Below are 72,089 nucleotides of genomic sequence, written 5' to 3'. Positions count from 1 at the left end.
AAAAAAACTCAAGGGACAGGAAATGACATCAGCCACAGAGGTTTCTGTGAGCTAACAGCAGTTAGCATTTGGAAAAGTGATCATTTGCAGGCTCAAGCAGGCACATTGCTGTCATATATAACATGTATCCACTGGACAGATAACTCCTCTGAGGCTGGAACATTTGTGTAGGACTCTGTGCTGCACTGTGGAGCCAAGAATAGAACTGTTCACGGACTTCCGGTTTTCGGATACCGTTGTCCTCGTCAGCACTCTTGCGGGTTTTACGGACAACACGGACTGTTCATGGTAACACATGTTTTTAACATGCTAAATGACAATAAAGTGAACCTTTAAATATGTATATGAAAAGTAAATTGATCAATTGAACATATTTTTAAGTCAGTTAATCAGAATATCAAGAATATTAATCAGAAATCAGCTGACTTGTTGCCTCACAATCTACCCCCATCCCTCTCTGCTTTAAAACTATGTGCTATGTTCCAGTCAGAGGAGACAATCACTCAAGTGTACGTCTCTAACTTGGAACAACCCACTGCTTGTGAGCTGTATTTTTTATTTTTTTTATAAACGACCCAAACCTGGAAATTCAGCTCACAGTGACCCCATCATTATCATCATCACAACCACCTGACAGCAGAGCACTGTAGAAAGAGAAGTAGTCCCAGCCGTAGGATTAGAGAGGTTAGTGTGATGTATGTGTTCATAAATTATGAACGACCCTCGCAGGCTTTGGAGAAAATTTAAATCATCCTATGGAGGCAGAAAATTCCCCAGCGCTGCTTTAAAACCTGCTGAGTCACTGAAAGCGCTCTGTAGACTTACTGCTGTGCCTGTTTCCACATTGTAGAGAGGAGGGGGATCTATAGGTAGTGATAGCCCAATTTGTACTCGCATGTAGGGTGAACTGATGGCAGGAAATGACGCGAGTCCGGCCTGATTTTAGAAACAGAATTGTGCAGTTTTTATAACTTTATGTGGTTCAAGGACATGAAACAGAGTCCGCATGTTCTGTGCTGCAACTACGATGCTCGAATTATATTAACAAATCCAAACAATCGAGCAAAATCCATAACATGTGAAAAGATCATCTGGGGGCGGGGGGAGCTGAGTTTCGGGAACACAAACAACCTTCTTTGTTCTGTTTCGACATGTAATAAATATTTATACCTGTGAACGGAGAAAATACTCGGACAAAAAAGACAGTCACCTGGCACGGCTCGCAAAGCCCCGACGACTGCCAAAGACTTTAAGTTTGCATGAGTCCTGAGGCGGCGGCGGCGGTGTGTGTATGTGTGTGTGAATCGCTCTCTGAAAGCCATAACGCTGTCAGTGGACCTTGGTCTGGTTCTCGGGCTTGAAATTAAAAAGACTGCCATGACAATTTGCAACATATTGGCTCTATTCAGTCGTAAATATTAGCCCTGCACGCCCTTGAAAGTGTATTAAAGGTGTATAGAAGTAGAGGTGACTGGGTTCGTAAATGGAAAGACATCCACTATTACTCTGTATGCATGGAAAATGCTTTTTCCAAACTACTCATCCTGTTCAGAGTTGTCTTATCTTATAGAGTAAAGCATACACAAACACACACACACACACACACAAGATGTTGAAAACCAAACAGTGCAAACATTGCCCAAAGGAGCTTTCAGCTGCGCCGCAGATGTGCAGAGTAGAGTGCACAATATACACACATGCACACATTCACATACCCACCTTCCCTCACTGGTGAAGATGAAGAGGGAGGTTTTAGGAAAGGGGATAAGCATCCCATAACCTCCACAACAGCATACTATATTAGGACACTGATCAAAAAGAGATTGGGAGAAACAAATGAAATATTCCCTCAGACAGCTGCAGGGTCAGGAAGAGAGAGTGAGAGGAAGTTGGAATGAAAGAGAAGAGGAATGAGGATGGTAGAGAATGGAACCAAGACTCCAACATGCAGTTCAGATTATGACTCAAATCCATGAACATCCTAAAAGGAGAAGCTTGTGTGCTGATCCAAGAAAACTGGCAATGAGTGGATGGAGGTATTTGCGGGGGCATAAGTGTTCTGCACTGCTGGCAGCGCCGTGTAGCAGTGTGCATTTATTTAAAAAGACGCAGTATCATCACACTGTCTTTACGCCACCATAGGCCAATCACATGGAGTCACCGTGCATCTGCGTTGAAATAAACACTTCCAATTCCTGCTGCCATTTACAAACAGTATACAAACAACACAGTAACACATTGTTTCACCATCTAATCAGGTGAAAACGAGTCATGTCGATTGGTTGCAGCACAAAGGTTGCTTTCATGGCTTTCTTATAATTAAAAAAAAAAAACAACACCACTGATAAACAGGTAACACAGACAAGGCACACATTCTCATTTTGAAGCAAACAAAGAGAAGCAGTCTCTGAATTTGTTCCTAATAGAGGCCAGAGAGTAGACCTGAACTCTCACAGGGCCTGTTTCTGATCTGCAAAGAAACAAAAACAAAAAATTCCTCTCAACTTCAAGCTAAAAGGCACCAGTCGCATCACGTGGACAAACACAATGTTTGTGATATTGCAAGAACACTAATGGTCTTTTCTTTTTTTTTTCTCCCATATTTTTCTATCATAACCTCCAAAGTCATGGTTTTACAATTTCTATGGGAGCACTTTCTTGGTATTTTATCAGTTTTCCCTGGTAATGATGGCCAATTAATCTGCTCTTGTAAATGATGGACTGTGACAAGCAAGAAAAACTGGTGCTTCCACAGAAAAAGGTCAATTTCACAGAGGTGACTGAGTCACTGGGAATGCAGGTATATAAAGCACGGCCCCCTTTAGCACCATCCTGCTCTGCACCACCGAGGGACATAAGGGAGCCAGGCAGAAACAAAGACACCACACACACACATTTGGATGGACCCCACCGTCCTACAGATATAATCACCCCTGGAAGAGTCTCTGCTAGTCTGTTTCCCATTTCAAACCTCAATGAATCCCATCCTCATCCTTTAAAAGTGCACAGACGCACACGCACCATGGCCCAGAGAGATGGTTCCACTCAGTGTTGACTCAGTGGAAAATTACAGAACCACAGAAACAAAGGCCATTTTGGTAGAATTGTGCTCATATACATATATATATATATATCAGTCCTTGAAAAAACATAGCAGATGTAGGGTCAACATTGCTAATTGGATGTATTCTAAAAAAAGAGCAGTGTGAAAATAAGATCAATCAGCGTCACATTTTGAGGAGTGATAATCCAAAACTTTCAATATGTGGTGTTTAAAAGTGTCCACTCAAACTTTCATCTCAGAAATGTGAAGTAAATAGGTCTTGATTCGCACACTGTCAACATGGACAAACTAAAAAGGGATTGTGTGCTAGCGTCATAACGTGTCGCACACAAAAGCCTGCCTATTTAGTCCTAACGGTGCTCAGACGCGCTCTCCTTTTCCGTTCTGTATGTCACAAAAAGGGAAACGTGTTTGTAAGTTGCAACAGTCACTCACATGCGCTTGTTTCAAAAAAACGGTCTTGGCTGGAGCAGCGTGTTTCCAGTGTGGGTTCTGAGCATCAAAATGGAAACATATTGAAACCTCGGTACCGATCCAGCTCTCTTTTACTTGTGTACATTCTTCATCGTCAGTGAGCACTGCTGAATCAGAAAAAAAGTTACATAACAAAATGTTGCGAAACCCTCGAGAATCAGGGCAACGAAGTAGCCATCCTAGATGGCATTGCTTTGAATCCAGAGCAAAATATAAATATATTGAATTTCTCTGAAGCTGTTAGAAAATGTCTGTACTTCAGTATTATCTGCCCTGATATGTTGCTTCTTCTACCGGGCTTTCAGTGTTTAACTGAGGTCGTGAAAAGGCCCACAGCCACAGTTCAATAACCATTTCCTCACTGCAGCGCCATGGTAACGGCTGGAATGTTCAAAGTATAAATGTCCTGCGTTAGTCACGATGAAACTCAAAAGGTAAAAAGTCCAAGCTGATCATAGACTGCCTGTGTAACCTCAAAGTGGGCCTGCGTACAAGCTAATACAGCGGCCTGTGTCTGAATAAAATGAAACCATGCAGCCAGAGCAGAAATGATTTTACCATACAGCGAAAAATGTCCCATTTTTACATCAACATTCATCATGAGCGGCTTGCATTGAGCAGCGGATCAGTGGGAAACCAGTGCTGTTAACTGCAAAACATTCAATGGTACTAAAGAGCCAACGTGACCTTGTGTTACCACAGTTTTATTTTTAGCCTGGGTGAGTGACGAGTGGTAATGTATTTTTTTGGTTTGAATCCTAAAATACTTCAAGTATTCATGATGCCTGAAGATGCAAGTTTTCACTCCCATGTATATTTTAGTATACATTTGGTTCTGACATTAATAAATCCCAATCAATTAGTCTTAATCACTGTGTACAGAAAAACATATTTTAAGTACTTGGTGTAATATTATACATCTGGAAAGCGTGTGATTTTTCCACTAGTCTGCGCTGTATTTTGTGTTTACACCAGATTGTTTGCTAATTAGCATGTTTAAAACACCAAATCTTAATTACATTCATCTTATAGCAGACAGCTGCTTGCATGGCCTTTTAACAAAGTTTCCCAATGTCTTTCATGCAACGACGACAAAATACTTTATAGTGACAAAAACTGATAAAAATCTGCAGCAATAAATTGCAAAATCACTCTCAGATTTTCTCTATGAGTCTGGGCTTATTTATATATTTATTATTTTTATTGTTTTATGCATGGTACTTAACAAAGTGAAACCAGTTGGCTGGGTTGACATGATGTCAGAAGGAAATAAACTAGCAATATGGTACAAATCTTGCTTTGTTAAATATTTTTATCAACCGCCCCCGGGGCAAGCATGACAAATAAAAATCAAACTGCCTTTTAAGATTCGAGAAAATACGTCTAGAGACAGTCTGCACTATGTGAAGCGCCCCTTGTTAGCGAGCCATCACAAAAAAAAAGTTTAAATTTGAAAAATACCACCAAACAAACAAACAAACCGAAACAAATGTTTGAGGCAATAAAAAAAAGTATGCATATGATTGTTCAGGTTTTCATTGGGAACATTAGTCCTTTTGATTCCCCCCGTTGGCCCTTGTGTATGAGATGCAGAATCTATAAAACAGTGTATTGGGGGAAAACATGCGACTAAGATCAATGTAGGGTCATGCCGAATAGGGAATAGAAAACATCCGTATGTCAGGTAAGGTTTCTAACACGTAATCTGTGCAAAAGGGTCTACAACCAGGCACACGAGAGAATAAAATATATTTTTTTAAATACCATCTTTCTCCTCAGATACTCATTTATTTGTGCTCCTTCAGAACCCATGGTCAGCACCAGCTCAGCATCTCTGATGGGTTCAGTAGGTAAGGGGGGGGGGGGGAGCTCTTCTGAGGGCCCGCCACTGAAATCTCCAGGGCTTTAGAACGCGTCATTGGCCCGACGCTTCAAAACACTTCTCAAATCCTGGAGATCACCCTGAGAGGGAACATCTGTGTGCTGGGAAGGGCTGCAGATGAGAATAGACTGCACTGTGTGTGTGTGTGTGTGTGTGTGTGTGTGTGTGTGTGTGTGTGTGTGTGTGTGTGTGTGTGTGTGTGTGTGTGTGTGTGTGTGTGTGTGTGTGTGTGTGTGAGTGCGTGCGTGCGTGCGTGCGTGCGTGCGTGCATGCGTGTGCGCGTGTGTGTGTGTGTGTGTGGGTGTGTGTGTGTGTCTGTGGGTGTGTGTGTCTGTGGTTGGGTGCATGCAAGCGTGTGACTATGAGATAGTGGCTGTGAATGGTTGTATGGGAAGGTAATGTCAGTTGTGATTTATTTAAAGAAGCATTTAGGTCTATGTTTGTGTGAAATGCATGTTAGTCCTTCATTGGACACCAATTTAATTGAGTATATTAGTGTGTGTCTCTGTATTAGTGTGTGTGATTTTTGGGGGTTTAGGCCTGGTTTTACTCCCTCTACTGTCCGTTGACAGTAAAGTTGGGAATAGAGTACCACAGGCAGTGAACAGGCAGCACAACTTTGTCAGTATATATAGCCTAGTCAGGGTTAAAAAGTACCCAGGAATCAGTAAACGTAAAAAGGATTAGGGTTAGACAACGCTGAGTTTAGGGTTAGGCATACCCTAGAACTAGGGTTCGGGTTAGGGTTAGGGTTAAGAGGACCTGGTTATGCATATAAATGTCACAAGGGTCAGGGGGTTGAACACCTCCTGGGTTAGAATTGGGCTTAGAATATGATTAGGTTAAGGGTAAAGCATTTAGTTGTGATGGTTAAGGTAAATGCATTATGTCTATGTCATCATTAGATACTAGTACAGTATTGACACCACAGTTATTAGTCACTGTGGAAGGTGAGCCTGCTCAGACTATAGGACTCTGTAATTGTTAACATATGTGTGAAGAAAGTAAAAGGACGTGTGCGTATCCATGCGATGCCAATATTACTTTGTATTCACATTTTCAGAGCATCAGCTGCCCTGTCAAAGCAACACGTGAATTGACAAGTTAATAGATTCACTCTGTTCTGCTCTGGCAGCTTGAGAAGGTTTTAAAGAGGGACATTATCATGACGTTGCCTTAAAGACTTCGGGTTTTTGTGCATAAATTCTACTGCGCACTGCATTAAGTGAAAGTACATGCTTACACAATAGGGGTGGGAATCACCGCGTACGATGCAATATGCGATACACGGTACGCAATACCAATAATATCACGATACAGTGATTGAGACAATCATAGAGCGATACATCGCTTTCTCACATTAATTAACAGTACTTTTTAAGTTTACTATCATGATAATCCAATGTATTTATAAAGCACACGGTTGAGTCTTAAAAACAGCAAGCGATGAGGCCTGCAACAAACAACAAACCAATTCCTCAATTTGGGAGCTGCTATGGCAAAGACCCAATCACCCCTGAGCTTCTCTTTGGTAGAGTTTCTCTGTTTTTAATAATTGAGGAAAACAAATATAGCCTAGATCACTGGCATCATAAACAATAGATTAGTATGGCTAGTGCCTTAATGTTGGACAACGGAATGCTCAAAGCTTGTTCCACTTAAATGTATCTATAGAAGCATGTCCATCTGTCCATCCCCACTATTAATTCCCTGTGACTGGTTGGGACCAACAGATGTGTCGCAGGGGATTTTCCGGGGGGGTTGCCAAATGAAGTTCCTTAATTTTTTACAACCTACTACTTAAAATGCATTTAAAAACACATGCACACAATTAGGTTGTGGTTTATGAATGGAAACACATGGAAACTGCTGGTTTGTTTATTCAAAAAAGTATATAGCAGCAAAAAATAGTAAACAGTTGTTTTAGTCAAGGGATTTGATAGTTACTTTAAAAGGTGGGTACCTGTATCTGATCTGCCATATATCTGACTCTTCATGTTGTCGGTTAAAAAGCTCACTCAAATTCATTAACCCTAACATTCATATTTTTGCGTGACTGAGCTGTAGGAAATCCAAGCATGCAGTGGAAACCGCAGTTGGAGCATGCAAACTGCACACAGAGAAGTTCTAGCCAGCTGGCTGGCAGGTTCAAACACAGAATTAATCCTAAAACACTGACGTCCTCACACAATGTTGAAATAAACAAGGTGAAAACACAAGACAGTCTTGATTTGGAAACGTGCAGCATTTGTTTACACGATGCCGAAAACCTCTTCAGACCATGTGAATAATGACGGTTGCCTGTCAGAAGCAAATGGTTTTGGGTTGTCCAAACCAATTGAGCACAATTTCCCTAACATTTAACCAAAGATAACCATGAAATACCCTGACCAGGTGGAGAGACTTGATGATGAGGGATTTCTGGATGAAACACAATCTGAACTAAACCTATTTGATTGGTCTTGTTGGAAAACACGCTTTATGTAAGATCCAAAATCTCAATACAAACAAACCTCACACACGGTATATACACATGTGAATTGCATACTCACATTCACACACACTATTAACTTCACACTCTAATCATGATGACCTAGACACATTGCATGCATACATAGCATAAGCTCAAAATCATGTACAGTGCAGAAACACAGACACACTGTAGATCCATTGCGTATACACACCACCCACACACACGCTGCTCTCGCAGCCAAGACCAACTGTTACTGACAGCTTAAGCGGATTCAGTCTATCTGTTCCCATCAGGTGTGATGACTGGCGGGCCGAGGGCTAGAGTCCAAAACTTCACTCTCGACGGAGAGAAACGGTGTATATTTAAACAGGTTGCTGCCAACTAGCCAAGAAAAGCAGGACTTTGTGGCCACCTCAGCAAACAGCTCGGTTAAAAGGATTTACCATTGATTTCTTGGTTAAAGTTACAGTGGAAATATTTGGACAAAAGGCTGCGATCAACATGAATTACCGCTGACATGTTTGCACATTTGAGAAAGGAGGAATGCTAAACTCGGCGAAACCGGAGAAAAACAAGAAACAAAGAAACAAAGAAGGACTAAGGAGAGACGAAGGAGGGGAGCAAATATTAGACGGGGGGCTATGGACATCCCTCTTTTCACAGTTGGGCGCATGTTGAAGGCTGGGTACACTTCAGTATATGTGGTTTTCCCAAGGCCAAGCAAACCGAGGCAGGCCCACCTCTCTCTCATAGACACTGAGTTACACACCGCTACTCAGAAAGGAGAGAGAGCCAGGGTTTTCCTGTTCAAGTGGAAAAAAGGAGGGACGAGGGGAGAGAAGAATGAGCCGAGGTAACTTTAGACGTCGAGGTGGCCCTCTGGTCAGGTCCAAATCTTACTATTCTCCTTCCTGAATTTCTCAAACTCTCGCACTTTCGGGAAAGCCAATGAGCGAGCTGAACATGTGGCGTGAGGCACCGCGCTCGGGTTGGTGGACATGCCTTAAGCCTCGCTCTGTTTTTGAACCAGCTACGTTATGTTCCAGTGGGCGTTCTTCTAAGAAAATTAAGCACCACGTGAGCCAAGTCTGGATTCATACAGTATATAATGCATACGTCTTAACACACACATGAACCAAGACTGCTCAGGCCTGGATCATACTTTCCAGGACCGCAGGTCTGTGTCCGCACAGAGAATTTCCACATTCACGTACATGGCCACAGTTCCATTCATACTAAAATAAGGGGCCACGTCACTGGATCATTGAATGCATGCATATTCAGTCTCACATTCTATTCCAGTAGCAGTGATTTCTTGCCAGGAGTTTGCCCCCATTTGTAGATTATTTTATTCTTTGAGTGATGGGTTGTACAGGTCTGGATACTGTCGCACCTCCCTGCATAACCTCGAGCAAATGTCTTCTTTGTGAAGTGGCTAAAGTCTTTTGTACACAGATTCTCTATTACTACAAACCCATGCATATTGCATTCTCCTCTCAAGAAATCCAAAGCTTGATCAGAACAGATTGGACAATTACTTTCAAGCAGATGGTTTAGAGAGTTAAAAGGCATTTACCATTGATTTCTAATTGAAAGTTACAATGGAAATATTCAGACTATCAATATGAATTACACTAACATAGCATATTGGAAAAAGAATGGTAAACTTTAAGAGAGAGAAACAAGGAAGCAAAGACTGGACAATCACTGTTTAGGGGAGGAGTTTAGTGAAAGGTCAGATGTGGGATTGTGTAATAACTGTCCATTTATGACTGACTGTAAAATAATAAAAAAAAAACATATCCAGAGCTGAAAACTGAACCTCAAAGCTACATATTTTGAATGTTTCTAAAAATGAGATGGAGAAAATTAGTAGTTTAACTGATGGAGCCTGAACAATAGAGATTTTTTTATGACAACTCCAGGGCTCTGGTGAGTTCATTTGAGCCTCGCCAAACACACGAAACATCAACAACCAAAAGAGAATCACAAGCAGGTCAGAGTATCTTGCTGTTACCCCGAGTAACCTCTGATTTGCTTATCAAGGTACATCTGGTACAAGGCTTGGATCACATTTGGATCAACCCGACAAAAACCTTTTTGACATGGTTTTAATGATGTCAGGACTTGGCGACAGCGAACTGAACGTGACCTCAGTCGCTCCATTTAACGAGGATCCTTGGTTACTATGCATGTGACACTTTCAGCTTCCCCTCCACATGGAAGGACTTACTGTATATACGTGGTCTCTGAGTGCCAGAACAGGCGTACAACAACAGTCGTGTTTTTAAGATTTGAACTCAGAACAATACTGCACCCTTGTATAATAACTTCAGGCGTAGTGGAGACACAGTACAGACCGGGGGTTAAAAACAGACAAAAAGTACAATGAGCCAGAAACTATGAATTGGAATCTAATTTTTCCACTCTCCTTGATTGCAAAACAGTCCATTAATTATCCAGAGGACATAAAATAATAACATTTCACCAGCTTACAAATCCAAGCACAGCTTCCAGGTTTTCTTTTCTGCCGGTTTACTGGTTTGACTAGAGATCTAACATAAAGTCAACAGATTACCATCAAGATTACATTTTATAAATAAGATAGTCCATTTAGTTCAATCAGAAAGCCAGACCCAGAAGTCAAATATGTTCATTTTTAATAGGCTTTGGCGGCTCAAAATTACAGCAGAAAGCTCTCGAGTTACCACAGCTGCACTCTGCACGGCTTGAAATTTGGGAAATCAATTTGGAAGGAGGGATCCAAGATAGAGACAGGATCGAGTGAAGCTGATGCGACCTGGACTACCTCAGTCAGTGCACACTGACAGTGATGGAGAAGAAAAACAAAGGGCTGGAGGAAGGGAGAGGAATTGCAGAGGAAATTAATATCTTACAGTAACACATGGTGTGAAAGAAAGAAATGTCTCTCTCGCTGACCTTCTTGTGTTTTTCATTCCTCCCCCTCTGCAACCTACATTTCACCGATTGAAATATGCAAGCAAAATAGTCTGGGAAATACGACAAAAGCAGTTTATGACTGCATTTAGATCTGGTCTGCTATGTAGCAGTAAGTCCAAAAAAAGAGATTTATGTTGTGTCTGTATTTTGGAATTATCAGTTTAAAATGATAAGATAATGAAGCGGAAATAATGCATGGGAAAGTCCTAGGAGCAGCAGATAAGGGTGGAGTAAAATAACAAAGGAAGAACATGAAGGAGAGGTTTATGCTCAGGAATTACTTGATGGATATAGGGATTTGAAAACACAGCAGTTTCAGGCCAAACCTCATCTATTTGACTCTTCGGTCAAATATCTGTCTGTGTATTTTGAATTCTCCACCCATGCGAAACACCCCCAATAATAATAATGCAAAATGATATCTTCTTTCATATCAAACCCAATAAATTCCATCCTCCACAGCTTTGTTTGGCCAAGTATAGAAGCCAATTATTTCAAGAGGAAAGAGAGGCAAGGATGTGACAAATGCTCCCAACAGAGATTGTCAAGAGAACCCAATCACCAATTTGTTATTAGGATAATAAAACTGGATTGGATGAAGTGTAAAACACTCAGACACCTTAGTTTGTCAGATGAAACCCTCTGTCCTTAAATCTTTCAACAAGTCACAACAATTCGCTCATTCATGCATACATTCATAGATTAAATGGATGTATACGCACATGCAGAAATGCGTAGCAGCTCACTGCAGACACACAACTTGGAAAGTATGACCCTGGCCTCCCTGACTTATGTGTTCACTTTGAGCAACGACGGGCCAGAAGTTCAGAAATGAGAAATCTGGCAGAGTTGGAGCTGCCTTGACTGGCCAGACACATGTTAAATCTTTTAACTTGTGTCACAAGCTCTCCCCACACAGTTTCATCTCTGTGTGATTTGCAAATGAGCGCATTGTACATTGTGAAACAATTTTGACCACTTTGATTTATAAACAAAATAAACATTTTGTGTCACCATTTCTTAGTATCCTTTGCCGTTTTTTAACTCAGTTTCATTGGAATCAATGCTAATCATCATGGGGCTACTATCAGACATGGAGGACAGACTAACCTGGTTCTGACTTGGTCCCAGATGAGGATTCAGATTGCCCGTGCCCACTTCACAGGTCACACGAGTGCATCCGTCTTCCTTTTCCGACACTGACCTCATCTGTCAGCTGTGACACCGACACTCCTCCCACCTCAGTTCCTGAAACACAAAATCAGACAGGAAACATTGTTACCATCCCACTGTCCTTCCAACATACAGTATGTCTGTTGTTGGCTCCAATCTATGTATAAAGCACATTTAAAACAACACAGACCACTGCTGACTCCACAGGTATTCTATACAAAGGATTCCATTTTACTAACACACTCAAAGAGACACTAAACATTCTCACACACTCAAAAGGAAGATATTATTAATATTAATAGATTCAAGCCCTTTCAGGAAATGGAAATAATAATGCATGTTCTTGGAGCTGCTGCTTGGTGCTTCAGTCCCACCAGTAGCAACAGTAAGTCTACATTTTAGTTTTAACCACATTAAACGCTTACATAAGTGTAGAAAATGTGCAAATGGAAACAACAGATGCTGTTTTCCAAGCGCGTTACTATTTTAAGGTGCAGTGTACCTTATTTTAGAATTTGGTAACAAAGGTCAATGAAGAGGTGCCAAATGTATGACTAACACTTCATGGAACCATCTACTGTGTTTGTCAATCTTTCCTTGCTGATGCAAATGTCCACACCTTGCACCATGGCCGTAAATGTTGGTTTTATTAAATTTTTTGCTCACTGTCTCAACGTCTACTGTGTTTTCCCCCTCAATCGTCGTGTGACGACATTATTGTTGAAATACATGTTTGAGTTACATTCAGTGATCCATCATTTAACACTCTTTCCAAAAGCTGTTACGTTCTTTTTTTGTGAGTCTTGTTCCTGGTCCATACCAGTGGTTTGGGGTGTGTTTTAGCCCATTAGCTACAAATCACATTAATTCTTTACTTTATTGCCAGCTTCTGGTTTCTTGTTTATTGCTGTAGCTATAAAAAGGACGTGATATAATCCATCACCATCATTTTGTGCTCTATTTCTACTTCAAGAAACATAACGCTTTTAGCCTATTAGCTATAAGCCATATCACACACACTATGTGTGTGTTTAAATTAGATAAAATATAATAACCACTGACCCAGACCTGTGGGGCTAATGTACCAGCAGGTATACATGCGAGTATGTTATATGTAAGGTGTCAATCAGGCAGTATGGAGGTGTTGAGAGGTGCCTTAGGTGTCACAAGAAGCACAGTGTTAGTTAGTGTGGTGTGTATTGGGGGTTGAAGGGGTCACTGAGGTGAGAAGGAGTAGTGGTGGAACTGTGACTTTGACTGACGGCGCCTTCTTATAATTACACCCTTAGGTTTTTCAGAACATATTCATTATTATTTCACGCACAGGTCTCCGTCAATCTCAGTCGCGTCCACCACTGACATGTTTTCCCAAAGCTGGTGTTACTGCAAATACGGTGAGTGCTGGAAAACCAAACAAAGCATGACACAGCACTCCATCACCTGCGCCAGATGATGTCATGAAGTCATAAATGTCCATCGTGGCCCCACCTATTTCCCTGCATGTGTTGAGATTGGTGAGACATAGGCAGGTGTGTGTGTGTGTGTATGTATTCATGTACAAATCATTGACATTTTTGGGGGGTTGAGTAGTGACAGGGCATGTTTTTAAGAGAATGTTGTAAAGTTGAACCAGACCATGCAGCACTGGGGCTGGGTTTGAAAGGGCGGTTTTGTCTGTTAACAGTCCAGTCTTTGAGTTCCCTCTACCAGGTCCACCCTGGTCGACCGCACAATTCATGGAAGAGGCGTTGCCATGTGGATGGTTGGCGCCTCTGGCCGTACATTGAAATTCAACATTTCAATCGGATTCTTATTGCTGCCCATATTACAAACTAAGGCAGCATCGTGTTACATGCAACATATCAATTCAATTGATTTAACGGTGGTTGAGGATTTGAAGTACAGCACTGTTTGAAAGCTAAAATCTTTAAATTCTGATGTCCGGCAGTTAAAATGTTTTTAGTAACACCATTAACATGATATTTGACTTACACTCTTAGAAAAAAAAAGTGCTAAGTAGAACCATGTAAGGTTCTTTGGCTTGTCCTCGTATGAGAACCCTTTTTGGCTCCAAGTAGAACCTTTTTATAAATGTTCCACCTGGAACCTTTTTGGACGGTTCCACCAAGAACCCTTTTAAAACCCTTAATTTAGGAAAGGGGTTTTAAAGGGTTCTATAAGGGTTCTTACTGAAACCATTAGTGTTACCAAGAACCCTTGAAAAAGGAAAGCAAATGGTTCCAGGTAGAACCTCAGCCCTTGTAGAAGGACCATTTTGGAACCCTTACTTCTGTGTAGAAATAAATTGAATCGTGGTACCACACGTCATATGATACAGGAAACGTTAGGGGATCAACAGAGTGAGTATGATTCATCCTCTGGGAACCATTAAACAGCCTGTGCAGCAGATTTTTAGCCATTTCAACCGTAATGTTATTTGTTGCACTTTATACCATATTTTCACATTTACTAATTTACTAATAAATAGCAAATACATATTGTTTTTTGTTAGATATTGAGTGGAATAAATAAAAAAAATGTAATCAGGTGTGTCATTTTCTGTTAGTGGTTGTGAAATTGACCCACTGCTCATGAACTAAGTCCTGAAATGGTGACTCGTGCCAGATAAACATAATTCCTAAAAGAAAGGCTCATCCATTCCATCTCGGAAAATACATGTCGTCATCGCTCTCACATCATCATCGTCTACTCGCACTTGTTCACACCTGCAAAAACCGGATAAAACAGAGAAGGGGAAAAAGTGGAGATAAAAGTAAAGAAACAAATGTGAATCTTGGATCCTCCCTCACGTTTGAAATCACGGGTTTGTCTTCCAAAGCACGTCTCTAAGGACATCCAGGTTTCATTCAGTCAGCTTCACAGACTTTTATGTTCACTAAAAACGTCTCCGTGGTGTGTGCTGAATACCGAGTGAAAAGGAAACCAAATGTGGTTTTCTGAAAACAGATTGTTTTCTGTCATTATGTTTCACTTTCCTTTGTTTCCTTTAAGAATACAATTTTGGTTTGACTGATTGTGGTCGCATTTCTGAATCAAAGAAACACTTTCATAGAAATAAAGGAGGGGGAAATGGTAAATAATTACATGGTCTCCCGACGTATTAACAAAATTGGTTCATAGTTACTGTGAAACTTAAACCGCAGTGTGCTCAGATGACAGTGGCTGGAGGGATGAACAAACACAGAGAATCTTACTTTGTGACAATCAGCTACTGAAAACAAAAGCCTGTTCTGCTGACATGAGGCATACCTCTGAACCGTCCAGTAAGAAAACAATTGCTTGTAGCCATGTACGTGGTTGTACATTGGTTACAAAGATCAGAATTGTATCCTGCATGTAACCAACCCATATGACCCGTGCGTCTTCTACCTGGCCAACTAATGCTGACGCTTACACGGCGGCCCTTAAGCCATCTCACAAAATGTTACACAGCTTTTGACAGCTTCCTCCGACCTCGTCTCGCGATACCGTCCCTTTGGAGCTGGAACCAGTGGGTGTTTTGTCTGGGCCAGATTTACAGTAGATTTAAGCACCACTGAACACAACCTGGCTGACTAATTGGAAAAAGGTTTGTACGTTATGAGGCCCGCGGAGAGCGCTTTCAGCACCTCCACACTGCATGAGAAACAAGATCTCAGAGGGAGTTGTATAGGCGAAGCAGACACACACACATCCAGTCGAGTATATGTAAGCATGCAAGATACAAACTTCGCAATTTTAGAGACCGTAAAAAATACGAAAGGAGTTTTAGCATGACATCGGCAAGGGAATTGGAAAAGGCCAAAGTTGAACATTCAACTACAGTTCTTTGGAATGGACACTGCCATTTGAGAATATACTCCCATTAGGAATCCCACATATATTTGCAGCATGTGTTGTATTTCTCATACCGTTGTTTCCCAATTCATACAGTGTAAGGTCAAACCAGGAAGCACGGGACACAGCTTCATGCCATTTCTTTGCTTTTCAGGCTATAACATATCAGCAATTTTAATTTCACTGTCATCTAATCCTCGTAGATCAGTGAAGACGCACACTCTGTGCATGTTAGTCTGACTGATAAATATGACCCATTACGTCAATCTCTCATCGCCCCAAAGGCCTTTGTGTCTGTGCCCAGCAGGTAAATAAGTTTATAGTTGGACAAACATATCACCAATACTCCAGATGCTGTGATGAGAAACACTACACCTAATGAAAATAATACACTAACTAGCAATGAACAATTTTCATCAACGTCATGTTGTTTAATATTTTCTTCCCAAAAAATGTCAAAATGTGTCTTCAGCAGCTGAAGTTAGGCTTATTTGTGCAAATGATTAGTCTATAATAATAATATTACTCACCAAAAGTCAAACCATGCTGAGAAAATTATGAGGTTTTTGTGATTTCCTTGTTATATATATATATATATATATATATATATATAACATATATAAAAAATAATAATTTCAGCACTGATAAGTGAATGCTAACACAATAAGCTGCAGCTCTCTCATGTAGCAATTCATTTTTGCAGATTTCCCAGTAGTTTAAACACAAAATGTGCTGTCAATAATGAATTATAACAAATTACAAATTCTTCTTTCTCGCTATATAGCAGGTAAGAGTTTGTTTTTATTAAGATAGGATATTTTTTAATTTACTGTGGATAAAAATATAGCTAATTATGCCCCATTAGATATTTCCTATAATGGGGATTTGCTGTAAGTCCCAATTTACTCTTCAGAGTTCAGTCTCCTTTTCCAGAATGACAGCTTCAGGGGTTTTCAATGAACAGTCTAGTGAGGCCTGAAATGTCTCGTCTCCATAATTGGACATGGAGACCTTTTACAGTCACAGTCAGTGATAAGTGCTTGCAGTGGGGAGAATAATAAAAGACTTGTTGAAGACATAGAGCCTCTGCGCTGGTGTCCCGATTCACGCTGTGATACGATCATGCTTTAAAAGTGCGATAAACGGCCTGTTTGGGACACATGTTTCATCAGGAATAGTGTGTGTATGAAGTGTCTAGTGTATAGTGTGTTTTGTTTTGACTTTAATGTGACACACACACAGACAGTAGTACATACTTGGCAGTGGTAAGGAGAGATATCCCGTCTAGTGCAGCTGGTGTGCAGCCTCTATGCACCAGAGTGCTCTGGAAGGGAAGCCTGGTTTGATTTTAGTCCAGGGCAAACCAGGACTTTCACATTCCTGCTTTTCAATTGGAATTGACATACTTGTTACAGTCTAGGACAAATATAAATATATGTGTACATATGTGCATTTGGTGGGAAGTCCAATGTGCTGTTTGCCCTCTGGACCGACCTATGTGAAATTGACACTTTTGCTTTCTCTCCTACTCATTTTTCTCACTGGCACGTTTTGCTGCTATTACAAAAAACTCAAACTCCAAGTGACTACAGGGTCAGAAAAAAAGGGGAAAAAAGACAATGCATTGTGGGAAAATGAGGCACAAAGATGAAGAGGATCTGGAGCGGGTATCATCAGGAACGTCTACAAACTCCTCTTCAACAGATACTAAAGAAAAGACGGAGAACAAAGGTGCAGGAGGAAATTGGACGCTGAGTGAAAGCAGCTTAGCAGCTCCCGTCCAAAAAGCCTGGAAGAAAGGAAAGCAGGAAAAACTCAAAACACGGCATTAAATGGCTCGGCATCCTCCAGGGCTCCGACTGAAACCCTCCTGGAAGCAGAAAGGAGACCTGGCCTCGAACCAATTTCAGCTTGACATGTCTGTCAGCTGAATATATATATATACTCAACAAAAATATAAACGCACAAACTTGAAATGGTGAATAAAAATAGAATGTCATGACATTTGCTCAGATTCTTGATGCATTTGTTTATGGAATGAAGTGTTTTGCTCAAACCCAGTAGTCCAGTGTCACTTGGCCACTCCTATTGACTACAATCTCAGATTGAGTATTTCAACTCACGAGAGTCGTGGAGCATGGCAGAGTGGTGGTCAATATGCGTGACCAGCACACAGACACTCCTTATGGTCTGGTCAATAAAAGGGCACACCAAAATGTGGACTTTTGTCACTTGTGAATATGCCACAGATGTAACAAATCCCGAGGAAGCGATGCCATTGGCATGCTGAGTGCTGGGTTGAGCGTTACAGCCGTGGCAACACAACTGAATGTGCATCATTCCACGATCGACAACCTGGTGATCTCCATACGTCGCCGGTGTACCGCTCTGCGTGAGGCTAATGGTGGACACGCGTTATTGAAGTTTGTGAACTTGGATCATCGACCCCCGTTGTGTTATTTTGTTTTGAAATTGATCCTAATGCTCGCAAATTAAAGCCACTTTATTGATTGTACTGTTATTTTTGGATAGTTACTAGTATAGAGAGAGAGAATTTCTTTGTTCCTCCACCTCCATGTGTTTCACACACTACTGATGAGCCACACATAACTTTGGGAGGCCTAAAAACTTTCTCACTTTCTATTGGACGGGCAATACGTGCTAAATGGCTGAGCAATGTCTGACTTTTGATATTTATAGGAAGTGTTCAACAGTTTGTCTGGAAGTGGTTGATGATTCACATTCCAAATGGATCGCAGATGCCGGAGCAGATTTAAGCGGGTACACACACACACACACACACTGTCACTAAATCAAGTCACACGTACCACACACAAGAAAATCCACTTCATTTACTGAGGTGTTTACTCACAAGAAACCATGAGAAACAAAATTCACCGCGTCGAGCCGATCAATTATGTGACAAATCTTGAGTTCATGTTAGCATCTTTTCAGTTGCAGCGACACGCTCATTAAAACAAGCACCTCATCCAAACGCTCCACTGCCTGAGAACATATTTCTGGCTGTCTGAACAGGAGTCTTTTCTTCTTTTTTTTTGCTGACTCGCTGCATTCTCTTCTTTAAAGAGTGCTGTCCATCTTGCTGTCGTCTCTACTCTTTCCACTGACCAAACAAAACACACACACACTCCGGTAACCTCTGGAAACCCTGGGTGACTTCGTCAGCCCTTACCTCACCTGAGCAACAACACGTTTCCCTTCAGACAGAGGATGTTCCCCAACAGGTCGACTATCTTACTCTGATTTAGAGACTTGCAAACTATTACTAGAGATGGAATGAGTAAAACACAGAACAAGCAAGAAACAGTTGATTAAATAAAGTGGAGGTGAGGAAGGAAAGGATGCAATATTCAATAAGTGCAGGTCAGTACCAGGTTGTGCACTGGGCTTTACTGTCACAGCCTGCCTTTCAACATTTGTTTCCCATAAAGGCCACATGGTAACATTTAGCGGGCTTAAAGCAGATTGGAGTGCATTGTCTCGGGCCCACAACATTTGCTACTTGTTTTCCAGGTCTGCCTGAACTAAGCATTCTAAAAATATACAATTATATACAATAAGTGACATTTTAAATAATCTTCTTTTTATTTCCACTTCTCCCTTAAGGGGCTGCTACAGCAGATCATCTGCCTCTATCTTACTCTCTAGCCTCTTGTCCTTTTCTGTTACACAGAAACACAACAATAATATAAAAAATAAATGACAAATCAAGGAGCAGGTTTGCCGCTCAAGTATGCGAGTGCAGAGAGAAAAGAAACGGTAAAAAACCAATACACAAAAACAGCATCTTCAAAAGCAATTCCTCGTGCTTTCTTTTAAGTTTGTCTAGTGGTTTCATTCTGCAACGACATCTGCAAACTTGCAAAGGGAACTAAAATCGCAGATGCGCAGGTTATGAGAAATCATAACAGAGCATTAGGTTTGTTTGTAGCCTTAATACGTCTTTAATGGATAAAACTGTGAAAACAATCAACACATACTGTAAGTCTCAGCAGACACACGGCGAGACGTAAGAAAATGACCTATGTGGGTGTTTGGACGAGGTCCTTCCAGTGTGTATTAACATCTATTTTTGAGTACTCTGTTAGTAATAAAGTCGTCCTCACTTTGGCTTCCATGTATCGTGTATGTGTGCGTACCCGTGTATGTGTGCGCTGCTGTCAAGTCAAATTCTTGTGAACATATGGCAAAGTGATACAGGTTTTTCACAAAATACACAAACCCATCTGTCCGTTCGCCGTCAACTGCCAAGTCATTTTACATTTGAGCTTCTTCTGCACAGAAACTAGATCCCGAGGCTCTTTAAAGCCACCGTCCAAATCACAGATCTATAGGGTGCATAGATACCGTATGCTTACAGGCTGTGTGATGCTCCCGAATGTTATCCTTTTAAATGAACACTGCCCTAGACAGAAGAATTCAGAGGCTTAAAGCATAGTGTATAATACTAAGAAATCTCATCCTAATACATTCTGTCCACTGGAATGTAATGTGTAGAATCTGCACTGGAATTGGGCACGCATTATTCAGCGACCGCAAATTGTCTGTTGCTTCCTGAATGAGAATCTTTGATTCACTCATCTCACAGATATGGGAATTTCCCATTTCTACTACAATATCAAATGCTACAAGCACATAACTCTGTGTAAGCCACATAATATAGTAAGGAACAATGCAGCCTCTAGCTAAGGAACATAATGTAAACAGCAACCTCTAGTGGCGGTTGGGAGAACATGACATAATACTAAAGCTGTAAAAGGCAGCAATGGGTCGATGTAATGGCAGCTATAAAAGAGGATGTTTTGAGTCTGATGGTTTCCAGAAGCTAATAGCTGAGCGATTTTCTCAAAAAAGGAAATCCCCATCTGACAATTTCATCCCATAACTTTAGTTATTGTTTTCATAAACGGGGTGGAAAGTGCTTTATGTTCCCTTAGCATCCAGATTTTCGTGTAGTCATTGACAAGGTGTACAGCCGACCTAAAACGAGATGTTGTGTTCGTTACATCTGGGCGGTGTTAAGACATTCACAGGTGGGACAACCAGAACACCCAAACACACACAGAAAACACATGCAACCGCACACAGATTAATCCAATGTAGCCTGAAGAAACATAAGAGACAAATTAGGTCTGTTATTGTTTGTCTTTGCAGAGTGCCTGCGGTAATCCAAGGGGATAACACTCACACAGCAGACTGAAGCGGAACTGACAAGGTGGCGCAGAGGACACATGGTATGTGCGTGTGTGTTCCAGGTCCACCAACAACAGGCTTGTTTTTAAGTCTTTCACATCACACAAAAGGAGCATCAAATATGAAGAATTTATTTGACATATGGATCTACATAAATTAACATGCCAGACAATTGGCAGCAATAAAGATTGATTTAAAAAAAAAAAAAATGAAAGGTGGGGGACAAACAAGTCAAACATTACAATTTAGGACTTTCCACCACAAAGACAGCATGACACTGGTCACGTGAATATGCTTCCAAGTGAATTCCCATGGGGGATGGTGACAGATAAATGGTCCGTAGCATTCTTTTACCCCCTCTCCCATTGCCTGCCATCATTAGGGAGAAAGTCTCCAATTGGACCACGGATACAGAAGAAAAAAAACATTATGTCATCCATAAAATATGCAAAGTAGAGCCATGTTATGATTCTGTGTGTTGTGTGTACAGTGTTTCGTTTCTCAGGGATGAATCTCAATAGTCTCTTCTAACTCCTGGCATTCTTCTTGCAACAACAAAGAAAGAATGAGAGATGAAGATACTTGAAAGCGGGGAGTGTCATAATATCAAACTTGATTCCTTCCTTTTAATGCGAGAGCTACAACTCTCACACTATGTAGAATTTTAGAAGAAGAAAAGGAAAAAGTTAAGATGTTTTGAGCTCGGTTTATTCATCCTTTCAGTCTGTAAGTGAACGTGTTCCTTGAACAACTTCATTACCATTACTCGTCTCCTGCTGGGAGATTTTCTTCGATCCTTTTGATGAACTTCATGCGGATTTCTGTAACGTTGTCTCCTCTCAGAGTGTCCTGGGCAAATCTCACATCCACCGCCATCTGGACCTGAAACCGATTCATGACCACATCAAGAACACCGACACAGAAAAGCCTTCCGCCGTCATTTATTGCAGTTTATATGCATATATTGTGTATATGACTTTACCATCTCCAGAGCTCCTCGGAGAACTCCACACAGCAGGTTGGAGTAAATCAGCGTGTTGTGGTTATCTGGCAGCTCCACAAAATCTACCAATGGGTTATTCTCTAGGATGAGGGAAAATTCATCTCCTGCCGGACTCCAGTTGGTCACACTGGGCGTGATTCCCAGGTACATCTTAAAGGCAACCTAACACATGCCACAATATGGAGAGGAGAGGACACAAAATAAAACAGTGCAGTGCAACTACAATTTTAAATATTTCTTCAGCAACTTTTTAATAATACGATTCAATGTACATTCTAATATATCATATAATTCCTGATCTACAAGATTTCTTGCACTAAAAAAAATGCAGATGCTACAGATTTGCTGATTACTCAAGACTAAAATGATCTAAAGGATAACTCTCTGTCCTCTGAATTAAAGGTTATTTTCCGGTTCAGGATGGACATACTGTTACGTTTATTCACTTTAAGGGTCATCACCTTACTTGTGAAGCAGTTGCAGGATGCCTTTAGTCTATGATACTAGAATACAAACAGTATAATCTGTACACACCTTTCTGGTAACTGTGGTCTGTTGCTCCTGTTTTTCTTCAGCACTTTGCCACATGATGAACGCCAAAGTCGACCATGCTGTTATAAAGCGAGCAAGCGGGCATAACTTCCAGCATAACCACTTCAATCGATTACAATATGATGTGGCACTGGGCAGATTTTGAATTGCTCACCCAGTATTCCAGCGATGAATTAAAAAAATAATATTTTGAAACACAGACAACAGGAAATTCATGAAACTATTTTTGGCAACAGGTTGTGTGATATTGTGAGGCTTCCCTTCACTTCACGACCATGAGCCAGTTATGTGGGCTAGTTTAGGGTTACATCTGTGCTATGACTGACCATTTGAGCAGCAGCAGCAACTGTAGAAAACAGCTGGAGTGCTGAACACGTGAACAAGCCTTTGAGCATCCTGCATCCTTCCAGCTTTCCATACCATGGATAAAGGAAGGTGAAGTATGACATAGTACCATCATAATGAGTTTTAAAATGTTTTCAAGTTTCAGACCATGAATAAAAAGGAGATAATGCAGAAAAGGGATATCACAGCACCATTCCTGAATATGAGATTACATTCCTTCTACATGTAACAATATCAAGACAAAGAGGAATGTGATCTTGGCCTCAAATTCAGGAAAATGCAGAGTAATGCTTTCTGGGAGTTTACTCATCTGCTTGGTCCCAATCATTATGTCTTCCATTCTTCTCTGCTTTCTCTGATCATTTTTGGATGTTATTCTGCTCTGTAATCCGTCTTTTCTGTCCTGCCTCTTTCTCTCTCTTTTCAATCTTGAGAGAAATCCAAAGTCACGCTTTGACTGGTCTGGAACCTTGCAAATAACATGTACCTTAGCAATGACATCAGCTGTTTCCCGGAAATCCTGACACCTGCCGATGGTGGAGCGTGCCAGGAAGTCTTCGATGAGACGCACTCCGATGTTATAACCCCTAAGAAAGACGAGTGGAGAGAAAAAGAGAAAGGAGGATAAGTCATTCTGCCTCTTCTGCATCATTAAGAATTGATGCCAGTAGTAAACCAAGTAAATTGTGGTTCACACACTACAAAATGATGAATATTATGATTGGAAGTCAACACATCCTAACAGCCATCCTGATCCAAACATGGTCTATGTTTGTTCACTTGGTTGGCAACTGGGAGAGTGGGCAGTGCAGACTCACTGCCTTTGAAGGCCTGATAAGACAAGCCTCATCTCACAGAGCTTAATGTTGCTGGACAACCAGAAAAAAAGCAAAGTACATCCAGTCCAAAGTACCTGACGTGTCAACAGATCAGTGTATTTGAATCTTATTGTGTTGGAGCACTGCGTCTATTATGGCATTCCAGAGGCATTTCTGCTCTCTCAAACACACATATCATTTTTCTACTCTCCAAAGCTCTGGGAAATTATGAGTTCTGGGGAACTTCTGATGCAGAGAAATAAAATAAATCTGCAGGAATTAAAATCCCATTACTGTGATCTCTTGGGTTCCAGTTTGTGCCAAAGTATGTTCTGAACAGATAATCTGTGACCATCAAAGGAATGAAAAAAATAGAATAAGAAGAGAAAAGTTCTCAACAGCTTTTTACTTTTTCAGTTTTCTCTTGTTTTGTTAGAGGCAGGTTTTAGATTCACCTAGGATTAGTCAGCTCTTTTTAAGAGCAATATCAAGTTTTCTTTTGTTAACTGAAGTGGCCTGGGTTTGTCCCATAAAAAATATTGCCTCTAATTATAAACTGATTAACATAACTTAGGTTTGAGGACTGAAGAGAGAGCGGGAACATCCTTAAGGAACAAAATTGAGAACATACTTACATCTTGTCCAGTTGTTTATTGACTTCCTCGTCATTCTCATAGTCTTTACAAAGCTGAGTGACCAGAGCCCCATAAGTCAGTGTGAACAGCTCAGAGTTCTGAAAGCAAAACAGCGAAAAAAAATAATGATGTATGTTATGCCCAAAACTGAAGAAATGGCTCTGGGGGAAGCCCTCGACTTTCATTTTAGAAAACCAAGCCGTGTGCATGCTGAACACACTTAGTTAAAGTTATATTGATAGTGACCAGTGACCAATAATTGCTAGTTTTATGCAGTTACAGTAATTACAACTATGTGTTAGTAGAGTCACATATTATGGTGCCAGCTTTGGGGTATGTAACATACTGCTTTCAGATATGTATTGAAATATAATTTGTAGATTATCATGCGAGTTCAAAAGTATGCACAAGTTGCTAGGGAGATTCCTCCTGTCAGCTCCCTAGTTTAATCCAGAGATTAACATCAGCATGATGTGAGAACGCAGCAGGAGAAATTCCAGACAAAAGTCCTGCCTCCTACATTAGATTAATAAACACATTTCCCACTGCATTCGTCATATGTGAGCAGGAAGTCTCAGGTTTTATCTGGGGTTCATGTCTGAATATGACTTCTGGTTTTGGCCTAAGGTTACATTGTGCCCCATTATGGACAGCTCCTGGTGCTGAAATTGCAAGTACTAATAAACTATAAATATAATTTTAACACTACACGCACTCCATATGTGTGATGATTTTCATTACAAAAGTGTGTCCTCACTGCAACTGTACAAATTAGGATCAAAGCCAATTAAACTGTGCTTATCAAAAAATTGGCCCTCATATAAACACACAAATAAACTGTTCATTGGCAGATAAAGTGATGTCATGACATGGGTGGTAATGAATAATTCATGTGGCTTTTCGGCGTTTACTTGAAAAGTGTTTAAAAAAAATAAAAATAAACAAACATGTGGAAACTTCTACAGCATAGTTAGGCTCTCATGTCTGTTATAATTGCCTGTTGTTGCCTGCAATTGTTCAGTTGTTGACAGGTACACATACACAAACAACTACAAAGGACAGATCTCGCCGGTATTGTTGCACAACACATTAAATACGCATTCGGCTGTTCCAAATGTGTTCGTTGTAATTCTAAATTGTTCAAACTGACTCAAACTAACAGCTAATCGTAGGAGAGGCTAGCTACGTTTAGCATGTTGCTAACAAGGCTAGCTAGATTGAGCGAGTGTTAATGCCACAGAAGCTGCCTACCATCTTCTTGCTGTCTGCTGTGCGGTTGGATTGCCTGGACATTGTGGACGGTGTTACGGGCTTTTACAGGTGACGACTCGATATTATTCCTTTTTAATTATTTGATTCTGGCTAACCAGCTAGTTCCGTGATCCCCGGTACAGTCACTCGCTTCCGTCAACGTCAAGTGAGCTAAACTGTTCACTTCCGCTATCGGTGTAAGTTAAAACAATCATTGAGGAAGATTCGTAGGGGTGACGCAAAGCACGAATATAAGGATTATACAGAAAAAAAATTTAGTTTTAGAAATATCGTGCTCTTTGATAGCGTTTTATGTTTGTACTTTACGTGTGTTTATAGTTTTATTTTGAAGGATAAGTCGTTTTATTTCCGAAAAACGTCAGAACATTCTCATTAGCTTGATGTTGTTCTTCAGTCAGCTGCTTCAGTCTTTTTCCGGTGTCTGGACTATTGACAGCTTGTCTCGTCGCCATCTAGCGTCTTGGAGGGAAACATAAGAATACTTTTTGTTATTTTTATTATAAGATCTATTTATCACAATTGACCACAAGTAGACAGTATTTATTATATATTGACAAGGAAATATGTCTTTATAAAGCAGGTTATTGTAGCTTGAACATGTTTATGTATGAGTTTGCTCCAATCTCAGAGAGTGTGTGTGTGAGAGAGAGAGAGCAGGAGGACTCATCAATAAAGTTAACATCATATTTTCACTCTGAACAGTCACGTGGGTTTTTCCTCCACCTCTGCTGGTTGGCTGAGACACAGTCATCCCATCGTGGTGAAACAAACACGCTGTTCTCCACACACACACACACACACACACTGAGGAGGAAGAGTGACAGAGCGCATAGCATCTGCACACACAAACACACACACACACACGCTCTCTCACTCTCTCACACACACACATATTGCCTTCATTTTGTCATCCAGGAGGCTGTTTGACTAAAGCCGGCTCGGCTCGGACAGTGGGCGCTGTGGGGGAGGCGGTGGACCGGTGCAATGATGACGGGCAAATCTGTGAAAGACGTTGACAGATACCAGGCTGTCCTCAACTCTCTGCTGGCGCTGGACGAGAATAAATTTTGCGCGGACTGCGAATCAAAAGGTGGGTCATTCTTGTCCTGTGTCAGTGTGTCTGTGCGCGGAGAACAGCCTGTGTCTGTGTTTGTGTGTGTGTGTGGATCGACTCCTCTTTCTCATTTACTACGCTACAAAATGCGGCGGTGCATTCATCAGTTGTTGGCCAATTACATTGTAGTGTGCTGCAATAAGACAGCATCCTCTCAAGAATGAAGCATGGCTTACTGCTGCTGCTGCTGTTGCTACATCATACCATGCTCCACCAACTGTCTCTGATCAATAGTGAGGATCTAGAGTGGGATTAGATTGATCTAGAAATCAATTTAATATCATAATATAAATATTATTGGGAGACTTTGCAAGACTGTTTAGGTTTGCAGGACCACTGGAATTAACGAAGGTGGACACACAAGTTGACATGGAGAGACACACAAGTTGACTCAGGTTGATGTAGAGATGGACACACAGGTTGACATAGAGATGGACACGTATGTTGACGCAGAGATGGACACAGTTTGACGTAGAGATGGACACATAGTTTGACATAGAGATGGACACATAGTTTGACGTAGAGATGGACACAGGTTGACATAGAGATGGACACAGGTTGACGTTGAGATGGACACATAGGTTGACATAGAGATGGACAAACAGGTTGACACGGAGATGGACACAGGTTGACGTTGAGATGGACACAGGTTGACATAGAGATGGACACAGTTTGACATAGAGATGGACACATAGTTTGACGTAAAGATGGACACATAGTTTGACGTAAAGATGGACACATAGTTTGACGTAGAGATGGACACCGGTTGACATAGAGATGGACACAGGTTGACGGAGATGGACACATAGGTTGACATAGAGATGGACAAACAGGTTGACACAGAGATGGACACATAGGTTGACGTAGAGGCTGACACAGAGATGGACATTCAGGTTGACTCAGAGATGGACACAGGTGACAGAGTTGGACACACGGTTGACACAGAGGCTGACAAAGACATGGACACCCAGGTTGACACAGAGATGGACATGCAAGTTGACAAGGAATGGACACAGAGGCTGACAGAGATGGACACACAGGTTGACATAGAGATGGACACAGAGGTTGACAGAGATGGACACAGAGGTTGACATAGAGAGGGACACAGAGGTTGACAGAGATGGACACAGAGGTTGACATAGAGAGGGACACAGAGGTTGACAGAGATGGACACAGAGGTTGACATAGAGAGGGACACAGAGGTTGACAGAGATGGACACAGAGGTTGACAGAGATGGACACAGAGGTTGACATAGCGATGGACACAGAGGTTGACATAGAGATGGACACATGTTGACATGGAGAGACACGAGTTGACTCAGTGGTTGACATAGCACAGTTGGACACACACTTTGACACAGACATGGACTTTTTGCAGCACTTTTCTACTCTGGATGAGCGCTCAAAGCTGCTTTACTCTACAGTTTTGCCATTCACATATTCATTCACTCACACAGCACATCATTCATACCCATTGAAACACACACACACACACACACACACTGGCATCAGGAGCAACCTGGGGTCAAGTAGCTTTGCCCAAGCATGCAGACTAGCAGAGTTTGGGGAATCGAACCCCCAATTGTTTCGCGTTGAAGACGACTCGCTCTACCACTGAGCTACCACCGCTACAGTCTATATATTCTCCTGTGATGGCACTCAAAGAACATAAATCACTACAAGCTCAAGGCATAATGTGATAATAGCTTATGGAAACATTAGGTATAATAGAATTATAATACAATTAAGAAGCTTTACTGCGTTTAACAGGGAGTGAGCTGTTAGATAAGACACAGACAGGTGGACAGAGATGATTTTGGAGTGTATCTCAGTCCAGTCACACCTTGTAATCTGCATTCTCATTCATGACTAAACAGATATATTTGGAAATAGGGAAGACGATATATCATGTGGGAGATTGAAACAGCTAAGTCATAGTGTGTGAGGTTTAATTCTAGAGGACAGAACTTCCCTACGTTCTTCTTGCATGGCGTCATATCAGATCGAGACAACCTGAAATGACACAAATCCGACAATCTGACAATCACATTTCGTGTCCACGTAGCCCTGGAAATAAATCTGAGTCACTTCAACATTCGGGTTTTTTTCTTTCAGCCTCTCTCTTTATTAGATCACTCTCTCCCTCTCTCTCTCTGTGTGTGTCTGCCTTTGTGTTGACGTCTTTGTTTCTCCGTGTCTGCGTTCCTGTATCTCTTTCACGTCCTTAAGCTGCCAAATGTAGGGGGGGGAAAAAATGATCTGCGATGCTGATGGAGCGTCACTAAATATTTCATACGAGCCAATGAGCAGGTCAAGTAGCTGTTTAGAAAATATGACCGGCTTCTTCTTTTTCTCTCGATCCTGAAACCTTAATACATGACATGATTGTGTTTGCTCTCGTGGGGCATAAAAGTTTAGACATGAACGTAAAAGCTAATCTAAATGAATCACTATTTGGCTGGCGCCATGTTTGGATACCAGCTGTCAAACACACTCATTTATATTACATCAAGGCTATTCAACTTAAGGCCCGGGGGCCAGAACTGGCCCTTCAAGCAATTTGGACCGGCCCGTGGCCCATTAACCCATAAATAATGACGGTATTATTAAAAAGCCAATAAAACCGTAGCTTCACCTATTTCTGGCACTTTGCGACACTTTGCGTTTTTTGGCAAATACTAGTACAGCCGTAATTGTTCCATAATATTTTGCATTATGAGCCAACTGAAGCAGTCCCTGTGTCTTGTTGGTACTGTAACGTTTATTTTTTGCACTAAAAGGCAACCGTAGCAATTGTACCTGAATATTATTGGTACTGTTACTTATATTTCTGCTAAAATAGCCTTTTGTGGCCATCGCACCTTAATGTTGTTTATATTTGTTACCTCTAATTTTGTAAGAGCCATTTGTGACTGTTATACTGTAACTGTAACCTTTTTGCACTAATCGCAAATTGTATTGTACCTGAATGTTGGTGGTTTTGTTACTTAGCTTTTTTTGCACAAAACTAGCAGCTATTTCAATAAATAAGTGCTAAATAATTTATAACATTTTGTATCCGTTTACTGTACATGCAACACAAAATAGTAGTACAGGGTTTGACCGAAAAAAGCTTGGCCCTCTGGAAATTTTAGTAGAATAGCCCTGTATTATATGCTCTATACTTTATCATCTACTTTTCTCTAAATGTGAACATATCTTACATAATTGACTCGTGCACTTTCCCCATTCAGAGTTTCTGCATTCACTCCAACTAAGAAACACATAATAAGATAATCCAGTACAGTGGTTTCATACAGACACGCTCTCATTTCTCACCTTGTTGTAAAAAAAAAAAAAAAAAAAGTGTTGCATAATGTATGAAAGGAGATGCTCTACCTACAACCTTATTAGCACATTTTTCTTGAATGTGTAAGTGTTACGCTTCTGTGCATCTCAGTCACAATCACACACACGCACGTGCACGTGCACGTTTCCATCTCTTAGAGAGTCAGAGCTTGGGCCATATGGTTCCATGATGAGGTTTGCTCTAATCTTGTTTGCTTCTGACAGAGCTTTGCTGCACGTTTACCACCTTCCTCCCTCTGGCTGAGTGAAGAAGAGGAAGTGGTGAGATGTATGGAGTAAATGGACTATTCTTACACCAGCTCGTGATAGAAAGAAAGAAATAATAGAAAAAAAAAACACACACAAAGGCTTTTTTCTGTCTTTCTCTTGTCCTCTGAACCACATGGCTTTCTGCATTATTTGTTGTTGTTTTCCTCTCGCTGCCTCACAGTGACAAACGTCTACTGTAAATTCTCAACACTACCAGACAGTAATGAGCAGATGGGGAGAGAGAGGGTGAGGCAAGTGTATAATGTAGTCAACACTCTCACCTCTGGCTTTAGTCTCAAGGGGCTGTGTGTGTCCATGTGTGTGTGTGTGTACGTGCGCTCGCCTGCATAAAAAGCCTGCCCTCTTTTATTGTCTCCTCTCATTGTACTTGTGTTTACGTACATACTGGGCCTCGGTTGCCCGTGGAGACATCACCTGGCGATGTCATGCCTTATCCCTCCACCGCAGCCCCTCCCCTCACCTCCTCTCTCTCTCCTACCGACCCATAATCTCATCCAATCAGGAGCCAGCGAGGATTTTATTTTGAAACGAGCAGGTAATTGGCTGTTTGGCGTCCGTCGACTTGGCACAGAGTTCAAAGTCACACAATGCCACCCAATGGACTTGTTGATTGAGTACACAGTATATATCACAGTGGACACTGTCTGGGTCGCTGAGGCCCAAATAAACTGATAGGTCAAAAAACACACTGCACATTATTCCTGGAATATTTTTATCATTCCAGATTGATAATAAAGGATCAGGTTGAAATACTGAAGCATTTAAAAGGAGGTCAGTGACCTGTTCAGGGGCACAAGTGTCTACAATAACGTATAAAACATGCAAACTTGTTAGAATAAGACGATAGGTGGAAAAAACACCAGGGACACAAGGTGATAACATGTTATACAGCCCAAAAAAACAGATCACAATACTTTAAAAAGCAGTTATATGAGGGGATTATGGACTCTCTCCTACACCCATGTTTATGATACACTCTTAGAAATAAGGGTTCCAAAACGGTCCTACTACAAGAGTTGAGGTTCTACCTGGAACCATTTGCTTCTGAAAAACCTTTTCCCGAAGAAAGGGTTTTTCAAGGGTTCTTGGTAACACTAATGGTTCCTATAAGAACCATTTTGCTCCAGAGAACCCTTTAAAACCACTTTCCTGAATAAAGGGATTTAAAAGGGTCCTTGGTGGAACCCCCAGCCCTTGTAGATGGACCATTTTGGAACCCTTATTTCTAAGAGCGTAGAATAAAGCAAACTATTAAAGGAAGTAGAGGATGAAGCGATGCACGATACACAGTATCTGTATCGGGTTGAAATCACCGGATCAGATCTCAGATAGATCGTGTAAACGTGTAAAAATATAAATAAAAAGCATTTTAGATGAGTCATGTTGTGGGTTTGTTCTTTCTTGGTTCTATTTGTGACACTTCCTCGTAGTTTAAAAAGCCTAACATGACTGCCTCAGACTGATATCGGTACAAACTCTAGGTTGTACATGAAAAAGTGGTGCCGTGCTGTTCCTAGAAGGAAAGAATGAAAAGAATGTAAACCTACACAGTGATTCAGTGTCCCACTCATGTTTCGATGTATTATCCAGTCAAACTCACTGACTCACCTGCAGGATCACAGTCATGGGTCGTGAGACGCTCACACTGTAACGCGCAGATGGTCGCTGTGTATTAGTAAATTATCGAAACGGGTCCATCTGTTTGGCTCAGACCGAGACTGGGTCACTGCGTGGCCTCTGGGTCTTTGGACTGACGGTGTCATCTCTACAGTAAACTCATGTTTGTGTGGGAATCCACCGAGGGTGACTGAGCCTCTGTGGGATTAAGCAGGTGCACGAGAGAGCGCCGCGTTCATCCTTGTGGGATGTAGGCTAATGAGCTGTATCAAGCAAATGTGTGTGTGTGTAAATCAGTCATATATCAGACAATGATAAGTGTGTTGTGTGATTCTCTTTGGCTTCATGAGAAGAAGTTTATCACATGTGATTTCAAATTAAACAACACTATTACACAATGAATCCTGACTGTTAGGTGGTAGGTTAATCATTCCTTAATGTGACCTATTATAAATTCTAAGCATGTCTTATTCTACAGCCTGAAGGGCACATCTTTGTTTGTCACAGATCTGCACAAATATCACAAAGTAATCATTTTAAATGTGTTTTTGTGAATGAAAATGAGAATAATCCCTCTGATATCGCAATCCCTGTCAAAATAATTGCAATTAGACATTTATCCAAAATCGTTCCGCCTTAATGGCGGCGTATTTTTTATTATTTCAGCATGCAACAGCATTTAGCTGGAATTGCCGACACCACAGGGCTTAAATAGATAAAACAGATTCCAATAATGTCTGTGTCTGACCCCCGGGCAAACACGAGCACGTAAGCCCAAGTCTGCTGCTGCTGCTGCTGCTGCTGCTGCTGCTGCTGCTGCTGCTGCTGCTGCTGCTGCTGCTGCTGCGTGAGTTCACAGTCAAGGGCCCCGGTTATGGATATGAAGTACCAAACATTGATAAGCACTTAAAACTGTGAATAGAACACGGAACAGTCAAAGCATGAGCTGCACAATTTACTTTAATAGCCGAATTACCTCTTCAAGCCAAAATCCAAGATCTGTTGTTCACGTTGCCTTGGTGATTTCACTGCTGTGCTCTCTCCACACACAGATTAGACTCTTAACTGAATAACTAACTACCAGGGCTTACTTTTGCTCCGTGTGTGTGTGTCATTTACATGTTTCTGCTTCTGTTTCTAGTCCTTTAAGGATTTGAGTAAATGAGGTGTCAGATTTGTACCTGTAAGCGCCACGTCTGTCCTCGTAATGACCCTGCGTGCATCACAGCTGGTCGTCAGACGGCTGACGTCCACGGTGCGATGACTCAGTTTTTTCGTGCCGTCTCCTCCCCTGACGGTGATTCATCAATTGCCCCTGCGAACCCTCTACTTTTGGGTGGTCTGACCTAATAAATGAAGACCTTGAATATTTCATTGTTTGCCAGTGATTCGATGTGATCACAAGAAGGAAAAAGCAGAACTCGGCGATGGAGAAATATGCAATGAAACATCAACTCTGCAAGAGGCTGTTTCCCTTTTTAGATGTCTATTCCTCCTACTCTCTTCCTACTAAATCTGTTTAAAGTACCTGAAGTGTGAACTGTTGCTGGACAGATATGCTGGTAGTCACGCTGCATCTTTCTTTGGAAACCAATGAGGCTAGTTTTGTGTGATACATTTGTGCGGATCATTGAATTTAGCTTAAATAGATTTTATTTTTGCTATGTCAGATTGGCACAGCTACCCCCTGTGATCCTCACGTGGAGGACAAAGCGGGCGAAAATGGATGAATGGAAGTCTGACGTGTTTTGTAAAAGAAGTGTCTTAAAACGAGGTTGGCTCGATGAGTACCCTGAGAACGTTGTTTTTATTCCCCAAAAATACTTTAATATGTAAAGTAATGGTAAACTAAACAACAGCAGAGTCAAGGAACCAACGTACTTCTTGATCTGACAATGTCAACTCATTTTGAATCATTTTAAACACAAGATTTTCACCGATTAGACTTAAGAGATATAATTATGTTTCAAACTTTTGTTCTCAGAACCATGAAGAAGTCATGTCCAAGTGTGATTTTGCCTCAGAAGAAGTATTTTTTTATGCCTATAAACTAGTGCTGGACGCGTTAACATGACAGCCGTGGCGGCAACTTTAACGCATGACCCGTTTCCATGACGACTGACCAGAAAAGACTTAAGTGACATCATGTTTACCTGACTCCCGATTGTTAAAATGAGTCAGTGAAGAAACGCTAAACTTTAAAAACTGAGGCACACATACTCAGTACACAGGTGCGCTGGTTATTTGTAGCGCTGCTCTTTTCGTTTAATAAACAGACCGCTCCGGTTCGACTGTAGGCGCGCTTAAGGCGCTAAAGGAGCTAATACAGCTAACAGACCTAATTGGTAAACAGTGCCTGGACTCTGGTGTCGCGGCACGTAAACATGACGTCACGCACGTCTTTTTCCAGGTCAGTCGTCATGGAAACGCATCGTGCGTTAACCTAGTGCCCAGCATCTACTATAAACATTAACCTTATCGAGATACAGATGGAGATGCAGTAACCAAACCTTGATTGTGTAATAGGAACACAAGGGGTCTTAGAATGACTCCGAGTGGGACACCACACAAAAGCACAATTTGGCCTGATTGAAAACTACAGTACACAATGATGTCTATGCTCCATTTTGTTCAATGGATGCAAAATTCAGACTTGACTAAAGTCACCAGGACAACAGTGCAAAACAAAACATAAATTGGTACAATATTCAAACACTATATGCAACAATTGGGCAAACAGAAAGAGAACGGGTGGAGGAAGGAGAATAGGACTGGGTGAGAGAGATATGGCCTCACTGAGGATAAGAGAAGGGAGGCAGCAGTGATGAATGAGACAGATTAGAAATGGCGGCTAGGACTCAGAGCAGCATTAGAATAAAAATGAGGAGGAGAAGCTAATTCTTAGTGTTCAGGGAGTTCAACACAATTGATAATCTATGCTGTCTCTGTGCCACTTCCAATGTTTACAGCAGTTAAGCTGGCTTTGCTGGAGTAATTCCACTATTATTAGGCGGCGTGCTAATGCTCCAGGCAGACGGTCAACATGATGAACAGTGTCCATGTGGTGACACGCTGTTTAATGTTGGCTGGTTTCTTTCTTCCTGTGTACTTTGATTTCCAAGCGTCAAGATGAAAGTCCCATAAATTCAGCTAATGGGAAGCTCGTGAGAAATGACCTGCAGTCCAGTGAGTTCCTGTTAATAATGCATATTGAATAATGGACGATGTTAGCGCGCGTAGTCCGGGATGCAACCAAAGTAAGGGGCGATTATTCCGCTCTGCAGACAGACAGACAGACAGACAGACAGAGTGTTTCCTGCGGCTGGCACAAAGACAAAATGGTTTTTGCATGTTTTTCTCCTCTGAAAGTCAGCTTCCTCTTTCATTTGCATTGAATGTTCTTGCAACACGGGGACTTCAGCTGACAGGGGAGTCAAAGATGCTCTTCCCCCTGGTGGTGGAAAGGACACAGCACATCAGAGTGGACCAGGAGTTAGGCAAGGAGGGAGAGGAGTGTAAGAGAGAGGTACATCAAGATGGGAGAGGAGCTTCTGCATTCTCTTTGAAGCTGACTGTACTCTCTGAAGAGAACGGTTGCATAATTTGAGCAGAAAAAATACCCTGAGAACGTTGTTTTTTTGTTTTTTTTTTATTCCCCCGCTCTCAGAGTTGCCTGTGTCGACAAAGATCCTGACAGATCTGTGGGGTAGAAGGAGGCAGCGCAGAAAGAAGCAAACGCAACTCTGTGTTTCTGCTTTAAACCTAAAAGAGCTGTAGGCTGAACGTGGCACACACACACACACACACACATATAAACAACTGCATCCATCTATAATACATGTGGCAGTAAGACGGACAAAGTGGATGACGACATCACACACACACACACGACAAAATGAGCAATCATCCCTGTACTGTACGTATCCAGGCTTGTGTGCATGTGTCACTTTTACTTATGTAGGCTAACTATCCCATTATGTGTCAGGACGTGAGTGCGTGACCTACATGGGATTAGATGTATTCCCAGCCGAGTCCAAACTCATAATTGAGGTTTCAGACTTGTCTCGCTATAATTGGATCAAAATTAATCTTTTTTTTTTTTTTTTTAACAGTGTTTCAGCCTCTCCACCACGTTCTCTCACCCCTTTCTTTGGTATTTAATCAGCACTCTCCAAAGACGCTGTCCTCTAAACACAGACTCACCTTCAATTTGTCTCTTCTCGTTTCAGCAGGTCCAAGATGGGCATCCTGGAATCTGGGCATTTTCATCTGTATCCGATGTGCTGGGATCCATCGAAACCTGGGCGTTCACATCTCCAAGGTCAAGTCCGTCAACCTGGATGAGTGGACACAGGAGCAGGTCCAGGTCAGTGGTCTCAACACAGACTCACATATCAAAATGTGCAGTCTTGTATAAAGTACCTCAAAGGAATAATTGAGTATCTTACCAGAATATGACTTTGGTAGAATTTTTTTTTAATAATATTACTGAAGTAAAAATCTTAAAGTATATGACATTTACTGTACTTAAGTATCAAAAGTTATTTTCTGATCATGTACTTGAGTTTTAGCAGTAAAAATAAAAGAGTTGTCTTTCAACTAGAAGTTTGTGGGTTCAATTCCTGGCTCTGCTACTGTATACTTGTCCTTGAGCAAGACACTGAACCCCATGTTGCAGCGTGTGAACGGGTGAATGGTTGAAAACTATAACCTAAAGCGGCTCATCAGGACTAGAAAAGCTCTATATCAATACAGACCATTAGCAACTCTTCTTCTTCTGATTTTATTTGGTAGTGACGAGTAAACAAAGATAGTTAGAGGAAATGTAGTGGAGTAAAAGTAAAAGTTCCTAGAAATACACATAACTAAACTAACTAAAATACTTAACTAAATCAAAAATAAGTAAAGTATGTGTACTTTGTTACATTACAACACTGTCAAATGGTAACATTTACGATACACATCATACATATTTAGTTAGGTACTTGTTATCGTAACATGATTTCACTTAAAAGTGTGTAGTTTTTAATAGAAGTAAAGAAAAGAAAACCACACATTCTGAGCATAATTGAGCAGAAAACAAAGCAGCATGTAACTTCAATCCTTGTGTCACATAAATACAGTAGGTGGATTGGACACACATTAGTATGCTGCTCGTCTCATCTCTGTCTCATAAGGCAGAGAAAAATCTGCACTGTGCTTCCCTGGGTGATAATATCCCACAGTCAGTTTCTTTCATTAATTCTTTTCTTTTCATGCACATTCATTTTTTTTTTTTTTTAAATCAGCAGGAGTCCTCCACTTCCTTTTTAAAATCACTGAATATTCAATATGAACCGTGCGTTGAATGTTTCCTCTCTTTCTCTGCTCCGTAATGTAAATTTGATTCGCCCTGTGTGTGTGTGTGTGTGTGTGTGTGTGTGTGTGTGTGTGTGTGTGTGTGTGTGTGTGTGTGTGTGTGTGTGTGTGTGTGTGCAGTGCGTTCAGGAGATGGGAAACGCCAAAGCCAAACGTCTCTACGAGGCTTTCTTACCCGAGTGCTTCCAGCGTCCCGAGACGGACCAGTCGGCGGAGGCCTTCATCAGGGACAAGTACGACAAGAAGAAGTACATGGATAAAGTCATCGACATCCAGATGCTCAGAGTGAGTCTGCGCACGCAAATACACACACACACACATTAATTGTGTTTCAATACGTTGATTAGACAGGAAAAACCCAGTTGGAGAGAGTGAAAAGCAAATTGTTTTCTCTGTTCAGAAAGAAAAGAGCTGTGAGAACATACCCAAGGAGCCCGTTGTGTTTGAGAAGATGAAGTTGGTGAGTGTGTCTCTGTGTGTTCCTCTCTTTGTCCGTAGCTGTGAAGCGCAGGTGTTTGTGGTTGCATTAACGAGGCAGGTCAGTGTGACACAAACTGTCAAAATATCAGACTTCACCCTGTTGGTTTATGGATTATTGTGGCTCCTCGGTCCGTGCAGATGTGTTTTATAAATCCATGTCTGTTTTGTCTGTTGTGACAGAAAAAAGAAATCAGCCCCAAGACAGACTCTCAGACTGTTACAGACCTGCTCGGACTAGGTATTCTGCTTCAAACACACACACACACACACATTCTTGTACTTGCTGCATACTGAGGACCAGCATTTCCACTTTATAAATCAACACACTTACACATATCTACTTCATGATTGACATCTATTAAGAACTACTGCAGTACCATAGAATGTCTGCAGGTGGAGCCCCGGAGCAAAAAGTGTGTGAAACACCAGGGCTGGAAAGCAGGTTTTGGTACCAAATTGAGGACCTCTGTTAAAAACAGAGTATAGCATGTTTACAACCCAAAGAAGTGATTTCAATGAAAACAAAGTGAGGACCGGCCAAAATGTCCTCACTTGGTAAAAATGGCCTCACTTTGTTGGTTAAAAACTATCGCTGGTCCTCAGTATGCCGCAAGTACAAGAACACACACAGCATTCTCAGTGAGGAGACTCATAGACATGAGGCATTCGATTAATCTAACCCTAACATTAACCATCACAACTTAAGAGATATCTGGCAGTTATTCAACCGTTTATCACAGGGTGGTGCTGTGCCAATCTCAGCTGACATAGAGCGAAAGGCGGGGTCACACCCTGGACAGATCGCCAGTCTATCGTTTTTTGAATTCTCCAGATATCACAAACGGTCTCGGAGTTATGATAGGGTTAGAGAAGGCACTCACACACACATACTCTTCACATATAAACATTTCCACACAGGTCTAATTACGATCACTTTATCTCAGCTTGTCTGCATCATAAAATGCCACCTAATATAATATGATATGAAATGATGTGAAAATGGTTTATTCCTGAAACGACTATTATAATGATAATGATAATAATAATAATAATAGCCATGCTATGATCACATTAGACACTCCTGCTCCAAGCCCTGCAGTGTCTAATGGTGGAGGAAGTGTTCCAGACAGTAATGAGAGCTCAGCGGTGCCACCTCTGGCACACTCCGCCCTGGATCTCTTCAGCTCTCTGCCAGCACCTACCTCCATGTCCTCCTCCAAAACCACAGTAAGAGACAGAAGGCACAGACCATGCTATATTTTTATGGAAAGCGACTAAACTAGTGTTTTTTATTTTTTTGTATGATTTACCCTTTTCACTGTGTATGTGCTGCCGTCGTCTATTCTCTCTCTCAAAGCCTGTTTCCAACTCTCTGCCCCAGAGCAGAGTGACTGCCTCTGTGCCTGAAAACCTCAGTCTGTTCTTGGATCCTGCTCCCAAAGCAGAGGAGGGCGCTGTCAAGAAACTGTCCAAGGACTCCATTCTGTCCTTGTATGCATCCGCTCCCTCGGTGCACGCGAGCGGCATGGCGACACACGGTCAGAATTGCATTCATTTCATAAGATTTACTGTCGTTTTTCCTTTAAAGCTGCATTATTCTGTTTGGTAAAGATACAGTAGGCTGTTTTTGGTACAATATACTAAACCTTTTAGTATAATGTAAATCGAGTGATCTGACAGAGACAGAGAAACACTCCTGCACCTCCTCTGGGCTCAGTTTACAGCCTCACAAATAGATCTGTGGCATGATGCGGTTTTTCAGACCAATCAGATCACAGGGCAGTGCAGAGAGTGAGCAGGAGCTCTTATCGGCTGCTCCGCGGCACTTAGAGCCTGGGTAAAATATATGATTGCAATCATTTTTTACACATTTTATTGTGATAATGGGTTTAAAACAAGATGGAGCATCACTACATGAGATACCGTCGAAATATTGACTACATTATGCCTTCTTTGTGAGCTTTTCTTCTTCTTCTTTTTCAGGGTTGTACATGAACCAAATGGGATACCCGACACACCCGTATGGTTCATACCATTCCTTAGCCCAGATGGGTGGAATGGGAGGAGCCATGGCGACGTCACAGATGGCCATGATGGGACAGCAACCGAGTGGCATGATGGGAGTTCAACAGAGCGGCGGCGTTATGGGACAGCAGGGCGCACAGGGTGTGGTGGCGTCACCGTACATGACGGGCATGGCCCAGGGCATGATGGGACAGCAGCAGAGCGGCATGATGGGACAGCAGCAGCAGAGCGGCGTGATGGGACAGCAGCAGCAGAGCGGCGTGATGGGACAGCAGCAGCAGAGCGGCATGATGGGACAGCAGCAGCAGGCTGGAGGCTTGCCCTCGGTACCACATCCGCAGGTTTATGGAGCGCAGCAGGCCCAGCAGCCACAGTGGAACCTCTCTCAGGTGAGTTAGTGACAGATTTAAAGCTGTAGTACGCAACTTTATAACCTTCATTGTTAGATGAGTTCACACAATGTGGATGAAGCCTATGAAGAAGAAACACAGACATGACTCTTTCAGTGTAGCGGCGGTTAGCTGTCGTGTTGCCCGGCGACATTCCTCCGCGCTCCACACAGGAAGTGAAACAGGAAGTAAGATGTCAAGACAGAAGAAGGCAATAGGAAGACTGCTTTTGTAAAAGTGTGACACAGAGAAAAACCCATGAAAATGTTCATGGGTTTGATTCTTAATGATTCTTGGCCCCGCCCGCCCCTGCACTGTCAGTGTATACACACAAACGCTCCCTCTGTCAGGTCTGATAGTATTAGGGCTTAAAAATTCATCAAAAATTTATGGAAATCACAATACAGCCTAGTCAAAATATCATTTTAGATTAATTCTTGTCCTGATCTATACACATCTTATTATTTGCTTCTCACAGACTTGCACAAACATCACACAGTGATACTTTAAAATATGTTTTTCTGAATTAAAATGAGAATAATGATGTAAAAGTGACCATTCCCTCTGATATCGCAATCACAATTCCTGTCAAAATAATCGCAATTAGATATTCAAAATGTCTAATTTCAAAAAGCCCTAGTAGATAGCCTGATTTCAGATGAAGGACGCAGCATATAAATAATAATTTACACAATTTCCTGTTCATGGAATCCAAACAGAGGCAGAATAATGACTTCAACAACAACAAAAAAGTTTAAAAATATGAGATTTTACCTTGAGTAATGTGTGTTTTCTGTCTCTCCGATATCTCAGCACATGGCCGGCATGAATCTCTACAACACCAACGGCACAGTGGGCTTCAGCGGTCAACACATGGGAGGTTCAGCTGCTCCCAGTTCAGTGCACATGTCCACACATATCTGGAAGTGAACTTTATCTGAACCAATAAATGACAAGTGACAAAACAACACGGGGGGGGGGGGCGGCGGGAAGACGAGTCGAAGAAATCCGTGGATTCGACCAATCTCCACAAAGACGTTGTCTCATGTACAGGGAAGCACAGGACGAGCGGGAGACCGGCGTGAAGAAGGACAGTTGGGGTGGGTGGGGGGGAATACCACTGCTACCTCTCTTTCTCTCTCCTCTCTGCTCACGCTTCCTCTTCTCCTTCTTCTTCTCATGTTTTTTGCAGATTTCCATACTTGCCTTCAGAACATGTTTGCTTTGACAAGCCAGAGAACAGGGTTCAGAGGCCACATCTTCCTGTGAGTGAGAGGGTTAGTGTCGGCTTTAAAAATGGATGTCAACCTCCTTAAAAGAGCAGGATTTCATTGTTTCCTTTTTAAATAAATGGGAGTAACTAAGAGTTAGACATGGATAAAAAAAAGCTGTGTCCAAATATTTTAATCACCCGTTTTGAATGCATAAATGCGTGCAATATATCATATACAGTAACTTGCATAGCCTACATGTTTATTTATTAACAGTATACATTTAGGAAAAAGGCTTTAAGTGAGCGTCATCACACGTTCAAACTGCACTATAAGGAAAAACATGCATCCAAAAACGATTATATCCCTTTCTAAACGCTTAAACAACAATATTTTAAATGTAAGAATTTGTCGCTGACATTTGGAAAATCAATAACTTTATGTCAGAAATCCGTCCGCTGGATTTTCTCAGACCAAAGATTAACGCCAACCTTTTTTATTATCGTCGTACAGCGTTCTAAATATCGCTTCACCTTTATTAAGCAGCGATCGGTTTAGCGGTTCCTTTAATGTCATTCTTTCTTCCTGTAATTCACTGTGACACAGTCACTCTGCATGCAACGTTAATCCTGGAAACACTCACACACCTCAAGTCCAGAATCTACCTTGTACAATAGAGGCCTCAATAAAGTCTGAATGTCTGTAAATAAGAGGAATTTAAAAACAAAAACAAAAAAAAACAAGACAAATCTGGAGCAGAGACTATAGGAGGAGACGGTCACGGACGATGAGTCATGTTTCAGACGCTTCCACTGAACTGCATGAGAAGAATGTTTACCCAGCTCTGATTGTACGTACGTACGCCGTATATGAATGTGTCTCCGTATCGCTGTCCTTTTACGCGTCCATCAGGGTCGGACACACACAAAAACAATCTCGACGAATGTGTTTTTCAAGTCAGTTTTTGTCGAGCCGCGTGTGTGTGTGTACTCGTGTGTCTTTTCGGCGTTTCCATGTTTTTATTCTAAATGTCTGAGCAAACTGTGACCGAGGCTAACGTTCGGGGTCATTTTGGCCAAAACCACATTGTGAACCTCAGTGTTTTGAGTTGTCTCTTTTTGTCTGCATGAAGCTACGACTATAAATATCAGTTGTTTCATCGCACTTTGCTGTAAAACCCGTGAAGTGAAGGGCGAGGATTTCGAAAGGAGAGACAGAAATACATTTTTCCTGCTGCCTATAAATCAGAAACTGTTTTTCTACACCGTACAGGTTTGTCCTTTAAACGGCAGCAGCAGCGTCAAACTCTCAATATTATCATGGGAATAAGAATAACTCTGCTGTGGGCAACAAGGCTTCTTTTAACTTCTTTTAACCTTTTTCCGTCCTGTATATTTTAAAGGAATGTATCTTCATTTGTTGTCAATAAAGATATTGTGTACAATCTTCCTTATCACACACCTACCTGTATATTTTTTCCTTTTGATTTTTATGTTCACAAAAGCTGCAGATATGTTTGTCCTGGTGAAAACATGCTGAATAAATATCATTTTTGATGATGTTGTGTTGACTTAAAGTTGTTATAAGCACCGACTTTTCATTATTATGAAGTCAACACTCATAAACATTACATTATAAGTAATTGCAATACTGATGTGTGGTGATTTATCGTGTTTTCTGGAAACAAAATTGGTGTTTTTATAATCACAGTGGAAAAATATTGTCAAATATGTCTCTGATCATGAAATTCATTTTATTTAAAAAATGGCCGAACTATAGAGATTGAGACTATTAACTCCTCAGATAAAGAGAGAGAAATAAGCTCATTTTCATGCTCAATATTCACTCAATTCCTGATTGACCTCACCTAGGACACCGATCTGGCAACCCATGATGGCAACCGTTTGTTTTATTTGGATTGCAGTACCCATTTTAGACACTAATGGCCACAGTTTGACATAAAACGTTATAATAGACATTAGAGAAGCTTCAGTGATTCAAATAAACTTTATTGACTTTGCGTCCAGATGTCAAAGGGCATGCAGATACAGGCTTCTGAATCGGAAAATGTTTTGTTTTTTTTGTTGCTTTTTTCCTCAGTTTGGTTTGGATTTTCTTAGAAAACTACGTGCACCTTTAAGTAGTCAATTCTGCAGCGTACAAACCACAAAAATACCAGTTTTACATTATCAAATACTGCACATAGAAAACATTTACAAAGCACAGGTATAAAATTACAGCTCCCTTTTTCCTACTTCTTCTTTTGCCATAAACTGCAAATCCTCGCCTCTGCTATGCTTTGCCCGGTGAAATGCACTCGTCAGTGGGACGGCGAAGAAAAGACAACGAGTCATCTACCAACACCAGCAAATCTATCTTAACATTTGATTCCAAGGAATCAAACTTCCACGTGTACTTGGAAATATACTGTAATTGTGATCAATTAAATACCAAAACCTTCACATCAAGCCATGATAGTTGTGTAAAGGTTTGTGCTTTGCTGGGCTTGATAAGGAACAGGTTGTCTCGTCAGTGGGGGGGGGGGGGGGGGGAGCTACCGTGGTCTTCATATATCAACTGACAGACACTTTAAAAAAAATTATAATAATAACAACAAAATGGCTACTCAGGAAACTTGTGCTGTTATTACTAACATTGTCACACACGTGTAAGAAGACAAATCTGTGTCCATTTGCGTCCACTGTGATGTCTGTTTAGTTTTGACACCTGCTACACTGGCAAACAGACATGTGAAACTCATGCTTCATTAGAAATTATAATAATCATAAAAAGGAGGGGCATAATCATAGGAATAAGTTATTCACAATGCATTGCATGCCTTTTTAGTTGAGTCTAGTGCTTGCAAATGTGATTCAACTCATGTTGTGGCAATCGTGATGCTACGTCGAAGGCCCGGCCAATTGTTATTGCCAAAAGAATTCAAAAAAGTCCATGCTACTTTAAAATCAAATAGAGTATATTCTTTTGCATTTCACTTAAATTCTCAAGAAGACGTTACTGGGACAAACTGGCTTCATCATCTTCATCATCATCATCATCATCATACCATCAGATGGATTAAATACAAGGAAATCATCTGCGTAAACCATGCAGCAAAACAACTCCATCCTCTCGATAGGTTAATCGGTAAGTTAACGTGTGCAGGGGGGAGGGGCAGCAATCCTCAAGCCATCATGGCAATTTTAAATAAATAAAGATTCAATTCCTCGCTACACGTTTCAAACCCCCCCAGAGCTGCTCTTTTAAAAGAATACACAGAAGTGAACAGTACATAAGTGAACAGTACAGGAGAGGTGGGGGAAGGTGAAGTCCCTGGAAAGTCTTTAAAAGAGACAAAGATGACAGAAAAAAATAATAATTTACACTCAGTTTCTCGAGTAAGGATTAAGAAATACATTCATAAAACTATACATATACACATATATAACGTCAGTACAATTATTTCAAGCAAAATATGTTATGTCGGTCGTGTGCTACAATAGTGAAGCCATGTCTCCTACACAAAATAAGGCCATTGTAATCAGAACAAGCCCTCATTTACATTTTCATTTTCACTTAAAGTCTAAAAGGCAGCTTTTTTTGCCCTTAGTGCTCTCGCTAGCTCTCACTTCTCCTCTGAATAATTTCCTCTCTTACAAAAATAAAATGCATTTTTCAAACGAAGCGCTCAAGAGACAGTTTGGGGTTTGATTGAGGATGCGATAGAAAAAGGTTTTGCATTTAGGACAGGAAGGAAAAATGCTAAATAAATGTGGATTTTTTTTTCTTTTTTTTTTACAGCAAAACAAGCGAAGAGTGTGTGCGCGGGTTTACATTCCAAGCATTACATTCAAATCTCCACTCGGCCTCGTGTCGGAACACAGAGACACACAAACTGAGACCATCTCCTCGCTTTTTACCCAGCAAACGTGTGCATTCACCTTTATATTTAAAGTCTTTTTTTTAATACATCAGCCGTTTAAAACAAATAGAGAATGTCCAAACGAACAATGTTGTAGGAATATAAACGTGTAAATACGACGATGAATCCGAACTCCTCTGGTTCTCGCTTCTCTGGCTCACGTGTTTTTGGCTCATTACCCATGATGCATCACACAGCACAATAAAACGCACCTCATTTATCGTTAAAAAAGACGTACACCCACACTACACGCTGAAGGAAGGCAACGTTACAGCTTTTCCTTGTGGCTGCCGGTGCAAAACAGAATTTGGACAAATTTTGGCAAAATCAGCTCAATATAAATACACCATTGACAGAATAATTATACATCACTTTGGGTTCCCCTCCCTATACTGTATAGTGTGTGTTTTGGGTTTATACTGAACACAGCAAAGGGACAAAATCTCATATCATACAAGCTTCAGAACACTGGAAATCACATGACAGATTTATAGTTTTACCAAGGACGGAACACCGAGCAGGGATGTTTAGAAATTCCTTATAAAGTTCTATTCCATTACGTTTCTCTATCGTCAATCAGGCTTTTTTTTTTTTTATGTGTGTGCAAATACAGATAGTATAAGTCCTCTATTTTTGTTTACATCATGCCGCCATGTCTGCAAAAAAGGTACATAAATTACATCATATACAAGACATATACGAGTACAAGGATATAAGGATACTGGAACCAGAACCTTGATATTTCATTTGAAAAGGGGTCGTATTAAGGATTCTGCCCTCTTGTACTCGTATTTGTAAAACTACCACTGCACCCAATGCCACTGTACCTTATCTTCAAGTGAGCTGAGCAGGTGTGCAACAATACAACCTTTGTATTCATGATGGGAGGGTTAAAATAAAAACAACAACATAGTACTCATCTCAAAAATTCAAGAATGATAGTGTGTGATTTGTTGGCCTGAGGTGCTGAGAGGTCAAAATGCCTCAGATGTTCCCTTTTTGTAGAACAAGGAAGAAAAAGGAAAGACAGTTCTTGGGAGACAAAGGAATATATATAATATCTATATATATAGATAGATATGGCGGTGCTTAAACAAAAAATGCAAGCTGATAAACACAAACAGGCTTATAATAGGCTGTCAGCGCTCGCAACACCACTGAAATACAACAGTCTTTTCTGTCTTTATCTATATACAAACAAAGAGACAGAGAACACTTGACATGAAGACATGTTTCTTAAATTTAAAAGAAAACAGGAAATGCCAGCAGCTGTCAGTGACGACTCAACCATTGCACATTTAAGTCAAAACAGCTTATGGATCAGTATTACCTTTTTGTTTTCGGGATTTTCTTTAAATCCATTAAACATAAATGTCGTGATTTAGTTCAAAACATCCGCATGTCTTAGAAAATTAGATTTTAACATCGTAAATTCAAATAAAAAAAAGGCAAGACTGACCTGTTTCAGCTATTTCATCTGGCCCTTACACTTCAGTTCATAATAGACTCTGGTTACCACTCCATGATCAATGTTGTGAGACCAAATTAGAGATTAAAAAAATAAGAATAATAAACTAAACTGTGAATTAAAAACATCAGACATATTTATCAATAAAGTGCCATCTTGTACACAAACACGCTGCAAATAGGAAATCAGATTGATTAGACTTGACATACTGCACCTGAAACAAGTACCATATAAAGGTTAACAATCACCCTGCTAGCAAATTAGTCTTGTGTAAATTGTCAGATATCAAAAAGAAAAAACACACGTTATACAAAAAAAAGGAGAAAATCTTTGTTACAGTCAGTGTGACAGAGAGGAGGAGTGACCAGAGAGACAGGAGGAGGGTCAAAGGTCAAAGCTGGTGCACGTTTGCCCGCGGCGATGCGACGAGACTTCAAACGAGACAACAGGCGCACTTGCAACCTCCCCCGCCGACTTTTACCAACCAGGAAGAGTCCAAGAACAACCACGACGCAACACAAAACAGGGGGATACCAAAAGGAAGCCTAGGTGCTGGTATACAGAGAGAAAGAGAGAGAGAAGAACACTGTGGCACCCCCTGGATGTAGAACACAAGAAAACCCTAGAAAAGAGCTTTTGTGCCCGAGTGCCCTGCGGTACAACAGTCACTCCTCCTCCTCCTCGACATCAAGGCAAGATCAGAAATGTTGTTCCTCCAGAAAACGTGTGCAGCTGTGTGATTTGTTCTCTTGTTTTGCAGATGGTGACGTACAGTCATGCTCTCCCTGTCACTGAAGATCCCACCCCCTCGTCCTTCTCTCTATAACTCAGTGGACGGACGGCAAAGTAAAGTGGCACAAAAACTCCCGTTGCATTGGTAAATAAAAGAAAGAAGAAGGAGCTAAGCCGCTTTTTAAAAATGCCTCTACGAGGATCGCAAGCAAACATGCAGAAAGCAGCCGATACGCACATAAACACAAATAAGTATATAACTATCTATTTATATATATGTATATGAATATATATATAAACTCTGCCCTGTGGAAATCAAAGAATAGCCGTGTTGCTACCTCACATAATAGCCATTATGTGAACATCCAAGCCCACGTATGTTTATGTTTGGCCTAACTGTTCTCAGCTCGTGTGTGTGTGTGTGTGTGTGTGTGTGTGGGTGTGTGTGTGTAGAACGTTTTTCCGTTTGTTTGTTTTTTTTGCATTACATCTAAGTCATCGACTCTGCTACATATCCATACTTTTAATATTGTATACTAGTTCACCTACTACTTATAGTAATTATAACAACGATAACAATTGCTTTGGTTTTAAAAAATAAAGTTTTTTTTTTGTTAGTTTGGCATAGAGAGTATAGAAACTGGCTGACTGTGTTGTCGATGGCCCTGGTGTGCGAGTCATGCCACGGATATCTGGTGTCTTGGAATGCAGAGCATGGCGCGGCGTGTCACGGTGGGCAGTTAATGTGGGAAAAATGCTACATGTTTTGGTGGAAATACGTCAGGATTTTGCTCAGATTATGTCAAACATAAACACGAATCAAGTGAGTGAGAAAATAAGAGCAATAATGTCCACTAGAAGATATGGCGGCGCGTCAGTGTGAGTGTCGACGATTATGTCGCTTGTTTTCCTGCACAGGTGTACACTACCGTTCAAAAGTTTGGGGTCACTTAGAAGTGTCCTTATTTCTGAAGGAAAAGGATAACATTAACTGAATCAGAAATACACTCTATACATTGTTAATGTGGTAAACGACTGTTCTAGCTGCAAACGTCTGGTTTTTAATGGAATATGTACATAGGTGTATAGAGGCCCATTTCCAGCAACCATCTCTCCAGTGTTCTAATGGTACACTGTGTTTGCTAATCACTTTAGAATGCTATTGGATGCTATTAGGCAAAATTATTATTTTTTAATAAAAATCATTATTTCTAATCTTGTCCGTGTCTTGACTACATTTTATCTTCATTTTGCAACTCTTTTGATGAATAAAAGTGTGATTTTTAATGGAAATCATAAAAAAATTATATAGGTGACCCCAAACTTTTGAACGGTAGTGTATATGTATGCTTGTGTGTGTGCCTACCTGTCTTCCACTTCAGATACAGTAGTCGTGTATGTACAGTACGTGTGTTCCGTGTCTGCGTGACTCTACCTGCGCCTGTGCATGTGTGTGTCTACGGATGAGTGGGTGGAGGGAGAGGAGAGTGAGTTCTAGGTGCATGAGGGGCTGGTGGCGCTCTCCAGAGAGGACTGAGAGAGGCGTCTGGTGAGGGGTCCGATGCTGGGGTCTGCCAGAGAGGAGGTAGGGAACAGCTTGAACCAGCCGCTGACTGTGGCAGACAGGTCCAAGTCATCCAGAAGGATCTGGGCCATTCCCATGAAGCACTTGTGGTCCATACGCCCGTAATCCCCCCACACTATTACCTATAGACAAGATAAAGCGCACACTGTTAAATAAGACATTAAAGCTTCAGCGAGGAGCTACTATCACCCTCTGAGGACGACTGCATAAGTAGTCAGTATGTTTCCATGCACGGTTAAGTTGACTACTCCCAATATACAAGCACGAGTAGGGCATCGATTTCATGAACAAAGTGAGTTCGCCTCCGCTTTGCTTGACGCTGAAACGCCTCCTTTCCACCTTCTTCTATTATGTCCTGGCGGGAACTGTGACTCATGCACAGAAGCCAACATGGGTTCATCAAGTTGTGTCCAACATAAATTAACTCATCAAGTTTTGAGGTTAATAAAAAGTAATAGATAGGGTGTGGGATGCTCATGGTGGTCAATGAAGCAAATAAGACTGAGAAACAAAGAAATCAAAGTTTAGCATTCATCATCAATCAAAATATTTAAATACATTATTTGTAAGGGTTTTAGTTTTAGTCTGGCCTTTCTTTCTTTTTATTATTTATTATTACACTGTGTAGTTTTGCACAGAAGCGTGTGAGAAACCTAGTTTAGTTTAGTTAAGAAACTTGCAATTAATATTGCAGATAAGGAATACATCTAGAGCCTATTTAAAAACAATATCACACAAACTCCACTTAAAATTACTTGATGAGATAAAAGTTGTATGGAATTTTATGCATATTTTATTATAGCAGCTTTAAATGTCACCTATTATCAGTTTATTTCCATTTTTTAAGCAACACTTAGTTTAACCACTTAGAAATTTGCATTAGTGCAGTGGTCTCTAACCCGCTAACTTTTCATGTGGCCCGCCACTTAAAAGTTAGTTTTTGATTTTACATCTTAATTATTTATTATTTAAATATTTTGCTTCATCATTATGTTTTTCATTGCCTTTGCGTTTCAAAACAAACGCCTTTTACTTTGAAATTATGTAAATTATTGTCACAAATGTTGTTGTTGTTATATCATGACAGAATATTGTGATATCATTTTAAGCCAACATCACCCATAGTTGGGCTTTTCTTCACTTACTACTTACTACTGACCAGACTTGAACCTCATGTGGCCCCCAGGTCATTGAGTTTGAGACCCCTCTATTAGAGTGCATTAGAGTATAGGGAAAGTCAGAAAATCCTGTTTTTGAAGATACCATGCATGAAAAGGTAGATTATTGTAAAACACAGAAAAACAGGGTAAGACAGGGTATCACTTACCTGTAGGACTTTGCCCTGATGACTCTCATCAAACAACAGAGCCTGCTGGTAGGTGGGGTCCAAATTCTTCTTCACTACTTTGGTTTTCTTCTTAGACAAGCACACTCCGTTCTCCAGGACGTACACTTTTACGTAAGTCGCTGTAGATACAGAGAAACAAACGACAACAACAGTGGCGTGACACTCCTACATGGACGTTGAGGTCAGTGGGAATTTTTCCAACAACAAATGAACCTGGGTCAGAGTACCTGGTATGTTCTTGGAGCCAGGTTTAGGGGTCAACCCTCTGGCCTGGTTGACCTCCACCTCCAGCTGCCCTCCTCTGTCCACCATGCCAACATGGACATCCCCTGAAAAGACAAAAGCACCATCTCTAACAGTCCCATCATAATCTGCATGCATTAGGAGCTTAACCACTTCAAGGTTGCAGTTGTGAGTATCTGACAGCAGAGGGCGACACAGAGCTGTAAATCCAAATATCCCCTTCCAGGAGCAGTGGATCTCACTGCTCCCTCCTGTCGTTTCTTCCTGTTTCTCACATGCAGTGACCTTTGCATCAAACATTTATGTCTCATGCAAGAATAACTTCATCCATGCTGAGCCGATACACTTTCATAGCCTTTGTAGATGCTGCGGTCCCTCTAACAGGGACGTATCAATGTGAATTCGATTCTAATCATTCAGGGGGGAAAAAATATTCACACACTCTTGTGCAAGAGATTTATTGAGTTGCAACTGCTGCTGGATGTAATGAAATGAATGTGGACTGGTGCGCTGTTTGTCAATGTTTAATTGATGTTTTACAGCCCCGATGTTGTTCCTGCGCGACGATAAACGCAATTAAATGCATTAGAACAAAGAAAGCACATAAATCACTTGTCAAGACGACAAGAGTGAAATGATCTACGTCGCTCTCGGCTTACCCATGGGGGGTGTAGCTAATGTTTGCCGGCCTACAATCTGAGCCGGGCCCAGTCCGTCCAGAAAGTCACTGAACTGGCTCTCGGGCCCGAGGCGTGTGGTCGGGAAGACAAACCTGAGAGAGAGAGAGCAAGAGCAGAGTGCTGTTAACATCACATGAGCGGACAGACCGTGCGTATAACTGAGTAGAAATGAAATACTCACGTTCCATCAGAGCTGTTTGAGTTGGTGCTACCGTCGGTGGAGTCTTTGCTCCCCTGCCGTGTCACCCTGTTCCTCATCTCCACGGCGATACCAGTTTCGGTGCTCCGCCGGATGGTGCTGCGAAGCTTCTTCGTGCCACCGTCTGAAAAACAGTGTAATAATGAGAGGAAGTCGGGTAAAATACAGGAGCAGATGAAGGCACATATTTCCTAAACACACATTAGTGTTAAGGAAATATATTAACCTTTTTGCATCATGGTTTCAAGATGTATATAATTCGACAGATAAAATGTACTGAAGTTCTCAGATGGTGGATGATTTCTGTATATTTTATTCACATAAAAGGTCCAGTGAGTAACATTTACAGCTTATTGACAGAAATGGAATATACTTTGTACTAACCATAAGTATGTTTCATAAAAGTATATAATAAGAGGGGGGGGAGAATAAGAGAGTGTAAGAACGGAGAGAGTTTTAAAAGCATGATTCCATCCTTTCTGGTATTCAAAGGCCACCGTAGTTGCCTGATGCAATAGGGAGTGAGCGCAGGAGTCATCCGTTTATAACGATTTGCAGTCTCATCATTAGACCTTTAAAATGAACCTATTTGTTGACCTAGAATTCCGTTATGGGTAATGGGGGTTTGTAAAAAAAAAAAGAAAGACATGGTGAGAAAAATAAATGTATTAAACTAGAAATGAGGAGAAATTCAGGGTGGCCTTGAAAGCAGCTCTCTTTCCACTATTTGTTTTGAAGCAAGCTCACTGAGGCAAGAAGGCAATCACACCTAATATCCACAGGGACGTCCTTGCACTTTTAGAAAGTCTCCTTATTTAGCGGCTATTACTACACTGCATTTTAGACACAGAAAACCCATTTTACAACATGCTATTAGGAAGGGGGACCTTTGAGTCTGACTTGAGAGATAGAAATATACTGAACTGGCAGCTTGATGATTGAGTAGAGCCTGGAGCAGGAGGAGGCGGGCGAAGGTATTAAGGCTTTACATCTCTGCTGACACTAGGGGAACAGAGCGAGCAGGAAAGCTGCTAACACCACATGAAGCTTTTTCAGGGGCAGCAACACACTGGAGTGACACTGCACGGCGTCTTAACATGTGGCCTTCAAAGTCACAGGTGATTTGACTTTGTGGTGTCAGGTTGTGCACTCACTTTGTTTCCTTGCTCTCTTTTTTTTTTTGCAACAGTTCTCCTCAGGGTGCAAAGAGCCGTCATGTCAGCGCAGGTCAACAGCTTTTTCCAGTCACTTTACACACGTTTCACTTTTCACAGGGTACGGCAAGTGTTTGTACATTCACACACACACACAGGTTGACAGTTCAGTCTGTTGTGTCAATTTCTTTTGACTGGGGGTATTACAGTTAGGCAGATTTCTTTTAAATCCTAGAATAGGGATTGAAAATCTTAAAAATGTCTGTTCTATTTCAGGTTTTTTGACCTGTGCCTAAAACAAGTATAAGACAGGTATGCTTGAATGCAACATGGGTTCAGGGAAGCAAGGAAAAAACTTTGTGTCTCATTTTAAAAAATATATTAAAGAATATCTAAATTTCCCTATTAGATTAGGGAACACATATTCACCATTAACTAGTTGCTTACTAACATATAAGTAGCATACTAGCCCATAATTAGTAATCATTAAGCACATATTAACACCTTATTCTACACTACCTTATTCTACCTCTATCACGACAAGATTTTTCCTGCATAAGGTGTTAATACGTGCTTAATATTTATTAATTAAATGCTAGTATGCGACTTATATGCATATTAGTAAGCACCTAATTAATGGTGAATATGTGTAGAATTTTGAATATATAATATATAAGGCAGCAGTAGATCAGCACTTCCTGCAAGCTAAAAACACATATTTTCGTTATGGACATTGGTGCAGACTAACAATGAGAAAAGGCTGTTTAAGTGGCAAATAGACTGAAGCAGGCATATGTCATGTGAGGTGAGCCTTTTATTTAGAGGTTTGTTTGGCAGACATGCTTTCAAAGAGAGTGATCATGCCTGTCTGGTTCTTGCAGTACAATGTGCATCAGTGTCTCATATAACGTCACTTACAAAACAATACAGCGGCCTTTTACAGACATGTGAAATGTCCCCCCATAAATGAACTTGTTAATTTGGAAGTAAATCACTATTTAACAAAGCAATAACAAGAGGAACAATCTGATCAACCGCCTCTCCTTTATGTTTGCTTTTATTATGGCTGCAGTTGTGTTTGCTGTAGAAACTCATATCTCTCCCTGATAGGAGTCCTGATAGTTGAATTGTGCACCGAAGTCACCAGAGGAGACTTTTAACAAGCAGTTGTTGAGCGAGCACACACACAGCCATCCCACTTTATTAGCCTGAGCAACTCGAAGCTCATTAACGTCCACACTGTTCCCGTATCATCGCCATGACAACCGCAGACACCCTGCATCATGACCGTCTCTATGGAGATAAACGGATCGCAAACAAAACCACTTGATGAGACTTGGAGGGGGATGAGAAAAGGGAGATTTAACAGGAGGACAGAGACCTTTGAAAGGCTGCCACAAAAGAAGATGTTCAATGTAGGGAGAGATGAGTGAAGAGGAGGAGAATGATGGGGTCCCATGAGCACTGAAGACGAGGAGCGGGATGCTGCCTTCTGCTGCTTTCTATTTATAATCCTGCAGTCAAGAATATTTCCGACAGTATGTGTGTGCGCGCATGTATGTGTGTGTGTTTATGTCTGCAGCATCACACCCAGACAAACTCCAAGCACTTTCTGCTGCCATGACAACCCCTGCCCCAGGATCTGGACCCAGACAATGCCACCTGAGACAACTGGCGCCATGGCGACAGGCTCATGCTCCATCACTTTCTTTGAAATTCATTTAAATTTGGCAGCGTTTCACGAAAAACTTGAGGTGAAAACCAGAACTAATGACAGGAACCTGACCTCCGTCTTTGCTTGTAACTTAACAGCATATATATTTAAATGCAATTTGCCATAATTAGGCAACAAGTGTGCATAATGTTCAGAGCAGCTGCTCAAATGTTTCTATTATGATGTTGAATCTGTCCAAACAGCTTCAAGAGTGAGTTTGTATTCACCCAAGTGGGACATCTCCGGTTTAAAACCATCTTTCAAACTATCAACTAGCTATTAATTTAACTTGTTGCTCATTTGCTGCCCCTCCTCTCTCATCAAAACAGTCCCCACCTACCCCCCTCCCACGGTGCGAAGCAGTGATTTCTTCCTTCCTATTTAATCCCCTCCTCCTCGTCTGCGCTTTCCCTTATTCGTTTCCATGGCAATGCTGTCTGCATTGCACCAAGAGCCCAGCTCAGAAGCCTTTCCCCTCTGTCTCTCCATCTCCGTGTCTTCTTTCAGTCACATTGTCCTTTCCCCAAGTCGCACTTCTTCATCGCCCAAACTCCTCTTTCTTCTTTATCTCCATCTCTTTGTTTCTAGCTTCCTTTCTGTACATACACTCCTCGTACACGGATCCCTCTTTGTGTTTGCTTTGTCTGCCTTGCACCCACACTTACATGTTTATCATCTCCCAGTTCTCTAGTTCCTTGGCTTCTGTCCATCTTCATAACACAACTCCAATATCTCCTCCTGGTCCATCCCGGACTAAATTATTCAGCATTTTTTCCCTCTCTTTTTTCTGCAGAACTAACTTTGTTATATACAGCTAACCTCAAATACACACACATACACACACATCCTGGAAGAGGTAATTAGAGTTAACCTGACATATATGCAGTTTGAGCAGCTGGGATAACAGCATTACATAAGTTGTTATTCTTCACTGTTCTACAGACGAGGGGTTCAAGTTATAGCGTCTCCTGTTGGCTTCAGCATGATGAGTAATACTTCTGTCCCTGAAGACGCACTCAGCCCACAGACACACTGGCACACTCAAGATGTTCTGTGTGTGTGTGTGTGTGTGTGTGTGTGTGTGTGTGTGTGTGTGTGTGTGTGTGTGTGTGTGTGTGTGTGTGTGTGTGTGTGTGTGTGTGTGTGTGTGTGTGTGTGTGTGTGTGTGTGTGTAGAAATGAAGGTATTCGCAGAATGAAAGCCACATGTTTGATCATCGTGGTGATAAGGCAAGATTGAGTCACAGGTTGGAAGATGATGCCCGGGATGGAAAGAATGAATAGCTTCAGTGGAGAGAATTAATAGCACAGAGGGAAATAAAGAAAGGTGGGATTAAAAAAACGCCAGCAATGCAGAAAAGAGCCACACACTGTGACTCCACGCACACATAAACCATAGCTTCGCTGTGTGTTTGTGTGCGTTTGTGTGTGTATGTGCTCAGTAGATCATTAAAGCCGCTCTGACATTTGGAGAGAGAACACTGATGAAGCCTTTCTCATTATATGCTGTAATACACAATGCCATTTTTAGACTCCCGAGCTCCACTGACATGCCTATTGGATGCACCGGTGACGGCAACGGTCCGCCATGCATAGCAACAGTAACCAAGGCATGGGTGTTGGAGGTGAAAGATCTGTTGTGGTATCTTCACAGTCAGGCCCAGGCATCTAAATTTGGGCAAAACTGAAGATTTCAGGTAGAAGCTTAAGATTATATTTTTTGAATCACAGGCTATTTTGAGCAGAAAGGTGTGTCATTCAGTGATGTAAGATTACATCCAGTGATTCTGTGGTTAACAGCATCTATATAGTGTGTGCAATTGTGCATGTGTACACATAAAGGGAGATAACTATAGACTATAATGGTGATAATAGTACAACACAAAAGCCTTTAACTTTAACAGACTATTGCTTTCAGCGGCAGGCAATTAAATTACAAAGTTATAGCAACAATTTGGCTGAAAGAATAAAAAAGCCAAAGGGTGCAAAAGTGTTTCTTAATTGGTTTCTTATTATGTGTGATGGGTCTTACACCGACTCACTATTTTTGTCCGAGGTTAGAATAGGAACACTTATTCACACCTAATTAGAAGAAAATTATGTCATATATCGCCATGCTCCAGATGGGATTGAGCTAAATATGCTAATCAGAATTTTATAAGGGTTTTTTTGGTTGAAACTTGTAAGTGTTAAAGGAATAGTTCAACATTTTGTCAATTATTCATTTTTCTTACAAAGTACATTTTTAATTATAAACCATAGAGGTGCGTAATACACATTTTAATTACTTAAGGCAGCACTAGACTGTGTCCTGTCTTAATGCTCAGCTAAGTTAACCTCTGCATTTCCTCTACAGCAGGGGCCTCAAACTCAAAATGACCAGTGAACTTCTAGTCAGGAGGGGCCAGGTCAAGTGAAAAAAGTCCAACAATTCAGGGAAAATTAACAGTTTAGTGATTAGAAATTAAAATGATATCTTGATAATCCATCATGATTGGTTGCCATTACAAATATTTAGGATGACATCGCACACCATTTCAAAGTAAAAGTGTTTGTTTTGATATAGTTCATGACAAAAAAAAATATTTATGATGCGAAATGAATTCGTAAATAACAAAAACAGACAGAAATAAAACAGAATTAAAACATTGAATCAAAAAATATACATGAAGAATAATTGTAATTAATATACTTAATATATAATTAAATGTTGAATTGAATCATTTCAAAATAACTGTAGGACCGCATGTGGCCCTCAGGCCTTGAGTTTGAGAGCCCTGCTCTACGGGTATGAGAAAAGCATAATGTAGATCTTCACATATAACGCTCAGTAAGACGGTGAATACGCAGTGGTGTAAAAGTGACATTCATTGCTTACAAAGACACATTAACCATCCCAGGAGAATAATCCATACTCCTAAACAGTCTATGTAAAACCTTCAGTTTGGATTATGAATCTTATTTTGTGTGTTTTTGCTCTTTAATTGTATTTATGTACGTCTGAAATCATTTGCCTGTGTTTTGTCTTTCTTTCCTGCCTTTAGTGGGTGTGTGTTTTTGTGTTATTCCTAACACCATTTACACTATAATTCAACAATTTAGGAGACTCTGCCAGCTCTAACTCTAACCACCGAGCATGCAAGTACATGTGCAGAGAGCCAAGTGTAGTAAATAAGTGTGTCACTGTCCCTGTCGCATTAAAGTTAAAACTAATCTGTTTGATGTAAATCTATCCAAGCGTGTGAGGACTGGTGATCTTGTCAGGACTAAAATTAAGGTTCTAATAAAGTAGAACCTAATTTCTGAGGATCTGGTGAAGTTTAAGTCTGAGAATTTGTGGTTAGGTAAAGGGTTTCTGCATTAACTGGTTATGGTGAAGGTTAGACTAGGCTTTCAATGCAGGGTTAGGTTAGGGCAGCTTGAGAATGCAATGTGTCAATTAACGTCCTCAGAAACATTAAGATAAATGTGTATCTCTGACTGTGCGATCAGTGTGTGCGAGAATCACATTAACAGCTCAGGCACAAGGCAGGGAGTGGTCAATTTGAAGCAATTAGCCTTTCGCAGCACCGCGGCCCATAGGAAATTATTTCTTTAAATCACCGAGCTTCACGTATGGCAGGATGTCTGACAGTGAGTTAATGTGCCACACGGCTTCCTGGATAATGACAATTAATTACAACGAGGACAAGAGTAATCTAATTCAAATGAAATTTCCTCCTGATTACTTAACTCTGCAGCCGTCGGTCAAATGATGCAAAATGGCCAAATTATTTATATCGGGGGGAAAAAGCAGCCGAGTGGAACAGATGACATCGGACGGCTTGTCGTGAAGCTTATTATCATTATGAACAAGTCTGATCCCCAAAATACTGCGATTGAGATCTCATCTCATTTCCAACAAAGTTATTTTTTTTTTAAAAAAGACATGTATCTATGACAAATAGACTTATTTGTATTTTGAGCAGAAGGGAAATTACCTCATTATCTATCATTTTTGGCACATTTGTGCCCCGAGGACATTATGTTCAACCGTATTAAAAATAAACTCATTCTGTGCTAAAGCAGTGTCTTATGAATCAGACTGTATTTTCCCTACTGGCTGAGAATGAGGTGTAAGTGTATTTGTGTGTGTGTTTCCCTGTAATGCACCAATATCTGCTCTCAGGTTCACTTCTTCTTCTTCTTCTGCAGCATGCATGCATGCGGCAGACAGCAGCAGGCCTGTGTACATACTGTATGAGTGTGTTTACAGCACTTTGTGTCAAAAAGGAGGGGGAAATGACACCATAATTACGGGTCTTTTACAGACAGACAGTTACATACACATACACAACACAGTGACTCACCTCACACACACTGAGCTCAGTGACACACTGCAATTTACCGTCTGTTTAAGCCTTGCCGGGGTGCCACTAAGTGCTCTTGTTAATTTTCGACCTAGAATACGGAATCTGACACCTTCGACACTCCATAACATACAGTACATGAGATGTATTGCTTTTATTTTTACATTGTGCATTATAGAGCGTGGACTGGTGGAGAATTAATTTCATTTTATATCTATATTAAAATCGGCAAAGCCTTCTGGATCCAAAATTGGACAGTCCTAGCTATCAATCACCCTGGTGTCCACTCCTATGTGCCATACTTTCTCTATTTTCTTCTAAATGGTAACAAATTTGACATGAGGTACTATTGAAGAAGACCTAAAACTACCAAATGAGCCAATTCACTCAGGAAAATGTTTACCTATGATAGATGATGAGAAATAGGCTAATTTTACCCAAAACTTCCATTCAAACAACTTCTTTTTGCAACCGGCAGTCGTTGGAGTTGTTGATTTTTATATCAGTCTACAGGGAAGGCTTTTTTTTTTTTTTCGCGTGATATTAAGTTGAGGTGATTTACACCACTCTGAGTAATAATGCTAATTTAAATAAGAGTTTATTGAACTGTTAATTCACAAGCTTATTAGCTGGATTGCTAATTGAACAATAAGCTCACATATAGTGGTTGCATTGCTCCTAAACACACTTTTATATCTGTCATTTTAATTTAGATTTTTGTGATGCCACAAAGGTCAGCACTGTCGACATTCACTTATATCTGTGGCACAAAGTTGCACAATAGCACAATAACTCTTTGTACTAAGCTAAACCAACAAGTCACTGAGTGGATATAGCTTAATTTTTCCCCATACAACAAAACCCTGGCATCAATCTTTCACCGATAATGCAAATAAATATCTAGCAGTCGCATCTAGCTGAGGGACATAATGGTCATACACAGGCACAGAGAACAAATATTCACAGCTGAACAGTTCCCCTCACATTGTGGGTGAGTTTGAGAAAACATGATCTGAGTGAAAGTGAAAGATGAAGGCAGGAGAGATAGAGAGGGAAAATTAAGACGTCAGTGAGCCGAGGGGGGAACACACAAAGAGGCCGATGAGGGAGTATAACAAGTGGAGATAAGAAACGGAGAGGAGAGGAAAGTGATCGCCAATCAGCTTAGCTGGTGTTTGGTGGCCTCTGAAAGCACTGGTGGAGAAGAGGGAGCTTTTAGGGACACGATTGAGGTTTCAGTTTGTACAGTACGTGTCAGACGAGCTAGTGACTTAAGAAAACGGAGCAGGGGGTGAGGCAAGGGAAACAGCAGTCTCACCAAGGAGAAGTTTTGGATTTGTCATATGAATACAGTCACTTTCTTTAATATTCATAATTAGAAATAGCTATAATTATGAACGGGCACGTCCTCTCACTGTGTGATAATTGTTTATAGCTGCTGCTGCTATAAGTCTTTCTCTTCAGGGTTGACTTTTTAAAAGATCCGATCACTTTCCAAAACATCGCCGCCAAAATTCCTTGAGTGCGTTTCCTGAGCTGTGACTCAGACGCAGAGCGAGAAGTAGGGCATGAGTGAGTCACCTAGAAAACACCCTCACTACTAAAATGCTAGGTCTACTCACTGGTCCACTTTCACACACACAGTCAAAAACACATGCAGAGGCTGACTGTTGCAAATAGAGGACATACTGTTGTAGTCGTAGTACTTTGTCTGCGGCCTTTTGTTGTGTTATTGTTGGGTTTTCATATCCTGCCAAACATCTCTGATGACTCCGCTTTCCAACGTAAATCATAAAATCCACCTCACACTGAAAGAGCTGCAAACAGATCCTGTTACAGTCGCACTTATATTGCACTACAGAGGAATAAAAAAATGGAAAAGCACATTTGTGCTGCATGAATACGGGACAAATCTGTCCACAAAAAATGTGGCACTATGAAGAGAAATCATGATTCGAGTTCGAGTTCCTGGTTCCTGTGTCTACAGCAGATAACCAGGCAATGTGTTCTTATACTGTGAGATTAAAACAGACATCCTCCAAAAAAAATGTTATCCATCGCTATCTTCGCTCTGCATCACATCAGCCTGTCATGGCAAGCTCTAGATATGAGGGAGGACAACGTTTAGGGAAACTAATGGAAGTGATCAAAGTAAACCTTTAGTTAAACATGATCTTATCAACAGTAAAACATCGAGTGTGTTAAGAAACACTACAATCACCATGTACTTAAAATAAACACTGGGACTTTTTACAAACAAACTAGGCCGAATCAATGAAATCTTCAAACTATCCCACAGATATCTTTAAATGGCTATAGTCAGGTATTTTTTGTCTCTTTCTTTTAACACAGTAAAACGGCTGCAGCACCAGCTGATCATCACGAGATGCTGACCTCACCTCTTTCTTCCCAGAAAGCAATTTTTCTTGTACGCCTTATAATTTATTCACTTAATCATGCGGTGCTTGATGTAAATAGCGAGGGTGTGTTTAAAAAGTGTATCATTGTTGATGTACCTCAAGATAGCAGCAGAAACATAACCTACTTGATGATGCTTGAGGTATTTATCGACATGGACACACTAACGACAGTAAAATCCACATATCGACTTTACATGACCTCCATCAGCTTCACATCTGATTGATCATTGTGGAGTTTTTGTCAGTTTACCCTTTTTCCTCGTCACATGGCCCTAGATATTGTATGAAGAAAATCAGCCTCACTGCGTCATAATACTCCCATGTTGCATCTTATGTAACACATCACAAGAGTGTGGTGACTCACTGCGGCTAATATAGCAGTTACTATATATGAACATTACCTTTGATCTAAAAATTACCTTTTTGAACGTGTATATTTACAGTCTATATACACTGTAAATCTCCCTCGACAATCAGTTTCCCCTTCACAGAGACACAGCCCAGTAAGGTAGTATGTGTCACATATTCACACTTGACAAATGACATAGTTACACCTGGTATGATGTTATTGAGAAACAGCCCGAGTCACAACTATGGAAAATTACACAATAATGAAAGCCTCTTCACATATCTTCACTCGCTGGCAGGAGACGAGAGTAAGCGTCTGCCAACTCAGAGCAGCACAAATACAGAAAAGTTGGAATATTATAAGACGAAAGTTGATAAGAACTGCGTGCACTTATCCTTCTCTTTTCTCAGTGTCTCCTTTGTGTATCTGGTGTGACTCTGGCAGTCTCCACACAGCGTCACAGAAATAAACATGCAGAGAGAACATTTAAATAAAGAATATCTCAAGGAACTAAAAGAGTGAGGCTGAGAAAAAGGATGAGGACGGGTGTTGAGTGGGTTGAGAGAGCTAAATGGAGCTGAAAAGAGTGAGGTGATTGAGTGTGAAGGAGCGGCAGCCAAACACACACTGGATATATTGTGTGTGGAGTGTATACAGTTTATATATAAGGGGGGTGAGTGGGGGGGGCTTAGTGCTGCAGCCTTTCACTGGGACACTAACAAAAAACAGACACACATCTACGCCTGGTTTGCTTTCATCCAACTCTCCTGTGCGCTGCATCTCATCAATGCTGCTTGTTTCTGTGCAAGAAACGTCCCTGAGTGCAGACTGACAGTGCACCGGGAGCTGCTCTGCTTGCCGTTATCACATTCATGCATAAACCTGCTCAGGAGATAAGACTGTTCAGCGGAGGAGAGTGACTCATCCATTAAACCTGGGGAAACTGCTTGCATGTGTGTGTGTGTGTGTGTGTGTATGTGTGCCTGTTTTACCCTCTAATACTAATAATAGCCGGTTATAAATACAACAAAGACAAGAGCCAAAAATGCTCAATCCTCAACACTCGCCTGTTACAAAACCAACAATAATGAGACAGTGACAATGAGAGTGAATGGGATAACATGAGATGAAGAAGACAACAAATAGATTATGTGTGTAAGAATGCATGAGTGCAGCCTTCATCACAGAGAAGGAAGAAAGCCTTATATAACAAGACCGGGTTTGTGAAAGTGTACTGAGCAAATGAAATTATCTAACCATTTTATATAACTGTAAACCAGTTTTTGAGAGGAATACGCCTTTTGTGTGCACACAAGAAAAATCTCATATCTTTTACTTCAATTCATGGAAAACAGGGAAAAAAACGGGTAGTTGAGCGTATTTAACATAAATATCTGTTTTAATTAACCAACACCTTTTTGTTCGTTATCTTTGGCAGATGAGAAATATAATTTCTGGCATCCATTAACACTTTAGAACACACAAGTCTCAGCTGCTGTCTGAAAATGTGTGACATCTACTGTAATAGTGAGACTGCAAAGTAAAGCAAACAATGGACTCCTTTTAGCAAGAGCATCAGGGAACTCCAGTGGCCTCCGCATACCAGGAGGGATGTTGTTTGTCTTTGTTTAGATTAGTAAGCTCACACACTCTGGTTTGTCTGTTCTGATTGCTGTAGAAGTGCAGCATCCATGACACAAGGCCCTTTCCAATATGTGAAAGGTGTCTTCTAAGGCTACAAAAATCTAATTATTTTTACTTTAAAGCAATTATACAAACATTTGTATGTGTAATATATTATCTTCTGCGGATATACTCCCCCGAAATCTTAAAGTGTTTGTGAGCGAGGGAAATGCCATTTAAATATATGCTGATATGAGTGGATGATGGCGCCTTCACTTCACTATAAGAAGTTAAAGCCGAGACAATCTCAGAATGGGATTCAGAAACAACTGCTGATGGATCATGTGCTTAAATCGGAGGAAGAATCGTGTATCCTACAGTTGCTCACACTACATCACTTCAGAGGGTCAACTGAATTCCAACGATGAGGGAACAAGGGAAGGAAGCTCACAGAAGCTTCACTCAGCATGGCACAAAGAGGATTAAGTAAGCAACGAACCAAGTGGTGTTTATCGTACTAAACTGTGTGCTGTTACATTCCTAATGATGATAATTATTGAAAAAGGCAAAATCGCTGCAAAGAAATCAAGCCAAAGTTATTCAAAGTTACGAGCCCACTGAGAACCCCAGATGAGAAAGTCTTTTATAGAGTGAATGTGGAGAGAAAACAGCAGCATTTTTGAACTGCAAACACTTAAAACACCCCTCTTTCGGTAGATGCAACACTGAATTGTTTTTTTACAGGACTGAAACTGTGTTATATTGAAAATAACAAGCAATTCTCGCTTGGACCTGTCAACAAAAAGAGAATCCTTGCTTGCATAAGAGCTCTATTCTGTTGATAGTTGTAAATTGACTAGATCCAATTCACAAAATGGAGCACAGCTAGAACATACCCTGCAGAAACTCTTGACACAATAACAACACCATAACCACATTAGCTCCTAATAGCGCTTTAATGGTGAGATGCTGATATATTCACTCGCTGTCTCAGGACACTTTGTCTTTTGTACATCTTCTACTATCCTCAAATCTTTCAGTTTTGTCCTTCTCCATCAATCTTATTATTTAGAGTAGCAGAACAACCTTTTGTAAAAAAATGTTACTCACTAAGTGGAAGACGGTTATCTGTTTTGATCGTAAACATTGCCAAAATGCCAATTAACAGCTTCTAATGGATGTCAATCACAGACAAATAATGGCTCAACGTTGATTATTTGCTGTTTTGCAAGATTATTTCCACTGCCTTTTTTTTCCCATGGCTGCATCCAAATGACTTCCCATGCACGCTCCCTCTTCTCTGGGGACCGATTCAACATGTGCTCTATTGGCTATTATAGTGGCCAACAGAGTGAAGCCACCTGAGCTGACCCACCCCATCGCCCAATCAATGCACGTGTCACTTGGAACATGGAGCGCTGATAGCTGGACAGATTGGGTCTTTAATGACTGGCAGGAAGGAACACGGAGACGACCCTAATCGAACTTGAACAAGCAGGGACGGACTGTGCCACTATGTTCACGCTTCTGTGTGACCTTCTATCTCTCTCTAAATATCTATCTAAACTATAAATATGTGCACCCCCTTTTTTGCCTCAAGCTCGTGCTGATTTTGACGGATGGTACAACAACAGATTAGAGAAGCCCATTTTGGCCTCACCGAGTAAACAACCTTGTTTGTCTCCAGCAACCAAGCTCTGAGACAGAACTGTAAAGGCCAATTCCTCATTAAATATTGAAGTTGGCATTATTTTTAGTCAAAAATAAACACCAGGATTATGATTTACTTAATATTGACTGTCTGGACCATCCTTAGACTATGTAGTTGATGCACTCATCCAACTTCCTTTCATACGATTACCAATATTAAACCCCTGAAACACCTTTTCCCAGGTGAAAACGAGTGTATCTGGGTATCTAGTAATTCTATTTGCTGATCCAGTGGCAAATCTTACATTTTTTATAAAGTATTTCAATTATACACATACCTACTGCCTCTCTGGACAAACACCAGCTCCTGTCACCTTATTAAATCAGCACAAGTCTCATTTTCTGGAGCTATCACTTGTTGGTTGATTTTCTCTCTTAGCTGATAGCACAACAGTTTACAGAGCTCCGGACCTACATGTCTTAGTCCCTATGAACCGCTATGTTGGCTAAAATGAACGGCCCGGTGCTGGATTCAACCCGTCAAGAGTTCACTGCGCACTTTAAATCCACGGAGATCGACCGACATATCGCATAACTTGATAGAGTGAACAGATCGGATCCTTATAACGCCCCTGGCGTCACTTTTACGAGTTTGGGAAACAGTCGGAGAGGGCATTAATCTGGACCTGCAGTATCCCAACATCTTCAACTTCCCCATTCGCTTCCATTCATTTCACTCCAGAGTCACTGAAAGGTTTACAAGAGCCTGGAGGGAGACAAATGGGCACAATCTGGTTTTGTGACAAACATTCAACTCTGGAGTCTACCGCAGTGGAGCAGTTATTCACCTCCGCCGTCTCTCTGGATCTGTGGGGATCCGGTAAAATGTTCTACCGTTAGACTGTTTTGGCACCACGGAGCACAATAGCTATCTCGAATCTTCATTTTCATGATGGAAACAGCCGACAAAGAGACGAGTTGTGTGACATATTGCCTGATTTATGTGTTGCATCATATTATATATATATGATATATGATATATGATATATGATATATGCTATATGATATAATTATGTCTATAGAGGACTATGCCAGGTGAGGTGGTAATACCTTGGTTGTGTGACGTCATCTCTATTGAGAGGCTCGTCTCACGGAGCACTTTGTTAGACAAATACAACTTTGTTTTATTACTAGACCACGCCCCTTCACTGGTCTGCACTCTCCCTCCCTCCTCCTCTCAGCCCACTTCTTGTCATTTTTCAAAATGATGCATTCTTAAGATTAGGTTACACTTTAAGTGCTCTTAAAATAATGGATTGGCCACATCTGATTGATGTGGTCCGATACCTAGAATGTTTAGTCATGTTTAATTTTAAACCTCACCTCGTCAGAGACAGGTTTACGTAACAAAACCTGTTGTTGCAAACTATGTTGCAGGAAAAAGCTGAAGATATATAAACGCTCTAAGAAGAAGGAGGAGGAGGAGCAGGGTAAGATACTGCGTTTTTAGTTCTAGGCGGCTTCTGACAGCTGAGAACATCTAAATTTAGACACATCCCTCCTCTCCCCTTCCCCTTCACTACATCCTCAGCGCCTCCTAGCCTCCTCAGCCACACTCGCTCTCCTTCATTGTGCTCCGCTCATCACCACAAACACAGACATGAGAGCACCTGTGGTGAAAAATATCGACAGCTCAGCCTGCGTCAGACAAGTGTCAGCTGTGCTGGAGTGTGTGTGTGTGTGTGTGCGTGCGTGCGTGTGTGTGTGCATATATACGGGGCAACAGCTAACTCAGACTGATGGATGCCAAAAACAGGTAATGATACACAATAATGATGATTCATGGTATTGAAGGGTGTCCACATGTGTCCACAGGTTATTAGTTATATTTTATATTCTGATAATGTCACAGAGAGATGAGATATGAGATAATTTTTTTTTCTTTTTACTCGTCTTTCATTATTCATCTATTCATCAAATCTCACCCACAGTATGTACATGTATAAAGTGGCTCGGGGAGGGCTGTTGCCGGATGATGAACACTCTGAGACTCCCAGAACTAGAGCTGAATGTCAAATAGTTTCACTAGAATTTCACAAAATTATACATTTGCTTTTTGTAAATAATTGTTAATTTTCTTATTTTCTTATTGAATATCCACTCTTCGATTTATTTAATTTGTGATCTATTTTGTTTGTTTGATAGTACACTGTTGCTAAGACTTTTCTATTTTTACATTCAGGAGCACAATAGAAATCTGTCTTTTTAGTCCTTTTTAAGTGACCTAATTTTGCAATAAACAAATAATTAAGTTCTAAGTGATGTGCATGCTATTAACCCTGACGAAATCCAGTTTAATATCATAAAAGATACAAAAAGTGTAACATTTCAAATTGTGTTCATACTTTACAAAAACGTAAGGATCTTGGAAGTATAGTTCTAGTATAGATAGAGAGAGCTACCCTTAAAATGAGAATGAACACATCCTTTTCATCAGAACTAAAACTTGAATTCCGGGCTCACATTTTAACTAAACTTTCAACAAATCTTACAAGTTTTCAAATAGCTTCAAATAGTCCCCAGCTCACTATGCAAATCTGAAAGCCTCAGATCTTGTAAAAAGTTTTTTGCGTAATTAAGAAAAACACACACACAGTCAAACCACAAAGTGCGTAGGCAAACAGAAAGACGTGTGCTCTCTGCTCTGACCGGCACTGTTCTGAAAAGAGTACAGTTCATTGTACTGGAAGGAAAAACAACAGAGCGTGCTACAAGGATGTGGGAAGACGAACGATGTGTTTGTTAACGAGAGACAGAAACGATTTCACTGCCTCGACCAAGCCTCAGTGTGTGGCATGTTTTTACCACTAGGAACGAGGTGGTTTGTGCTTGTGGTGCAAAGTGAGAATCAGTTTTGTTGCAGCTGCACAGTATCTGTAATTATACCCCACAGGGGACGTATTAGGACCTAGCACCACTATCATTGCCATAGAGCCACCATGTATACGAGCTGCTACTGTATATAGCTGTATAATCCCCCTGCAGTACATTCCGATGCTCACTGCAGTTGCTGCAAAAGGCAAAGCTTCTGTACTACTGTTAATGCACTAAAGCAATCATTCTTCTCTTAAAGTGGTAATAAAAAGACAGTTCAACAATTTAAATACAGCAGGAAATTATTGAATAGTATTAAAAAGGCACATGAAACATTTTGTAATATTAAAACCAAGCCTGAAGTTTGACGATGATAAAATTCCTTACCTGTTTAAACCAACTATGAAATGAGTGACTGATATTCTTATTAAACTTGAGAAACTAGGATAAAAGCAGCAAGAGGGAGTAAAAATAGATGATTGAGTTTCATCTGAAGGTTGTTAAAATGTTATGATACTGAGCGAGCGCTCGCTCTAACGCACTCTCTCTGAACTTCCCTGTGATTGGTCGATGTGTCCCATAGTGAGCCAGATTTCAAGAAGGATGGAAACACAGCCTATAGCAGGTGCAGCAGCAGTGTTGTTCTCTCACTCTCAGATCGCTTACTTTAGGTTATGATGAACGAATGTTGGGGAGGACAGTGGGGTCGAGGACAGAGAAAAGAGTAATAAGAATGACCTAGCTGAAACGGTGACGAAGAAAGGAGAACTATTAACTGACCTTGCTGGTTGAGTTGCTGTGTGCTCTTGCTCCACTGTGACAACCCCACAATGGCCACCATCTTAGCACCCAGACTGGAGCGCCGCTTCTTGTTGCCGGCCAAAGACGCAGAGTCCGGTCCGCCACTGCCGGGACTCTTCTCCAGGTTGTACATGGCCCCTGAGATGCTGGAGGAGCGCACCACATTCCGGGCCGCCGCGCTAAGCCCGCTGAGGCCGCTGATCCCGCCCGGGCTGGGCACCTCCACGGAGCTGCTGAGCATCATGGTCCTGCTGGACTGGAGGGCCGATGGGCTGGGAAGGCCAGGCAGTTTGGACCGGGGCTGAGGAAAGAAGATGAGAGGTCAAGACAAAGTTTTGTGTGGGGGGACTGGAAAGACTTCTTTCCGTATTAGTGCAGCAGTGTCTGGAATCTACAAATAGATCTAAAACATACATTTCTTGTACCAATTAGTAGTGTTTATCAAAACAACAGCCCATTATTGGCTTGCAACCATGTGCGTTTCCATCTGTTGATCTGCGATGTCTGTGTTCATGCTCAGCATCATTGTAAACTAGGGTCCAAAGGAAGAGTCTTAAATAAAAGTATTTTGTCTTACAGCTGCAGTAGCTTTCCAGATAAATAATTTTAACACTTATTGCAAACGCAGCAGAAATGGCCATACAAGACAAATAATGGGGAAAAAAAGCACAAAAAGATGTCTCTTTAATCCCAACAGATTCAAAAACAGAGTAAACAAAGAACATAAAGGTCAGCAGGCGAGGACAGTGCAGATGGCAGGTGAATGCTGAACAGAGTTAAGAAATACCTCCACACATATAAACACAAATGTCAGTGTTGGCTTGCTGCTGAAGGCCGACCTTGTCAGCCGCTCTTTGTGTTGTGTGTTTTTTTGGAAACATGTTCCGTTTCTGGCCTTAAACATTGACAGATATAATAAACCCAACAGAACAAATCACTGGTGTGTGTGTGTGTGTGTGGTCCAGGTATTACTAATGTTGTGGGGACCTGCTTACACACTCACATTATGGAGATTTATCTTCTTTATGGGGACAAAAAGCAAGTTTCCATAATGTAAATTACTACATTTTAAGGTTAGGGTAAGGTTAAGCATCCAGGAAATAAATGCAAGTCAATGCAATGACCTCCGAAGTCATGAAAACCAGACAAAAACCTGGTCCTTATGAGGCAGAACCTCCTTTCTGAGGATCAGTATAGGCCTTTCTCGTTGTAGAAATTAAGTATTGTCTCGTCATAGCAGGAAAAGCTCAAGGACTCCTCGTTCTGTAAGATATAACGGTGTGTCGGCAAGCCAGCATATGCAAAAACCTCAGCTGTTAAATTGACGTAAACCTTTGCCAATTTTATAATTGAAAGTGACTGTTTCTACTGTCCTATGGTGACACATCATCATAATGTCTTAAGTAAAACTCCTATCCTTGTCTCCTTGTCTTCTTCCCCTCATTTATCACAACATAAAGAGTGGTTACACTGAGGCTAAACCGACAGCCAGAGGGCACATGAAATATGTAGATGCACTGTGACCAACATCATGCTTCCATGCTCATCATTAACATTTTTCATTATTCGCTACTTATAGCATAGCATCTTCTTTGCTTTTCTTCTTTTGTTTTGTTTTACTGAAGAGCACAAATATAGAGATTTGTTGTCTCACAATTACAGGTGTTGCGTCAACTTAGAAATACAATGATGATAATATTCATCCTTCACACAGGGGTCATGCACTCGGATTTCTCAGCACCCGGAGAAATCCCACGCACACACGAGGAGAACATACATATCAAATTGTTAAAATAATTAAAAGGAAAGACCGCCCTACAGCCTTTTGATTTGGTCCCACTGCTGCTTCAGAACCAACCCAAACATGTTGCCAATGCCACACATCCTGCTCAGGAGCTACACATGATGCCATCACCATGGCAACATCAGCATCATCATCATCATTTGACTATAGAATACAGTTCTTCATCCATGTTAAAAACTACAGCAGTGTTTTGAGCTAAAGGCCAATGCTATACCCATCATAGTGGTATGATGTCCACTTTTAAAACGTATCATAAAACACATTTTTACTCTTTGGCTTTTTATTGTTTTGATTGTATGACTTGTTTGTGTTGTTTTTACACTTATTGTATGTTTTATTGTTTGCTTTTAGGTCTATTAGGTCTTATGTTTCCACATTTTATTTGTATTTATTTATCGCTAATGTACAGCACTTTGTTTCAGCCGCACTTTGTTTTTAAAGTGCTCTACAAATAAAGTTTTTGGTTTGCCTATTAGGTGTATTTCCATCATTCCTGTTTATAGTGGATTTTCGATTTGTGCATAAAATAGCCCAAATGGAAATGCTGATAATTCCAAAAATATCTCGACACGTCACAAAATAATTAGGGTGGAAACGATGAATCCAAAGTCTGCAACGGCATAGAGAAAGATTTGAATAATAGATGCAGCAACAAACACTTTTTGCTCAAGTTCCACCTTCTTATTCTTCTTCTGTGGTGACCTGCTTTGCGCTACCTACTGCTGATGTCCCAATATTTGCTTAACAATACTCCTCTTTATCACATTTGTGAACATTTGCAAGGGCTGGGACATTCAGACAAAAACAATTACACTGCTTTAGTGTTCATAGGCTGATGTTTAAAAGATATTGGTTTTGATATATTGCATTCAGCCAGAGATGACGTAATGGTGCTCAAATTCTTCATACTTTCTCCTCCCTTAGATGTAAATCATGAATAATACAAGTACAATGAATTTGCCCTCAATATGTCTTCAGAATCAAAGAGTCAGATGTAAATGCACTGTAAGATGTCTCTGTGAATTATCTTCATTGCCCTGCTTGGTCACTACTGCACTACCATTTCCTTTTTTTATGCTTCGTGCATCAAAACATTTCCAGACTTAAAAGGATTTTTTTGAGGCAAAGCATTTAATATTACTATCATGAAAGCTGCAGAGGACCTGTAAGCTGAAGTCACAAATTGTTATAAAATGCCACATTTTGGCATTTTGTAATGAAACCTTAGTAATTGCTATAGAGGCTTTGTACAGAACTGCTGCAGTGACATTTGTTGTGAGTGAAAGAAGAGAGTGAAGGCAAAGAAAGGAGTATAAAAGGAGGATGTTAGGGATTGAAACTTGAAATCCAGGTCGTTATGTTCTTTCTAGGGCTGCAACTCTCGTGATAGATTAACCTGCTGATTATTTTCTCGATTAATCAAGTACTTGTCCATAGAATGTCAGAAAGTGTTGAAAAATGTTTCCCGAACCTGGAAATGAACCTGGAATTTGTTCACAAATCAAAGTGATTCAGTTTTAATGATGATGGAGCAAAGAAACCAGAAAACATCCACTTTTAAAAAGCTGAAACAGCAGAAAGCTTGTTTTAATTATTAAAAAAAACACTCAAACTGATTAAGTGATAATCAAAATAGTCAAAAATTAATTTAGTAATCAAT

At 40.9% G+C, this 72,089-nt stretch overlaps 3 protein-coding genes across 3 annotated transcripts; 1 reads left to right on the top strand and 2 right to left on the bottom strand.

Annotated features, from left to right (window-relative positions):
- Positions 1-21,234: 21,234 nt before the first annotated feature.
- On the bottom strand, positions 21,235-25,831 carry trappc3 (trafficking protein particle complex subunit 3). Its single transcript, XM_083899943.1, has 5 exons — positions 25,683-25,831; positions 24,432-24,529; positions 23,466-23,565; positions 22,061-22,243; positions 21,235-21,960 (listed from the first exon to the last, which is right to left on the bottom strand). Exons 1-5 carry the CDS (start codon positions 25,722-25,724, stop codon positions 21,841-21,843), a joined length of 543 nt encoding a protein of 180 aa, XP_083756069.1. The 5' UTR covers positions 25,725-25,831; the 3' UTR covers positions 21,235-21,840.
- Positions 25,832-26,687: 856 nt separating this feature from the next.
- Positions 26,688-41,234, top strand: smap2 (small ArfGAP2; the record flags this gene model as incomplete). The annotated part of the gene is made up of 9 exons (XM_083899537.1): positions 26,688-26,793; positions 36,285-36,418; positions 37,531-37,695; positions 37,811-37,870; positions 38,071-38,128; positions 38,966-39,117; positions 39,248-39,428; positions 39,874-40,304; positions 41,118-41,234. 9 exons carry the CDS (start codon positions 26,688-26,690, stop codon positions 41,232-41,234), a joined length of 1,404 nt encoding a protein of 467 aa, XP_083755663.1.
- A 7,897-nt stretch (positions 41,235-49,131) lies between these two features.
- Positions 49,132-68,869, bottom strand: rims3 (regulating synaptic membrane exocytosis 3; the record flags this gene model as incomplete). Its single annotated transcript, XM_083899667.1, has 6 exons — positions 49,132-49,344; positions 50,550-50,689; positions 50,798-50,899; positions 51,473-51,585; positions 51,675-51,816; positions 68,605-68,869. 6 exons carry the CDS (start codon positions 68,867-68,869, stop codon positions 49,132-49,134), a joined length of 975 nt encoding a protein of 324 aa, XP_083755793.1.
- Between the last annotated feature and the right edge of the window lie 3,220 nt (positions 68,870-72,089).

Source organism: Microchirus variegatus (assembly GCF_963457635.1).
Source record: "Microchirus variegatus genome assembly, chromosome: 13".
NCBI classification, from domain to species: domain Eukaryota; kingdom Metazoa; phylum Chordata; class Actinopteri; order Pleuronectiformes; family Soleidae; genus Microchirus; species Microchirus variegatus.
This window is presented reverse-complemented; position numbering and strand designations above follow the sequence as displayed.

Excerpts from the sequence above, each read along its gene's own strand:
- trappc3 (XM_083899943.1), bottom strand. The coding sequence starts at position 25,724 with ATGTCCAGGCAATCCAACCGCACAGCAGACAGCAAGAAGATG. Across the intron at positions 23,566-24,431 it reads AATAAACAACTGGACAAGAT|GGGTTATAACATCGGAGTGC; the intron begins GTAAGTATGTTC and ends CGTCTTTCTTAG. Across the intron at positions 22,244-23,465 it reads CAGCTGATGTCATTGCTAAG|GTTGCCTTTAAGATGTACCT; the intron begins GTACATGTTATT and ends GGCATGTGTTAG.